The 72089-nt window shown below is 43.1% G+C and overlaps 3 protein-coding genes across 3 annotated transcripts; all 3 read left to right on the top strand.

Moving 5' to 3' along the window:
- Positions 1-27820: 27820 nt before the first annotated feature.
- Positions 27821-34000, top strand: LOC122903516 (spermatogenesis-associated protein 31D1-like). Its single transcript, XM_044244379.1, has 2 exons — positions 27821-27852; positions 31279-34000. The coding sequence occupies exons 1-2, from the start codon at positions 27821-27823 to the stop codon at positions 33998-34000; spliced, it is 2754 nt and encodes a 917-aa protein (XP_044100314.1).
- Positions 34001-46788: 12788 nt separating this feature from the next.
- On the top strand, positions 46789-50204 carry LOC122903433 (spermatogenesis-associated protein 31D1-like). Its single transcript, XM_044244322.1, has 2 exons — positions 46789-46877; positions 47483-50204. The coding sequence occupies exons 1-2, from the start codon at positions 46789-46791 to the stop codon at positions 50202-50204; spliced, it is 2811 nt and encodes a 936-aa protein (XP_044100257.1).
- A 12799-nt stretch (positions 50205-63003) lies between these two features.
- On the top strand, positions 63004-66419 carry LOC122903361 (spermatogenesis-associated protein 31D1-like). Its single transcript, XM_044244196.1, has 2 exons — positions 63004-63092; positions 63698-66419. Exons 1-2 carry the CDS (start codon positions 63004-63006, stop codon positions 66417-66419), a joined length of 2811 nt encoding a protein of 936 aa, XP_044100131.1.
- Positions 66420-72089: the final 5670 nt, after the last annotated feature.

Below are 72089 nucleotides of genomic sequence, written 5' to 3'. Positions count from 1 at the left end.
AGAGCATAAGCCTACTATTCCATGGAAAAGCTGCATATTGGACTATTTCCAACTATATATCTTTTTTTAAAGATTTTATTTATTTATTTGACACAGAGAGAGAGATCATAAGGAGGCAGAGCGGCAGGCAGAGAGAGGGGGGAAGCAGGCCCCATGCTGAGCAGAGAGCCCAATGTGGGGCTCGATCCCAGGACCCTGAGATCATGACCTGGGCCGAAGGCAGAGGCTTAATGCACTGAGCCACCCAGGCGCCCCTCCAACTATATATCTTAATATGGTGATAGAACAAAATGCAACACCAAGTGGAAAAATAGTTATTATTCCCAGTCCTATTGCCATTAAATCATTTAATTTTTCATTTACCAATTTTAAGTATGCATTGTTTATAAGGATAATGTATAGTGTTTAAGGAAGGGATGGAGTAACATAGGTAATACATGAATGTACTAATTTATTTATTTATTTTTTAAAAGATTTTATGTATTTATTTATTTATTTCACAGAGAGAGAGAGAGAGAGCACTAGCAGGGGAGTGGCAGGCAGAAGGAGAGGTAGAAACAGGATCCCCACTTTATAGAGAGCTAGACTTGGGACTCCATCCAAGAACCCCAAAATCATGACCTGATCTGAAGGCAGATGCTTAACCAAATGGGCTACCTGTGTACCCCATGTATGTACTAATTTAGACCAACTGACAAATGCACACAAGACACATAAAATTTAGAATATATCTCATTAAAATCAAGGTTTGTGTTCCTATGAAATCTTAAAAAGATTCTATTCTATATTATTCCTATAATATAGAATCCTATATTATTCTATATATAATAAAAATATATATTATATATAATATATTATTATAATAATATATTATATTATAATGTAAATTATATAATTATATAAATATAATTAATATAATACAATAATAAATAATAATATAATATAATCTATAATATAGAATTCTATATTCTATATTATACACTTATTTGTTATAAAGAAGTTCTTATATGGCATAAACATAAATAAGACATAGACAAAATTATTACATACATTATAACTCCAAAATTAACTTAAAATTATTTTATAATAAAATATTTTTAAAATGTCAAATAAATTTACCCTTGGGAAAAAATCCTCCCCATAAGAACATATTTTCTCATATATTACCCATAAATACAATAAAAAAGCTTTTATTTCAATGACAATGAATACACAATTTTGTCCTTAATGAGAAATATTTTACCAAGTTAAAGAAAACTATATTTTAGTAGCACATTTACAGGAAAATTTGAATGATAAGAAATAAAATGTTCCAATTTGAACAAAATGTCAATAATACTCCTCAACTTGATACAACACTAACAAAATCCCAATGAAACATTTTAATTTTTTTTTTTTTTAATTTGACAGAGAGAGATCACAAGTAGGCAGAGAGGCAGGCAGAGAGAGAGGAGGAAGCAGGACGAAACTATAGAAAAATCATCTAGAATGATCAGATTTGCTCTCATTCCTCAAGAACATGTCCAGAGCTGGCACCATTGCTCACTAGAGCTGTGAGGCAGAAAGGGATGTGACATCTTCCTCTCCCTGCCCCTGGCCCCCGCCACACACACAGGGAAACAAATGTCCCACCTCAGGCAGTGGAAGACTCCAAAGACAGATGATCAGACAGAATCAGAGGCCATGATAAAACAAATTTCAATACTAGGAAGACAGTCAAAATTGGTAGCAAAGTAAAAGGAAGAAAATTCAGGTCCCAAGTAACACGCCAGAAATCCCCAAATCTAGAAGCTGAGAGAAAACCTAAGTGGGAAATAGTACATTAAAAAGTATTTGAGGAAGCTAAAATGAACATGCTTCTTGTCATTTGGCTAACCAGGAGGCAGTAAGTAAGTGATCTGGCACAGATATTTAAGAATAAGCAGGGGAGAGGGGCGCCTGGGTGGCTCAGTGGGTTAGGCCGCTGCCTTCAGCTCAGGTCATGATCTCAGGGTCCTGGGATCCAGTCCCACATTGGGCTCTCTGCTCGGCAGGGAGCCTGCTTCTCTCTCTCTCTCTCTCTCTCTCTCTCTCTCTCTCTGCCAGCCTCTCTACCTACCTGTGATCTCTCTCTGTCAAATAAATAAATAAAATCTTTACAAAAAAAAAAAAAGAATAAGCAGGGGAGAAAGAGAAATTTGGGAGTGAGACAAAAGGGGTGACTATCTCTATCCCTTACTAAAACACATTAGCAAAGCCATATTAATCCAAGGATGAAAAAAGGGCAGGAAATGGACAGCATCTAGTGAGGATAAATACAGAACAAACAAAGCTCTTTTTGAAAGAACCAGTTAGCCATTTCCATCTGGCCTTCCAGCGTTAAATAAAATACATTTCAAAGAGCATAAAGAATTTACTATGTTTAAAAACAAACAAACAAATGAAAATGTACTAATTCAACACTTATTTGTAGAGTGCTTACCATGTAGCTGGTGTTATTGATGGTTCTGGGGTTACAACCACAAACAAAACTGATGAAAGTCCCTACCTTCATGGAACTTATAATGTGATGGCAGAGATGTGGGATAAACAAATAGACAAGTATAATCAAAGTTTTGTCCAGAGTGGCAAGGGTAAAGCAGCATGACAGACAGAGGGCACAGCAATTCCAAAGGCCCTGTGATGAGAGCATCCCTGGTGGGTTGGGGATAGAAAGGTCTTCAGGGTGGCTGGAGTGAATGAGTGAGGGGCAGGAGGGTAGGATATGAGATCACAGAAGTACATGGTATCAGGCCAGACTGAAGGACACTAGAGGCCACTATGAGTGAAACAGGAAGTCACTGAAGGGTTTTAAGTAGGAGAGTGAAATCATCCAACTTAAAAAAGATCCCTGTCTGCGGTAGTGAAAATTGACCATAAGGAAACAAGAGTAAATGCTATTTAGGGAAATCTAGGTGAGAGATGGTGGTGAAAAATGTTCAGATTATGAATGCATTTTAAAGGAATGTGAGGACAAACTCAATGAGGATTTTGAGGAAAGAAAGGAAATCCCAATATGTCTCTAAGTATTTGGCCAGAACAGCTGGAAAAATAGAGATGCCATTTATTGAGATGGGAAATCTGTGGGAGGACCATTTGGGGACATGATTAGCAGTTCAACTTTGGACATGTTAGTTTGAGATTCTGATGTGATATCCAAATGAAGATTTCAAGTGGGCCATCAGCTATAGTCTGAAATCTGGGAAAGAGGTCCAGGGTTGGAGAATATAGTATAGATATATTAATGTGTGTATATATTAGATATAATAGTACTGGAATTTTCAAAACCTAGCTAGTATTTGAAGTTGTGAGATGTGAGTAAATAAAGATGAGAAGAGAACTGAGGACTGAGCCTTGGGGCTTGAAGAAATGAGATAAAATCAACAAAGGAGACAGAAAGACACCAGTGAGGTGGGAAGAAAATCAGGAGAGTGTATTGTCTTTGAAGTCAAGAGGAGAAAAAAACTGTTTCAAGGGGAAGTGTGGATAGAGCTCAATGCTCTGGATGGTCAAAAGAGATTTTGACCATCCAGAGCATGGTCTGGATGGTCAAATAAGAACAGAGCACTGTCCATTGCATTTTTAATAAGGGTTTATTTATTTACTTTAGAGAGAGTAAGAGACTGTGCACACTCAAGCGCAAGGAGAAGTGGGGGTTGGAATGGGGAATCCCTAAGCCAACTCTTCGCTGAGCACAGAGCTCCCAGTGGGGCTCCAACCCACCACCCATGAGATCACAATCAGAGCCAAAACCAAGAGCCGGCACTTAGGCCGAGCCACCCAGGCATCCCTGCACTTCTCATTTTGAAGGTGGAAGATATGGTTACAGAGTTAAGGTCTGTTGTGGTGGAGTCACTGGAACAAAACCTGAATGGCGTAGGTTGAAGAGAGGATGAGTTAAGAGGAATCAAAGACAGTGAATACAAATAATCTTTTGGAGAGTATTGCCCTAAAGAGGAACAGAAAAGAAAAATGTCTGGGAAGAGACAGCAGACTGAGGAGAGGAATTTTGGTTTCTTTGGTTGTTTATTAAGAGGAGAAAAACTACTACAATACATTAGGTTTCCAGTGGGAATTACATAATAAAAAAAAAAAAAAAAACTGATGATGCAGGGCAAGGAAGAAAAATTACAGAAACAATGACCTTGAGCAGGTGAAAGTGCATTCTCTTTTTTTAAGATTTTATTTATTCATTTGAGAGAGAGAGAGAGAGAGAACACGAGCAGCAGGGAGAGACAGAGGATGAAGCAGGTTCCCCCTGAGCCAGGAGCCCAACATGGGGCTTGCTCCCAGGACCCAGAGATCATGACCTGAGCCAAAGTCAGCTGCTTAACCATCTGAGCCACCCAGGTGCCCTGTGAAAGTAGATTCTAATGTAAAAGCAGAGGTTGACTTTCATTAGGTGAGGGACAGATCATCAATAGTTACATGAAGGAACATGGACATGCACATGCGATCACAGATATAGGTAAAGTGGTTGATGTGGTCATCAGGTATGGTAACTAATATTTAATTAGTTGTTGTAATTTTCAATTATGTCTACCAACATTTCCTCCCAACCCTGTATTCACATGTACTTTCTCACATCAGGGGGTTGAATCTGTTTTCCATCTTTTTTTTTTCCTTAAGATTTTATTTATTTATTTGACAGATAGAGATCACAAGTAGGCAGAGAGGCAGGCAGAGAGAGAGAGAGAAAGAGGAGGAAGCAGGCTCCCTGCTGAGCAGAGAGCCTGATGTGGGGCTCGATCCCAGGACCCTGGGATCATGACCTGAGCCGAAGGCAGAGGCTTTAACCCAATGAGCCACCCAGGTGCCCCCGTTTTCCATCTTTTGAATCCACCAGGTCATATGCCTTGCTTTGACCAATAGAATCAGTTTGGGGTGATGTTTGGGATTTCCAAGCACAAGGCTTAAGAAATTTGGATATCCTACTTCCTCTTTCTTAGAGTGCAGCTGTCTTGCTCTATGGAAATCCAGGCTACTGAACTTAAGGGACTCATGCAGAGTTATGGAGGATGAGAGGCCATCTTGGAGATCTAGGCTAGCATGGCTCCTAGCTACATAACCTTAGCAGCTGCACATTGTGTATAAGAAGTTCCCAGTCACACCCTGACTAAATTCCTAGTTTGTCACACCATTAAGTTTGGGGAGCTTTATTAGACAGACATAATTCATTGAAATATTGGTGCAATTAATTTTTTTTTCACTTGAAAGTTGAGTTGGAGAAAGTTTTAGAAGTTTGAGGGGAGAAAAAAAGACATGAAAAAGTCAGAGAGTAGGAGATTTACAGAACAAATAGTACGATTGTTGGGAACATGAGGATGAATTTGTAGGGAAACCATCAGTGTGTCTGTCTCCAGTCACATTCAGCTACACTGGTGCAGGCTTGGACCTGGGTGGGGTGAGGGTTGGATTTCAGCAGATTGAGTTTGTGACAGGTAAGTATAGTGAAGGGAATGGAAGGATGTCGAAGGTAGACAAGAGATGTATTATAATGAATGGCCATGGGATTCTATCTTATAGGCAAATAAATCTTATATTTTCAACTCCTTCTCTGCTGGTTTAAAAGAAATGACATGCTTTGTCAATCCACATTGAACTCTACTGGGAAAGAAAGAATTTAGCTCCCCTCATAACCATCCTTACCTTTTTTTGTAAGAAAGTGAGGAAGTAAAAAGTAAAAGTAAAAAAGTAAAATTAAAGTAAAAGTAAAAAAAAGTAAAAAAAAAAAAAAGTAAAATAGTACCTGAGGAACACCTTGTGCAGTCATTTTTATGAGTTATTATGGATTATAAACTGTTAGAGTTTCTGTATGCCATTTTGAAAATCCTTAATAGAGCATAGCATAGTGCTTTGCAAAGTAATCTAGAAAAAAATTACTCCAGTAAATTAATAAGTGAATGTCTCTTTTAGTTGTTTTTTTAATTTTTTTAAATTTTTTATTTCTCTTTTAGTTCTATTCTGGTTTTAAAAATAATTATTTAGTGAAAAGGGCAGACTTTATTAAATGTGAACTAGTCTAGTTGTGTGGTCAGGCTAATCAGGACACTTGGTCAACAGTAAACACGGTATTGGTCTGTTGGCTGGGTGAATGAATGATCTTTCTGGTAAAACTCACATTCTCATGAAGTGAAGAAAAAGCAAACTCTGCTAAATTTTTTTTCCAACAGTTTTTCACATACATTAATAAAATTTCTAACATAAGAGGGTTTTTTTCTGAGAGAGATTAACAGTCTGACATTTCAACTTTTCTTCAAATCCTATCATCTTGATTTTCAAGAAAGTGAGTAATAACAGTTTCACTTTTAAATCTCCACTTCTTATATTTGTTGCAATATAATTGCACTGTATTCCTAAAAACATAGGTGCTTGGGTGAATCATTGACAACCTATGAGCTATCATAAATCCTACAACTTCTTTTCAAATGTTTCATGCTGTGAAGTAGTAAAGTTTGGCCTATTTTGAAGTGTTAAGACATGTTGCTTTAAAGGGAATTTTTTTTTTCCTGATGTGAATGGATACAGACTTGTCCATTTCGTTCCAGAAAATGAGTAAAAGTCTACTAATGTACCTCCACTTCGGGAAGATTCCAATTTCATGACCCAGCCAAGACTCAGCCAAGAGGGCAATTAAGATTCCAGAGGTAAGAAGTGTATAATCTGCCAAGGATAGACAACTGATGATACTGTGCTTCACCATCCATTAATGCTTTCTTTCTTCAGAGAATTGCCATTATCAAATTTTTCAGTTATTTTCCCAGAAAAGAGTATCGCTTACATAGAATACTGTGGTGAGGGGAGAGTTCATTGGACAGCTACTAACATATGAAATATGATTTAGTCCAACTGTTTCAAAACCTGGTCATAGGAATTACCACAGATGCTATTGTAGAATTAAGATCCCTGGCCTCCCCCCCACAAGGATTTTAATTCAGGTGGACTGGGAAGACACATATAACAAGCTCCTTGAATGATTCATCTCTAGCCAGTCTGGCACTGGTTTACTGACAGGTCTTTAAATGTCACTGATTTATTCAACTGAAATACATGGCAGGTGCTTGCTGGTGTGACTCTATAAAAGGTGACATGGCAATAAATATGGTCTTGTCTCTGCACGAAAGCAGACGCATTTAGGATTATTGCTGTCAAGTATAGAACAACTGACACTTTTAGTCCAGCATTCAACTTTGCAAATATGTGTGGCCACCCTTGGTTGTCAGTGTATTTCTGTTCATCTCCTTTGAGACGAACTTATCGATGATTCAAGAGAAATCAGCATCATACATAGCTCAGTGGCATTTCCTTTTTTGGTTGTCATTCTCTACAGGACATGTTGCTTCTTCAACACCCACCAAATCTATGATTCTGTATTAGAAAGCCACAGCCTCCAAGGAGTATAGTTGAATCTTAGAGTTGTAGGAAGAACACATGTATATGTTGATAGTCATATCCAATGTTATACTCAGATTTTTAATTGGGACCAAAGATTGTTTTTAGAATAAAATCTACAGAAAATAGAGCTTAACAAAACCTTGAATAGTGGGAATACACAGAAGATAATGAAGTCCTCTGGGAACTCCCCCTCTGGCATGATATGTCAAAATTGGCAGGGATTGCAAAAGCATTCTTGTCCTATGGGTATCAAGGGAAATGTGTTACAAAACATGGATCAACATGGCTTATGTATTCGTTGATCATTCTCTTAAACCTTAAGGCACCATGGGTTGTAGCATCTTTCAGCAGCCCTGTGACTCACTTCTTTCCTTCCCACCATCATTTTCCAGCTGCAGCAGCCCTTTGCCTCTTCCACTTCTTCTACCCAGGTCCTAATGATACTCTGCCTTGTCCACAGTCAGGACGATTAAAAGGAAGACACTGTTGCCCAAGAGGAGCTGTCGCTTGAGTCCTGTGTATTGACTTCCAGATTAATGAGGTAATTGTAAAGCTCTATTTCACCGTCTCAGAATAGTCCCTGATCGAGTGTTGAAGCCATTTACCCTGAAGCTTAACTCATAAATTTGTAGTGACAATGAAATAAAGATCCAGTGAATTATGTGCAGTATCAAACACCTATTACATTTGGCATTTGGAAAATGTTAAACCACTGTAAAATAGCTGAATGTCACTTGCCAAGCATTTCCATTGCCATGATTTTTTGCTAGAAAATTTCTCAAAGCCCATTAGGTAAATTTAATGTTAACGAGGAAACATGCATACACGCACGTATTTCATGTCTTTGAGATTCAATCACCAAAATTTCCCTCCCTTTCTTTGCCATTTTAGTAGCAAAGATAGAAGATTCTGATTTTAGGAGAGAAAAGCACATAGTTCATTTCCAGGTCTAAATCTTCTCTTTCATGAATTGGCAAATTCAAATTTATATTTTTTAATCATTGCAATATACTTCATTTTTTAACTGTATAATGGTTTTATCTGAGTATAGTTGACACCCAAGTTACATGAGTTTCACATGTACAAAATAGTAATTTGACTTCCCTGTACATTATGCTATGGTCAGACTTCTATTTTTCTAGCAGGAAAGTAAGATAGAGAAAGGTCACACAGCATATAAATAACACATCCAATGTTAGAAGCCAGACCCCATTTTATTCAGCAAATATAGTTAAGGTCTATTATGTGCCAGGCACAAAGGTCAATGGTACATACATTCTTCTCCAGTTGCTCATTATCTGCTTGAGACAGTTGAATGACTGACAAGGCCACTGCATAACACAAGTATACACATAGATCCCTAGAAGGTTGAGTAAAAGGGGCAGCTTAGAGATGATTTCCTGGAGGAGATGGCATCTAATGTGACCTCTAGGATGCGTATAGGAAAAGAGAAGTAGAAAGATATTTCCAGCATAAGGAGTATTTCCTCAGGCTCAGAGACAAGAAAGGGCAGACTGTTCAGGGAATTCTAGCTCTCTTCTCCCTGGAGCATGGGGGGTGGTGAGTAGCAGGAGTCATGGAGAGATAGACTGGGCTGGTGAGGGGTCTCGAAAGTTGCCAATTTTAGAAACTAGGAAATTATTGTGAAGGCCTTTGAGGAATCACTGGAAGTGTTTTGACAGAGGAATAAAGACATGTAATTTGCATTTTAGGAGCAATTTTCAGACTACAGTGTGAATATTGGATTGGAGAAAGGGAGAAAAAATGGGCAGGACAATACTTCCTCAATGACAATAAAAGGCTCTTTGTGAGAATTTTAAAAAGGCAACCCTTCCTGTTGGAACATTGTTATAACATTGAGAATTTATCAGAACAAGACTCTCTTTACTGCTGTTTGCCAGAAAATCATTGACCTAGATGTAGAAATCTACATGATACACTGTGACACCTTTGTGTAATACGTTGCCTGTTCAACTGGCCTGAACCACACATTGCTTCTAGGAACTCTAAACTGGAAGACTGACTTTGTACAACTCTTGAAAATGTACAAGCCACTTTCATAAACATTATTTATTTATTCTTCCTGATGAGCCTGTGAGGTAGTTACAAAAGGTACTATTTTTATCCTCATACGTAGATGGTGTGTTAAAAATTGGGTTAGGGGAAATTGGGGAGATTATTTCAATTTCCTTTTTCAAATCTTCACTAAGAGGGGAAAAACTCTACGAAGTAACATTCCCTTTTTACTGCTAAGTGTTAGCGCCTCTTTTTACTAACTATCTTTAAAAAGAAAGAATACAGAATAGTGGAGTTGAAATCCTCTGGTTGCTCAAAAAACAGACACAATTAAGACCATAAGATATAATTGCATGGGAGGGAAAATCTAGGTTAGGAAGGCATCACTGTATTTACTCATGTCTGGAAGTCTGAATATGTATAATACAGCATTTGCAAGCTGATTCTGAATGATGACCATACATGGTATGAAGAAATCCCTCAAAATTTCAAGCAGCCTTGTCATTGTTTACAGGTGAACATCATGTGAATGAATTCTAATAAACAATGCTTTTTTAAAACATAAAGGTAAAGATCCAGGCAACATAAGCATTGATTTTAGTGCATTTAGTGGTTTATATGTTCATCTCCTCCACTCAAATAAGAGATTCTCAAAACAAGAGCTATTTAATTTTTTAAAAAATATTTTTACCTAGAAATAAAAAGTAAACTTCAATTACTTTTCAATAAAGTAATCACTCAGCAACATTCTTGCTATCTCAAAAGAGAAAAAAAAGGCAGGTTTGTCATGGCCCGGATAGCAGACCACTGCTCTGCATTCTGGTAACTGAAGAACATACAGCTGTGAACTTTATACCATAATTTAAAACAGACTGCAAGATACTATAACTTTCCATAGATAGTCATTTAATTATTTCCAAGGAAATACCATTCTTCTTAGATTTCAAATGTTTCAAATTTTGTAATACACCATAGTTTTGCAATAAAATGTTTAGAGAAAAGTAATTTCAAAATTTTTTGCCGTCTGGAAAAAAAGAACAGGACATTTTTTAAAGAGCTGAGTTGTAATGGTTAGACTTCTTTTGATTACAAGTGCATGAAAATCCAAACCAAACTGGTTTTGTACCAAAATAGAATTTATTGCCTCACCTAACCCAAAAGTTCAAGAATAAATCTAGCTTTGGTCAGAATTTGACCAGACTCGGATGATATCATCAGGACATGGTTTTCTCTGTAACTCTTGGCTCTGCTTTCTACTTATTGTAGAAAATTATTGTTCAAATCACAGACAAGGTTGACTTCATGCTTCTAAGTTGGCTACCACAGCTCCAGTACTTCACACTTCCAGGTTCCCACCATGGAGGGAAGAGAGGCTGCTTCTCGAGCGCTGAACTGAAACACCTGGAGAGTGAAGTCTCAGTCTTGGCGACCACGGCTCACTGTGGCGAGACAGAGAAGGCACCCTCCCCTCCTCCTATGGTTCTGGTCTTAGATCAAATACACCAGTTTGGGAAGCTGGGGAGAGTTAGCGTCTCCTAATGCACAAGACCTAATAATGGCAGAGAGGTGCTTGCCTCAGAGCAAAATGGTGATATCATTATTGCTTTTGGTTTAATGCTCTCTGGGTAAGTTTTCAGCTACATGAAAGTAAGGACCTTACCAATTTTGCTCACTATTTTTTCCATTATTTATCATTTTATCATTTATTGAGAACCCGTACTATGTCCGATATAGCAGAAGCCAATAAGTTTTTACTAATGAGATGGAGATAATAACGATATGCTCTCTTTTCCACTAGGATGAATAAGCCAGAGTAAGAATTCTTTTAGTCTGTAGCATTTGCGTTCTGCCACCCAAATACTAATCAGACCTGGCCTTGTTTAGCTTCTGAGACGAGACAAGATCGGGCACATTCAGGGTGGTATGGCCATTGACCATAGCATTTTACATTCTTGATGACCTCTCCTTCTTAGGAGTCATCCTTCCTTGGTTTTGATGATTCTATCCCATCCAGTGTCTGCTCCAAAGAGTTACACTTCCCCCAGGATTCCCATTGGTAGTTCCCAGCCGTCCATTCCCATTGTCACTGTGATAGTCTTGATCTTTCTTATCTGTCACTTGTAAAAGTTATAGCCTCTAATTAGTTCTTCTACCTTTTCTCCCTCTCTTCTCTTCAACTACATTGCTTTCAGAATACTTTGCTTAAAAAGCAGTTTGAATATTGTCATTAACAGCACTCATCTCTTACCATCTCAAGTGAAGTTCAAACTCCTTAGTACTCAAGTGACATCCTTAACGTATTACTGTATTTCTTTTCCTTTCCCGTTTGTTCTCAAAAACACTCTCAATGCCCTGAGAGGTAGGATTATGTCTAATTTATTGTCTTCTTTTATTTGACTACTTCCCTTTCTAGAACCTATATTGATGGTTTTCTGCATAATATACCACCAATAACTAAAAGTTAATGAATAACAAAAGAAATATACCACATTGAGTGTAAAATGGTATTTCTGGAATTTCACCTTTTGGGGATAATAAAGAGCAAAGATATATCCAGTGAGTAGAAGGTTCCTTTTTCTACAGTTCATTGTAGCCGGTTCTGACATTCTACTTCTTAGTGGCTTTCAGAGACTTTTCCCTAAAATCAGATTTTAACGCATAATATTTGTACAAAGGGAAAAAGAAAGTATATCCATCTTGGTTTTGAAGATGCTTTTTCTCTCATTTATAGCATGATATCACACATGTAGCACAGACTGTGGTCTGATGTCTCTTAAAAAATCATTCCTGGGTAATTCACTAAAAAAGTAAGAACCCCATGTTTATGTAGCTACCTGTCAGGATATTTCTACTCACACATAAAAAAGCATGTTAATTCAATTGGCCATTTTCAGCGTTGTGCCCCAGGCTTGTGACTTCCCGTTAGTTTGAATGAATGGCACTTTGTTTTTCTTGAAACACAAAATAATTGAAAACAGGTTTCTGAGCATAGGTTAGCTCCATAATCAGCAGCCTGAGAAAGCAGAGCAGGGTTGCCCTCTGACTGGGACACCACCATTGACCCATCTGCCTCAGACTGAGGTCTAAGAGTCAAACTCCACTCTTTTTGGCAGCATAAAGTCAACTATGCATCATAGGGTCTCATCACACATTCCATTAATTCATCAAGGGAACACTAGATAGTGTTGACATTTATGATCCAACATAGATTTTACTACGGTACATCTGCCAGGTCTTTTAAAAAATAATTAACTGTTTCCTTTAATAAACATGTCTTCATGATGATGTTTTTATAATACTGACTAAAATAGGGATGTATGATTTATTTCTTAAAAGAACAAAACACATGAATTATGAATCAGAAACTGACTTGGTCAAGCAAGAAATTGAAATTCTCACACAGTGTTCAGTGGGTTTTTGCTGGAATGGAGCGGCCAGTGGCATTAAGTCCAGGCCATTGTCTAATGATGGCTTGGGTAAATATACATCCACAGTTGGAAGTACTGTGGCCTTCAATACAACCACATTAATAACAAGGGAAGCTTAAATAATAATGAACATTTCAGGGTGCCAGGGTGGCTCAGTGGGTTAAGCTTCTGCCTTCAGCTCAGGTCATGATTTCAGGGTCCTGGGATCCAGCACCGCATCAGGCTCTCTGCTCAGCAGGGAGCCTACTTCCCCTTCTTTTTCTGCCTGCCTCTCTGCCTACTTGTGATCTCTCTTCCTGTCAAATAAATAAATAAATAAAATTTAAAAATAATAATAATGAACATTTAATGTTTGTACTTTATATATTACTATCACTAGGAAATCAGAAAGCATCAGAGAATTGCTTCATCCCAATGGCTCAACCGAACGGTAACTTAACATAATTTTCCCCATTTCCTTACTTTAGGTGTGTCTGTGACCCATAGAATTTCCTTCACTCTAGTAGGGGTAGACAGGGTAGATGGTTAATATATGTTCTCTGGTTTTCAGGACCACCCATGTCAGCAATACAGAATCTAATGAAAAGCAGCACAATTCCTGCAAACTGTATGTGTTGTGTTGTAGAATTTTGAATTCTACAAGTATATTATGACTTAGCTCTACTCCTATACCTTTGAGCAGCTAGATTTTTTTTCTGTCCCTTGTTTTTTACATAACATGTACCCAAAGTGTCTGTTTGTAACATCTAATTCAATCCCCCACCCCAATCCTAAAGGTCTGAGTTACTAAGTCCAATGTACAATGAACTAATATTTTGTATATAAACATTGTTCTTCATTTACACAGGGTTTTCATTGGTCAGTGACTATTCAGGACTTCTAAATACATCATCATATTCCTCTTGAACTACTAGAATTTCCACTTGCGGAAAATTGGACATATGCATGACACATATTTAAATACAACTTTCACAGTGATGTGAAGAAAAATAATTGAAAATAAAGTTGTATTCATTGGTAGTTTGTTTCTTTGGTTGTGAAGCATGTTATTCTAAATAAAAGTGTCCAAAAATATGAAGGAATAAGATCACTGATGCCAACTATTACAGGATATATAAATACTTGAGTAAATCCTTATGAGAGGGAAAAACGCTTTCAAATTCTCAACTTTTCAGAACAGAAAGAGTGTTGATTCTGGCGTTGACTATAAACCACCTACGTATCATTTTTCATGAGCTACCAAGAGATGAAGCCAAAGGGCAAAAATGTGCACTGAAATTCCCTGCTGAGAAGATGGAAAAAAAAGAGAGAGAGAGAGAGAAGAAACCCCCAAATAATGGAAATATTGTCTGCATATTTAATAATTCCTGACTATGCCAACCGAGAAGTGAGAATTATAAATACTCAGTCATATTCACGTCTTATATTTCATTTATTGTTGATTTTGAAAAACATGAGGCAGCCTGGCCTACATTTTACCCATGTGATTGACAGTGTGGATTTGTCCAAGTTCAGCTCCAGGGAAATGAAATTTTTTTGTCTTGTTTTTGTTTTTGTTTTAATCTGCAGACTTTATTCCCCTGAACCATATCACTAGACAGAAAAGGAAAAAGGTTAATGCCAAATCTCACTGTTTCTGCTCTTGACTATATATCTCTATCCAAGGCCACGTTCTAACCAGAACACGATGTTATTACTCTGTTAGCACAAATGACAAAGTCAGTTCTTTTAAATAAAACAAGAGGAAGACTACTTGATATTTTTATCTTAATATGTATTTGATTGACTCCTGTGAACTGCCTACCTGTTTCTAAGAAATATTTATCTCCTTCTTTTTAGAACACTTTCAAAGAACCTCAGTCTAGCCAAATCGTTGGGTAGAATTTCTCCAGTTGTTGTGTGTAGTTTATAGAGACCACTGTTGCAAGGATTTCTCGTCAACCTCCAGGGACTGTTTGATCTCTTAGGTGCCCCAGTGCGAAAAAACTTGTTAAATCCATCATATGTGGTTATTAGTTATTCAGTAACTGTACTTATGCAGTTATTGAAAAGTGTGTTTAAAAATAATTTTAATATTATGAAATAATGCTTTCTGTAAGAAATGATGCTTTTCTCCAAAAAAAAGCAAAATACATTATTTTAAATGTAGTAGGAACTTAATTACGCATACAATACATGAAAAATGAAGACAAGAAAGAAACATTTCAAAGTAGGAATATTGGTTGCAATGGATGTGGTTCTATGACAATTTCTTTTATCTTTTATACCCACACATCCTCAAGCCTTCTCCTCTTCCTCTGTTACTATTTTGGGTCCACTGTCTAATGAGGCATCCCAAAGTATGCCCAGACCTCCTCTCTTCCTCAGTAGTGTCAGATCTAATCACTGTATTCCAGGATCCCTTTCAAAGTATTTCTTCTAGCTTGTTCTTTTCCTCTCCATCCTTGCTATCACTGTCCTAAATCAGATTTTATCCACCTCTTGTCTGGGCTATGCAACAGCTTCCCACCTTGTCTCCCTACCTCTAGGCTTGCCGCCTTGGAGCCTCTCTCTACAATATAGTTTAAGAAATCTAGTTCAGGTGGAGATATCACTACTGTAATTCTTCTCCTGATATCTCTAGAATCCAGTTTCTTAGTGAGGCAGAGAATAATCCTTCTGTGGCCGGGACCTAACCTCACTCTTCAGCCTCATCTTTCTCTCCCCATATTTTGCCATATACTATAGAATGTATACATTTTATGTACTTTCATACTTCACAGGTTTTATCAAGCTATTATTCCCTGAATAAAGTTTATTCTTACTGGAACTTAGCTTTTCCTTCCTCGAGCATTTTTATCTGAACAAAGTTAAATAAATATCTCTCCCATAAAACCCGTCCTTCTCAGTTGGTTTGTACTATATAATATTGAATTGATTTACTTGGAAACTTGTTTCCTTCACTAGATTATAAGCCTTTGGAAACAGAGATTGTGAGTAACTCATAATTCATAAGCACACTGGTGCTTACCATGGGTCTGAAATAGAGCAGGTGCTCAATGAACGTCTGAGGTATCAACTTACAGTCACCTGAAATTAATTGTAGATTTACTATGTTGCTCTACAACAATAACACTCAAGCATATTAAGAAAAGTCAAACAGATGTTGAATACTGCAATTGGGCAGTGCTTTCACTTATTTGGTACAATTACTATTATCTCAAGAAATCAGTTAACCTTTTGATGTTTCTGCCTCTTATTCTATAATAGAGAACTCATATCTGGAAGTTCCTCAGAGATGTGAGGGCCAAAGGAGACATCTTCTTTAAAGCTGCATCATAAAAACATAGGCAACAACAATGTTTCACAAATTAGGTGGGCACAAGGTCAAACACTGTCTCAGTTCTACGTAGGTTTTGTGGCTTGGAAACTTCTTTTAGAGGCGTCATATTTTTCCTAACACTTACCTAAAAGGACATACCTAAGGTTTGGAAATCAGTAGGGAACATCCATTCCTGAGGACTTTCCAGTACTTTGTGGTTCTGGTCAAGATGTCAAAAGCACTGTGCCGTGTATCCTCTTGGTCTGATCCCAGGCTTCACAAAAGAAGATCCCTGAGATCCAGGTTCAGATACTGATTAACCACAGGCTTTGGGGGAAGCACATTAAATGCTTGGGTTTCAATTTCCATCTCTGTGACGTGTCAACATCAATCTGCTCCATGGAGAAGAGGTTATGTGTCCCACATAGCAAGGCCAGACTGTTGCTTTCACTACACATTTTAGTCTCAGAAACGACCTGGCAGAAGCACAGAGCAAAAAAAGCTCTGCCTTTTAGCATGGATTATCAGTTCTTTAAGATACTTGTCTGAAATTAGACCTATCATGTCAGTTTTTTCAGGAATGAGTCATATTTGTGGCAGGGCTTCTGTTTCAGTTTTGCCGGACTCTGCTAAATGTCTATGCTCCAAAAGCTATCAAGACCTGTAACCTTCTTTCATCTTTCCTAGAAGAATTTTCCAGCTTATTTTTTTCTTTTCCTCATAAGCCAGATATTAGATGTCTGTTGCTCGCACATATTATTTAAATAAATACACAAATTGCATTCAGTATTAACAATTGGAAAAGTGTCTTTGAAAAGTAGTGAAAGCATTTGGATAGTCCTCAAAGAATTAGGCTAAATATAATAATTTTTTCTTGGCCCCGAACTGTATTACTTCACAATCAAACATTATTTGTGAGAAATAAGAAGTGAATACAAATGTTCTAAATGCATTTAACTTGCTGCAATATTATCTAGGATTAAGAGAATCAAATGAAATTTTCATTACATTTTAAAATAAGCATTTTAATGGCATGTGAGGTGATGATATAAGATAAATATTACCATGATTATCTGTGTGAGGGAAATATTACAAGAACAATAGTAGATTGTTCTAATCAGTCATGCTTATTTTATGGAGATAAATACGAAAAATAAAGAAATTTATTCTAAATCATATAATCCACTCCCATGGATCAGTTATGACTGTTATATCTTGGGCACTTTCATTACATTATAACTAGATAACTAAATAAGTGCTTATTAGAGCGAACTCTACTGGTCAGACTTTGTCATGTGGAGAATATACCACCTCTTCAGAAATTCCCGATTACAGAAATTTTTAGACGTTTTAGAAGAGAATGATTATTAAAGAAAGCAGGTAGCCAAATGTATTTAAAATAATGTAACATAAACCCAGATGACTTCTGAAAATTAACAAGCCAAATGTCTTATTAAACTATACTATGGAGTCAGCCTATTCAAAAGAGTGGCATGGAAAACCTACTTAGAAGGATGCAGGTTTTTTCCTTAAAATTGAAACACCCTAAGTGCAGATGCATAGATAGTACCATACTAGGAGGCTCAAAGAACTCAGGTCAAATTACAGGGGTGGTGGGTATCTGGCTTGCTACAGGGGTCAATCATCTCTCTTCCCTATTTAGAAAGATGAGTTAGGGAGTTTTTGTAAGATGAGGTTGTCATGTAGTTGTTGGAGGAGAAATTCAGAACTAGAAGGATAGATAAGAGGCTGGCATATATCATAGTCTGCCTTATACACTGACTAGATAGGTGAGAAAAATCAGAAAAGACATAACATGGCCCCTTTGATCAGGGGTCAGCAACCTTCCCTGTATAGGGCCAGACAGAGAATATTTTTGGTGCTGTGAGTCATCACAGTTTCCCTTGTAACTACTCAACTCTGCCACATAGCAAGAAAGCAGACATAGACAATATGTAAATGAATAAACATGACTTTATTCTAATATAACTTCATTTATGGACACTGAAATTTTACCTTTATATCACTTTCTTGTGTCATGAAATATTCTTCTTTTGACTTGTCTTTGACTACTTAAAATTGTAAAACCATTCTTAGTCTGTGGACCACGCAAAAACATAGAGAGGAGAAGGGAGTTTGGGGAAATTGGAAGGGAAGGTGAACCATGAGAGACTATGGACTCTGAAAAACAATCTGAGGGTTTTGAAGGGGTGGGGGGGGGTGGGAGGTTGGGGGAACCAGGTGGTGGGTATTAGAGAGGGCACGGATTGCATGGAGCACTGGGTGTGGTGCAAAAATAATGAATACTGTTATGCTGAAAATAAATAAAAAATAATTTTAAAAAATCTTAAAAAAAAAAAAAAAGCAGGCAGCAGGACAGTTTGGGCCTATAGGCCGTGGTTGCCAACCATGGTTGCATTAGATGAATCGATGGTTTCTTGTCTGGATGGAAAAAGAAGGCTTTGAACAGACATGGCCTGGGGAGCACCCACATGGCACCTCTCAGTGCCTGTGGCAGACACCACCTGGGCAGATCACAACCAGTTCTGTTTGGACCAGGACTCAGGGACACTGTGGGTACTGCGTAGTGGCAAGCAGTGAAGACACAACTATTCTAAAATCTGAAGACTGGTTTGTTGTGTAGGTCTTCATAGTCAATGCCTCTCTTTCCCCAAAGCCTGGAAACTCAGGAAGCCCAGGGCTCTGTCAATCACATTCACTGCTCTCTGCCAACGCTTAGCTCTGCTGGGCACATAGTAACTATCCTTACATATTAGATGAACTTAACTGAACAGGGATTTCAAAGGGACCAATGGAGGGCCCAATATTCCAAATGCATCAATTCAGCTGCTGTATGATAATGATTCTGATGTGGAAAGAAAAAACAAAATAAGAGCTATGGCAGACACGGCTGCTTATTTACTTAACTAGCTAAAAACACATAACAGCTCTGAGTGACTTTGACAGCTCACTAAGAGGTCAAAAGTACAGGCAGTACTCTACTCAAAAGTAGAGGCAGGTCTCTGTCTTTTTAACAGGACTTCATAAAGTTGCTGCGAATATATAAACTTCCCTATAAACTTTAGCCGATACATAAAGAACACCACCAGAATGAGGCCTAATGAAATGTGTCTGCTTCAGCTTGAGTACAGAAGCTCGGCTCGTTCTCTGCCACTGAATCAAATTAGGAGCAGATGGTAATTGGGACCAGATGAAATTTCAAAGGGAAGAGATGCAGGACATTCCAAAGTGCACACTAAACTCTTTTCCACAAAAACTAATGTCAATAATAAAGACATCGTATTCACCAAACTTACACACTGAATTACCTCAAAAGTGAAGCAATTCATTTTTACAGATTGACATCATTACATGTTTGGGGAAAAATTAATAATAATCATAAGACATGCAACTTATGAACAAGAGGTGAGTTCTAGACTGTGTACCAGCATACAGATGTTTGGGGGCTTACCATGGAACTCCATGGAATGCTTTTTTGGTGGGGGCGGGGGGCCATGACGGCACACATTCCCACACTTAAAATAGGGCTCTAGAGGAAAGGCAACTCCACCTCAGACTGGGACTCAAAATGGGGTGAGTGTGCTAGAGAACACCTGAAGTAGTCTTCTGGACAGTCTCAGGACTGCTCAGTGCTAAAACAAAAAAACAGATGTCCATGACCTCTCTCGCTACCACACTTGTAGCTTCTGGTCCAGGTTATCATTGACCCTACACTATCTGAAAGTTGGGGTCACAGAAAGAATGCAGACTTGACGCTGTGGAGGCCCTGAGGGGGACGATAGGTAGAAAGGAGACCCGGGCAGGAACCCTGAAGAGGTGAGGAGGGGGAACAGGAGACTCGGAGAGACCAGCCAGTAACCCAGCCTGACAGGTCCTACATCATCTCATTTTAGAGTCCATTATAGCAAACCCAGGGCACTTCGTGCCACCATGTAGAGCTTATTACCAGAAATAATTCTGCAATCAGAAATATTATAGTCTGGCATTCTATCCCTTACCTTCATGCCCCTGTCGTTCCAGCTTATATGTCCCTGTGAATTTTTCTACTCCACATCATCCACTTTCCACTTCTTGCCTCTCCAGCAAGGCCTTCTTCTTCCTTTCCTCACTCTCCAAGGTAGAACTGATGGCTTGCTGGGTAACAACATGTAAAAAGCACCAGTGCAGCATAGGAAATAGAGTCCATGGCACTGGAACAGCGTTATCTCGTGACATGGGGCAGCTGCAGTTGTGGTGAGCACAGCACAGCATAGAATGCTACACCTGACACTAATGTGATCTTGCATCAGCCCCTCTTCAATTCAAAAAACAAAACAAAACAGTCTCCAGTACAGGTGGACGACCCCATCTAATCCCCTTCAGTCCTTCCTGTCTGGCAAAATCTTATCTCTCTGCCTCTTTTAGAAATGCCTTTCTGTGTGTAAAAGATTATTGTTGCATTAAATCTCCCATGTCAAAACTGAGTCTACTCACACCTGAGTCTACTGATGCCACATGAAATTCAGCCCCAGCACTACCTGGAAATCATTCATTCACTCCACAAATACTTACCCAACACTTATTAGCTTGAACAAAATAAATGGAGTTAGGTCACTATTTCCTTAGTACATTCTCTCCTCACTGTACTCAGATCTAATTTATCTTATATTAAATGTTATACAGTGTACTCAGATCTAATTTATCTTATATTAAATGTTATTTGACAGAGAGCAGGAGCACAATCAGAGGGAGTGGCAGAGGGAGAGGGAGAAGCAGGCTTCCTGCCAAGCAGGGAGCAGGACTCAATCCCAGGACACCAGGGTCATCACCTGAACTGAAGACAGATTCTTAACTGACTGAGACACCCAGGTGGCCCTCAGATCTATTTCAGGTTTCCTTTACTTCCCTCAAACTTAGGCCATCGTTGCTTGCTTAGCAGATGTGCTGGACCACAGCTCACGGAGGAGCAAGAATGCAGTGATCGAGCCTCTCACAAAACAAAACAAAAAAACACAAATCCTGCCCCCAAAATCTCCCCACTGTTATTTTTAGTCTCCCTTCCTGTTATAGGGAAAGAGGTTTCCTTCCCAATCTCAAAGGAAGTATACTTTCTGAAATGTCTTTATTGAGAGAGAGTTAACTTCAAGTCTTGATGGACTGATCCACCCTTGCCAGGTCTCCTTCTGACCCCTCCTCCCTGCCCTTATGAGCCAACTAACCTCTTTTTTTTTTTTAATGGATTGACTACATCTTATTTTCTTTTTAATGGTTTTTACAGAAACATGTCCAAGAGCACATATAACAATATAACTTCCCACATATCCGCCACCCAACTTGCCCAATTATCATTGGGCGGTTGTGATACGCTGGGATTAAAGGGCAAAAGCCCCTTTAACACATCTTGCCATCCATCTCTGAGACATATGCTCTGTGTCCACGTCAAAGCTCTCACATTTCTTTGATATTTATCACCTGTGCTGCACACTTATTCACAACAGGTGTATGCAGCATTGGTGTCAAAAAGGCACTGGGCTTTAGAGGCTGTTGGCCATCAGTTCAGCTCTGCCTAATAGTCTGCCCTGAGGAGTCATTTTAGTGAATTCCTCCACCCCACACAAGAAGCCATTTTACAGAGCAAATTCAGGGCAGAGTTTCACTGTCCCTGAATCACTCAGTAACTGTAATATGATGCAAAAAGAATAGAAGAACACCATATATGTTGTCAAAGACTTGACATTGTGTGTTTTGAAATACTTAGAAAAAAAAATGTCCTCTTTTCAATTAAACTACTGTGTTTCACCTATAATGGAGTAGATCAAACACTCCCCTCTTTCCCTAAATGCCATCAAAAGTAAAAGATTAGATGAAAACTGCTCAATATCATTAACCATCGGGAAAATGCAAATCAAAATCAATATTGACCCAAACTTCACACCTACAATGATGGCTAAAATCAAAAGGAATACAAATGTTGGTGGGAATGTGGAGAAATTAGAACCCCCATGCACTGTTGGTGGGAATGAAAAATGGCACAGCTAATTTGGAAACAGTGTGGCACTTGATCGAAAAGTTAAACATAGAGTTAACATATGACACAGCAGTTCCACTTCTAGGTATATACTCCCCAGAAATGAAAACATAGGTCTACACGAAATCTTGTAAACAAATACAAATGTTTATAGCTATCTTATTTATAAGGTCAAAGGACGGAAACAATTCAAACATCCATCAACTGAGAAATGGGTAAATTAAATATAACATATTCCTATGATATAGTATTTTGTGGAATAAAAAACACCAACCCATGCCACAACAGGGATGAACCTTGAAAACATGTTAAATGAAAGGAGCCAGTCACTAACGGCCACATAGGACTCCAGTCACATGAAGTGTGAATGGTGAATAGTGAAATCTACAAAACAGAAAACAGATTCATCTTAGAGCTCGAGGGAGGAGAGTGAGGAGAATGAGAGCAAAAGTTTGCCGATTTGTTTTTCTTAAGTCATGACAACGTTTTAGAATTGACTGTGGTGATGCCTCTATTGAAAATCAAGGAATTACACACATTAAATGAGCAGATTGTATGGTATGTGACCTGTTTTTCAATAAAGCTGTTAAAACAAGTAAACCGTTTAAAAACAAGTGCTTAAGGATGACAAGAAGGGGAGTATAAAGAACAAAAGATGTCAACACATTATTGGAAGACGGAAATCTGACTAGGAGGAATGGAAACTGACTAGTAGAGCAAAGAAAGGCCCAGCAAGTCAATGACACGGCAAAACCCAGGAGAAGAGCAACCTGGTGGCACCAGAGAAAAATGAAATCATGGGTTCTGTGTTAAAAACATCTAGAATTTTTGTTCTTTGTTGTTTGCTTTATATTGCATATAATTTATATATATATATATATATTTTTTTTTAATGGGGAACTCTTTGCCAGTTTTGTAAAACCTTGTTGAAATGTTAGCATGTTTCCAGTGTCCAAAGAGGATCCCAGGTTTCCTGCCTAGGACAGAACCTGAGACAGCTGTTTTAAAGTTGGCATTGCACACATCTGGGGTCGGAGTATGGTGGAGGCACTAGCTTCTGGAATCAAAGTCAGATATATCAAAGGTTGGGTTAAATTCATTTTTTTCTTTCTAATTTAATTTTATTTTTTGTATGTTCTGAAATTCATTGTTTATGCACCACACCCAGTGCTCCATGCAATGCGATCCCTCCATAATTCCCACCACCAGGCTCACCCAACTTCACACCCCCTCCAAAACCCTCTGTTTCTCAGAGTCCACAGTCTCCCATGGTTCGTCTCCACCTCTGATTCCCCCCAACTCCCTTCTCCTCTCCATCTCCCAATGTCCACTATGTTATTCCTTATACTCCACAAGTAAGTGAAACCATGTGATAACTGACTCTGGAGATTATGCTGAGTGAAATAAGTCAAGCAGAGAGAGTCAGTTATCATTTACTATTACTTTTTTTTTAAAGATTTTATTTATGTATTTGACAGGCAGAGATTACAAGTAGGCTGAGAGGCAGGCAGAGAGAGAGGAGGTAGCAGGCTCCCCACTCAGATATCACCTTACACCAGTTAGAATGGCCAAAATTAACAAAACAGGAAACAACATGTGTTGGAGAGGATGTGGAGAAAGGGGAACCCTCTTCCACTCTTGGTGGGAATGCAAGTTGGTGCAGCCTCTTTGGAGAACAGTGTGGAGATTCCTCAAGAAATTAAAAATAGACTTCCCTATGACCCTGCAATTGCACTCCTGGGTATTTACCCCCAAGATACAGATGTCGTGAAAAGAAAAGCCATCTGTACCCCAATGTTTATAGCAGCAATGGCCATGGTCGCCAAACTATGGAAAGAACCAAGATGCCCTTCAATGGACGAATGGACAAGGAAGATGTGGTCCATATACACTATGGAGTATTATGCCTCCATCAGAAAGGATGAGGGGGTTGGGAGAAGGGGGGTGGGGTTATGGACATTGGGGAGGGTAGGTGCTTTGGTGAGTGCTGTGAAGAGTGTAAACCTGGCGATTCACAGACCTGTACCCCTGCGGATAAAAATATATGTTTATAAAAAATTAAAAAAAAAAAAGGATGAATACCCAACTTTCATAGTAACATGGACGGGACTCAAAGAGATTATCTGAGTGAAATAAGTCAAGCAGAGAGAGTCAATTATCATATGGTTTCACTTATCTGTGGAGCATAACAAATAGCATGGAGGACAAGGTGAGATGGAGAGGAGAAGGGAGTTGAGGGAAATTGGAAGGGGAGGTGAACCATGAGAGACTATGGACTCTGAAAAACAATCTGAGGTGTTTGAAGTGGCGGGGGGGTGGGAGATTGGGGTACCAGGTGGTGGGTATTATAGAGGGCACGGATTGCATGGAGCACTGAGTGTGGTGAATAAATAATGAATACTGTTTTTCTGAAAATAAATTAATTAATTTTAAAAAAAAAGAAATAGTAAATGACGGGGCGCCTGGGGGCTCAGTGGGTTAAAGCCTCTGCCTTCGGTTCAGGGTTAAATTCATTTTTAAAATGTATTTGAAAATAAAGTTGTGGAAAAGTTGCATTGATGGTAAAGCCATAGATGGTAAAGCCATATACCCTTTATCCAGATGTACCGGTTATGATTTTGACCTGTTTAAAATCTCTCTCGCCTTTCCTCCTTCCCCTTGTTTCTATATAGGAAGACATATATATGCCTATGAAAACTATGCATACATTTTTGAATATTTGAGAATATATTTAATGCATTGTGCACTTTCTCCATGAATATTTCATTGTGTATTTCTTAAGAAAAAGAATAATCTCTAACACCACAGTTATCTCCTTCGGTAACTGGACATAAAATTTTTCACTAATCTCCCACTCACATTCCATTTTGATCAATTTATTAAGTAATGTCCTGTGTGTGTGTGTGTGTGTGTGTGTGTAAATCTATTTACAGGATTGAGTCTAGGATGACATACTACATCCAGTTGCTGTGTATCTTTAGTTTCCTTTAATCTGGATCAATTTCTCAGCCTCTTTTAGAACAAGGCCAGGTTTGAAAAATAAATTCGTTGTGCCATATTTATAATTCCTTCTCACCTGGAAATTTTTGGGGTGGAACTTACCTTGCTCAGACTTTAAAGGATGTTTTTATAGTTGTGAGTCCTAGGGGCATTAGGGACAGTTAATACCACACTTTCTATTTAAAAACAATTCCAGAAACTCAAAGATATGTGGAGGCATTTTTCTTAACAGACATACAAACATCACGCTCTCAAGGGAGGGTATGTGAAATGGGGCGATCTCAAAGTGTACCTTCCTTTGGTAGAGACAGTGGTGAAGCTGTGGATGAAGGATAAAGGAGGGAAAAAGGAACTGTCATTACAGGCAAACCCTCTTCAAATGGCAGGGAAAGGATTGGGTGACTAGGGCCAAGAAAAACTCGTCAACAAGGGAATGTGGGCAAGTCAAGTAAGGAAATGATACAAGGCTTAATTTCAACAGTTTATAATCTACATAATGAAGCTGTAAGAGTGTCAACTATTAAAAGACTAGGTATCATGGGAAGAAGAAATAAATATAACCCTCAAAAATGACATTATTGTTTAAAATTGGTAGAGATGACAATAAGGTATTTTGGTGAAAAGGTAGAAGGCATGTGGGAAAAACACTTTTCTTGGAAGAAATAAACATAGGTGTCATTCAAAAAAACAAAAAAACGTGCCAGCATTGTATAGACAAAGTGGATAAACTCAGCCACGCGGCCGCTTTAATTTTAGGACTAAGATGGCTTTTTAGAATATCTCTTATTATTTAAAATAGAGGTGTTGAGAACCTTGGGGATTTTATCATCAGTGCTCTACGGGTTACAGATGAGTGACCAAGAGAAGTCACTTAACCTCTCCAGCTTCAGTTTTGTTCTTTCATAATAGAGACCCAGTAATATCTGAGCTGCTTACATCATAATAGAGACCCAGTAATACCTGATTGTGAGGTGCCTCCCAGTAAATTTCTTGAAAAAGTAGCAAATCATTAACACTTGCTGTTAATGTAGGAGGAGAAGTGCTGGGAAGCTCCCCTACTGAACTTCAGTAGAGGTTATTTTTGGTGAAATTATAGATATACCTTTCAGGTCTTGTTTCCTTACGTTTTGAAAGCACCTCTACTGGGTTCTGAGAACAGTTCTAACTCAAGGCACATAAATGTACATAAGGATACCTGACCCACATATGCCCTTTTAAAAGAGAAAAGCCGTTCTTCGACTATCTTCTCAAAGAGTCAATAATTTCTATCAGATAATCACAGAGATTAGACACGCAGAGTGGCCTTTCTAAGGAGCGTGGTGTGTGTGAGCATTTGTGACCCATCGTACCTGCCACTGTGTTCCTCTGTTCCAGAGATTACCTGCCAACTCACAAATGTGGCAGGATACCTGTCCTGTGTCCTGTGTAACCCTCACCCTGCTGTTCCCTAGAACAGCACCATGAGCTCCTTAAGGACAGAGACCAGGACTTAACAGGTGTTTGTGTCTCTTGGCTTCCAAAAGTAACTATTTATTAAATGAAAATGTGGCTGAGAATGCATGTCCGGGTGAGGAAGAAGCGATGCCTCGTGGCAGGTCTGATCTTCCAGGCAGGTGACCTGTTCGTGCAGAACTGAATGGAGACTCTGCTGGGCCAGGGGGAAGGCTGTCCTACCCTTTCACAGACGACCAAGTTGATCCTGCTAGGCCAGGGGTGTCAAAGAAAGGGCATCCCAGTTTAAGAAAGACATGAGAAGTTAGGACGCAGTTCAGAGGAGAGCTGTCCTGAAGATAGAAGAGTTTAGAAAAGATGGAGGAAGTGTGGAGGGAAATACCAGGATTATTTAAACCTGACAAAAAGGAACCTGGAAAAACTCTCACAGGGAGTTGATTTTCAAACATATATGTGGGGATGATAATAGAGGGTGGAGCATCTCAACCACTTTTCCCTGAAAGGCAATCCTAGGAAAGGATATGATGGCCCACAAGGGCAATCAGGTAAGGCTCTTGCAGACTACATTCTGCAGGAAGGCTGAGACCCTCCTGGGTCCCACCCTGCCACCAGAGGAGGGGATCAATGGCTTACGTAGCAGCCTGTCACCTCTCCTGGCCTTTGGGGAGTTTAGGAAATGTATGTATGTGCTCCTCCCCCAAATTCATATGTTGAAACCCTAACCGCATTTTTTTTTTTTAACAATTCCCAAGTTTTAATAGAAACAGGCTGTGCCCCCCCCGCCCAAGGAAAGGCTCATGGTCAGCTGGTGCACGGTGTCCAGGCCCAGGCTTCACGGCCCGCCGCGGCTCCGTGCGGCTGGGCACAGGCTTCGGTTGAGGCAGGCGTGTCAACGCGGGCGGACGGGCAGACACGTCTGCTGGCCAAATCCCACCAACAGTCCGTTGATCTCACTCCAAAGCTCCCGGGGCAGCCAGGCCTCCAGAACCCCACAGGTCTTCTCCAGGGACTTGGTCGCTGTCTTGGTCCACCCGAGTCTGTGGCGATTCTGTGCACATGCGTGTCCACCGCGATGCCAGACACGGCGTCCCAGGCCACCGCTGTGGCCAAGTGCGCCATTTTGGGCCCAACGCCCGGCAGTGCCTCCAGCTCTGCCACTGAACATGGGATGTCCCTGCCATAATGCTGCTGCAAGATGGCACTGGTCTTGGGAGGTGATTAGGTCATGAGGGTGGGGCCCTCATGAATGAGTTTAGTATCCTTAGAAAAGAGACCCCAGAAACCTCTCACCCACATTTTCTGCCACATCAGGTTGCAGGGAGAAGATGCACCTGCCTGTGAACCAGGAGGAAGGTCTCAAGGTACACGGAATCTGCTATGCCTTGATCTTGGAAGTCCCATCCTCCAGAACTATGAAAAGAATATGCGTGTCATTTAAGCCACCCCATCTATGGCATTTGTTGTAGGACTGCAACTCACTGAGAAGGGATTTGTACACCTATGAGGGTATTGAGGTACAGAACACAGTAATTTAGGTTGAGTAAGTACAACTGGGGTCAACATTTTATGAAAGGATGAAATAAAAGGAGAAAACACTTTATGCTTCAATATGAAGTATACTGGATTGTTTTGTCTAAGGGTATATGTGTGTGTGTGTGTGTGTGTGCGTGTGTGTTAGCTAGTCCCCAAAAACGTTATGCAGGTTAACTTCACTAACGTTAGGAATACAAGTGCTACAGGGATACCTCCAAGACCATTTGAAGCTTTAATTCCTTACATTTGTTTTCTACTGATTTTAGTTTGAGGATTATTGAATATCACATTATTGATTTTAATTGAGTCAGCCTCTCTGACTGAAGATACTAAAGGCTGAATAAAACAAAAACTGAAATGTGCCATGCAACATCTAAAAAACTAAGTGTGAAAGAATTTTACGGTCTCTATCTCGGTTCATACAAGGCAAACATTTTCTTTTAAAGGTTTTATTTGACAGAAAGCACACAAGCAGAGAAGCTGCAGGCAGAATGAGTGGGGGAAGCAGGCTCCCCGTGGAGCAAGGAGCCAGATGTGGACCTTGATCCCGGCACCCTGAGATCCTGTCCTGAGCTGAGGGCAGTTACTTAACTGACTGAGCCATCCAGGTGTCCCAGGCAAACACATTGCATATGAAAGATGTATCTGAGGACCTGTGGATCATGAGTATAAATATCAGGGGACAAGTAAAAATTCCAGGTAGCCTTGCAGACATTCAAGGCATGGAACTAGTAAGACCCAAGTCAAGGTCTCAAACACTAAAGGGGGACCCAAGTAATATATGCATAATACATGGAACATACAGAAAGTTTCATAAATTTTATAAGCGATATAAAGGAGTAGGAAAATGGGATGGCAAACTTGAAGGACCTAGGAGGGGTGGAGAGGTCTTCTGAGCTAGTGAGTGGGGCAGGGGCTGGGGACACACCTTGTTCAATTGTCACCTACCCCACCCTCAGAAACTCTTTGTGACCCTGCTCTGTGATGTAAGCCTGGGGAGGATATATATTCAGCGTGCGCACAGTATAAGCTGTCTTGTGATTCAGACAATGGAGTTCAAACACTGGAGTGTTCTCCCATTTCTGAATAGCGATACTAAACCATGTCTGAGCTTAGGCTCAACATGCTTGTGGACTGATCCCAACATCACCGTTCTGTGTGGGCTGGGATTGCTCCTTCTGTTCCTGTGCTACCTGGTGGGGATTCCATTACCAACTCAGAAAACGAAAACCACCCAAAAGGTAAGAAATGCTTGCGGGGGGGTGGGGGGCCTCAACATAGATTATTACGATTTCCATTTCTAATCCCAATTTATCTGTTTTTTAAGATTTTGTTTAAGAGAAAGCAAGTGAGCAGAGGTTGGGGGGGGGGCACGGGGAGAGCTAAGCAGGGAATGCAATGTGGGGCTAGATTCCAAGACCCTGGAATCCTGCCCTAGCCCAAATCAGACACTTGAGCCACTGAGCTATCCAGAAGCGCCCAATCCCAAATTTTAAAACGAGTTTGGTAGAGTCAGAGAAACAATTAAAACGGGGCGTTCTAAGAAAACAGACATTCATTCTTCTAGGAAAAGAGGCCTGGCAGGGGAAGGGTTAAGGAAGGACTAATGTTTCTACTGGAAACTCACAATCTCCTGGGTTTGGTGGCAGGTTTTGGGTAAAATCCCAAACACAGGGTATCTATAGTCATAGATTGGGTTACTTTGAGAGTATGGAGTCTGTGTAAAAGAACAAAGCTTCCCAGCATTTGATCATGAGGCCCTTCCCCAAGTCAAGCATCACTTGATCAAGCCTTCCTTCATGCTGGGCTGAGGAGGAGAATATTGCTGAGCTTCTGAGAAGAGAGTGGGGTCTGAGCTATGACCCAGGATACAGGGTCCCGCCTAAGGGAGCGCAGACGTGACTGACTGTGTCCTCATTGAGCAAAGGACTTCTGACTGAGAATGCCAAGTGTGGGCCTCCCAGACAAAGTCCTCAGACTTGTTCAAAATAGCAAATATTGAAAATATTTTACTACCTTAAAAACTGAAAAAAGCAAGGAACACAATGTTCTGTTAATTAAAGTCACAGTCTCCTTGGATAAAGAATGTCTCCAGTTCAGTGAGGAGAGTAAGACATGGATTCCAGGCTCTCTCTCTTTTTATTTTTGTTCTAGCGTCAGGGCAGAGCCAAGAGGAGAAGGAAAGGTGGGACTCTGGAAGGTGAGTTCTGCCTATTCCACCTGAGCTCTCCAAGACTGATCCTTGCTGTCCTCTCCATGAGGGCCCCGTCCATGATCTCTGAGGATGTGAGCCTCTAGGTACATTCCCTCTCAGAAAACAGAGGCCTCAGAGGAGAGGTTCATGGAAATACACCCAGAATGCAAAACCCTTCTCAGATTCCCTGCTCTGACCACTACTGAGCATGAGGCAGTGATGGATCTAGACAATGAGTGCTGCCCAATAGGTGGCCGTGTGAGGTGTCAAGAGTCAGAACTTCTGTCTCCTGACTTTGTGAAAGCTCTGTGACATCACAGATACTCCCGAGTCTTCCTCAGGTAACCACAGACCCCTCTGCTTAAGAGAGGTGGTCTGATCATCATATGGGATAATTTACATGAAAATAGTTTATACGTGAAGCAAGATTACTAACCAGCTTCACATCATTGGCCATTTGCCCTTGCCTATGGATTATCAGGGCCTTCAGAGTCCCAAGACCCCAAGTCCGTCCCATAGGAAGACTCTTGTAGTATTGCCTATGTTATACTTTCACTACATAACCCATTCTCCTGGTTTCCCAGGTGACAGATGGCACCAAAGAGAACTGGAAGACACCCGGAAGCTGATCTCTGTTTTAAGAAGGTGACCAGTCTCTCCCCTTCTATCCTGATGCCTCTTAGAGCACATGTTATGCAATTGCAGAATTCACTGCAATCTGTCATAGCCATGGGAGGGGGTTGCCATAGGAACAGAGAGTGGGGTGAAGGCTACTGGGTACTCTGGGAAGTCATAATGGTGGGGCACTGTGAAGGGACAGCAGGCTTCAGGTGGCCCCTCCCTCATCAGGCCTGCATGTCTTCCTCCCCTGGTTCTGGTCCAGGCTGCATCTTTGTACCTCTGTCTCCTGCAGACCCCTCGGCCGGCATCATGATACCATCCAATTTCGTCAACTATTATGTCCAGACCCCTCTTGTGAGGTGTGTAATAGTGCAACTGCTGAGATCAGTCAGCTGGTGTTCCTGCAGGCCCAGGAAGATGCGACTCCCTTGGCTTCCCCAGCTCCTGTGACTACTTCATCGTTCACTCGCTCCCCTGACTTCTCAGCAGTCCCTCCAGGAGACCTAATATCAGCTCCTCTTCCTAAGCCTTCCCCACCACCTGCTTCCAACTTCTCACCTAACCCAGTGATCCCTGTGGCAGACTTTTTTGCACCCTCACCACCCGGTGATCCTTTGCTGCCAAAGTCTTTACCTCCCTTGGATTCCAAATCCCCAAGGGACCATTTCCCACCCCAGCCCCTTGCCTTTCCTCCTGTCCAACCACATCACGCCCATACAGTGGGCCGTAGTGTCCAGACAGAGACAGTGTCTCTAAGTACCACCTTCTCTCTGGACCCTACCCTTTCCCAAGGTGTCAGCCCCTTACCGGAGTTGTCTCAGAGGGTGAATCCCACTGAGACCTTTGCTCGTCATCCTGCACCACCAACCCGGTCTGCTTCACCACCGCCAGACTGCAATTTAACTGTGCCTCAATCTAAATGGAGTTCCATCTCAAGGAAGCCTGTTCCACAGAGCTCACCCCCAGATAGCTCTGGTGGGTTGTCGCCTTATTTCCCAACAATCCTAGGCATTGACCCCTCCAGCTTGTCAATTTTAGACCTCCCTTGGTGGCAAACTCATGCCAAAGGCTTCTTCCCTTCAACCCTGGCTCCACGTGATTTCCATCAAGAAGTCCTGGCCCTCCATTCTTCAGAGGCTTCTTCCAGGGGAGACCCTGCAGCCAACCTTGTAGAGCCTGGTAAGCTCTCACTTCTCAGCCCTGATGCCCTGGCACTTCTAGAGAAACAAAGGCAAAAGAGGAGTGACTTCCTCCTGTGGAAGGAATCAGAGGGATCTTTTGCAAAACAAACAATTGTTGATACCCATGATTTGGCATCCTCCCTCCCTTTCTGGAGCACCAAAAACCAATCAAAGGAGCTGGGTATACATCAGCAGCGCCCATACCCTACAACCTTGGAGGAGGGCCATTTACAGCAAACCCCCATCCAGCTCTTCTGGGGTCTCCAAACTCCACCTAGCGAGTCCCTCTTCCCGGCTGCTGATGCCTCAGATCACATCTCAAATGCCTCCCCTGAGCAGGAATCCCCAGTAGTTGCCCACCCACTTCCTCCATCCTTGCCTGAGAACCCGCCTCAACTCCTGCCTCAAACCCCGCCCTTACCTACCCCTCCTGTCCAGCCCCAGGCCCACCTTCAATCCCCAATCCCAATCCTGCCATCTGGTCCTCTACCCGACATCAAGATCTGTGGAGTGTGTTTTCACAGACCTCGGAACGAACCGGAGAATCTCACTCCAAAAGAAAGGCAACATCTGGAATGGAACGTGTTGCAGAAGGTACAGAAACGTGTGTGGGGTTTACCCACTCTAGTCCAAAGATCCCAGGAGGACTATTGCCCTTCAGCTCCTAACCCTTCTCTCAGCCACAAGGCCACCAAGGCCCAAGTGGTAATCTCTATCCCCCCTGGACAGTTTCCTCTGAATGAAGAGCTTCGGAGAAAACTAGAGAATCACCTTCGAAAGAGGCTCATCCAACACCGGTGGGGAATTCCCCGCAGGATTTATGAGTCTCTTGCGCTGATGAGCCGTCCCAGTACACTGTCACAGCTACCTGAGTCGCAGCGCTTTCGTGGACGCTCATGGATCCCTAAGAGTCCGAGCAAATTGAATGACACTGAAAGCATCAGTGACGAGGACTCAGAAATGCTTCAGCGAGAGGACGGTGAACTGGACAAGGACAATGACAAACTGAAGAAGGGTCAGGAACACAGCCCAGAGAATGGCCCAAAAGATGATCTGCTGAGTGACCTTGAGAGCACTTCAGATAACGATATGGAGCATGATTCTGAGAGACAACTTGGGAGTCCATCAGAGAACAGCTCGACTGTGTCTGTGGAGACTGCAGGTCAGACACAACTGGAAAATGTCCTGAAAAGACATTTGCACAAAAAATCTGAGGAAATCAGTGAGGGTCATCTACCCGGGACTGTGCATCATTCATGGCATACAATAAAGCAGACATCACTTCCTTCTGAGAAATCCCAGACTGAACTAACACAAAGACGCTTGCCACCATCAGACCTTGAGGTTTACTCCCTGAATACCTGCCAGGAGCTTCCCTTTGTGGAACCAAATGTACAGCAGATGCTTGAATCCCATATTAAAAGGTTTCGTTGGAGGATGCTATGGGGCCTTCCCTCCAGGGTCCTTGAATCCATAGAGATCTTTAAATCAAGAACGGCCACATCTCCCTGTAGCCCTGCCTGCTCAACCAAACTGATTCCTGCAGCAAATTCTAAACCTGGGGGCGTCAGCCCCCTTAGAGGAAGCTTGAAATCTCTCCATGCAGACAAAGCAAGAACGGCAAATTCAGCCTCTCTTCTGGATCATCCTCGCCCTGCCCCCTCAACTGTGGGCAAGGAAGAGCAGAGAATTCCGAGGCAATCATCCTCCAATACCCACCATCTGCTTGTAGAGGATCTTCCAAAAATTAAGCATGACAGACAGACTCTTAAACCTGTCAAACATGTCACCATAGCCAACAGATGGCCCCCAAAGCCACCGGCAAGGCAATGAGCCGAAGGATAGGAATGCAAATTCCAACAGTAGCAGAGGAGGGCAACAAGGCATAAAGATGAAGAGTCCTGAACGATATTCAGGACCAAGGTATTTCATACACTTCAATCACAACCTAGCATCTTGACAACCAACAAGCCAGTTAGCTCCCAAATTATAAAGGGGAATGAGCATCAAGTCAAAACCACCATCCCACCAAGCATACCGGTTCCGCAAGATCCTAAATCATTGAATCTCAAAGAACCACTCTTACATGAGTTAAAGCTAATGGTGGAGGACAGGGAGCATAGCCAGGCCCCTGCCCAATACACTAGCCTGCCCCCTGCCTCAGATCATTTGGCTTATAAGGCCTCACTGACTCATGCCCCGAGTAGATCCCCCACGGACACGTGAGGTACCCAGGTGCTGGGCATCCCTCCAGAGCACACAGGAATTCCTATGGAACAACAGCAGGATCCCTGGGTCCCCAAGCATGTCATTAGGAAGTGCCAGAATAAGAATCCCCCACTTGCCGCAGAGAGCATGAGGCCTCCGTGTTCCAAGGCCCAAGAGCGTGGTGGTGGGGATGCAGGACTGGGAACATCCCAACAGAGAACAGACAGGTTCCCTACTAAAGATGCGGCACTGAAGAAGAGGTTTCCTACTCAGGAGTCGGTACTGAAGGTAAAGCTGGGAAGCCAGCCTTCCCAGATCCTATCACAGTAGGGTCATCTGCCTTCTGAAAGCCTTTCACAGAAGGGTCAGCCTCCTTCTGAAAGCATTTTCAGTTAAAAATATATATATGTATCTAGATATATTTTGCAATGGCTTACTCTCCTGGGGTAAAATGCAAAAGGCAGGAAAACTTCCAGGAGAAGCCCAGTCCCCTATCATCTGTGGAAAGCAGAGGCCTACTTAATGGTAGAGCTGCCTTTACCGGGATGCCCAAGGCTCAGAAAATCATGACAGCTGTTGGGAAGTTCCAAGAGGAGAGAATGGGGCATCTGGCATGCAATAGGCAGCACCTGCCCTCAGCAGCCCATTCCCTCCCAACCAAGTTTGGGAAAACCCAGAAGAAAGCACATGTGCAGGCCCTGACACAGCCTGTCCCAGGGCATCCTTTCAACTACAAGGTTCCCACTGTAAGGAGACAAATACCAGGTCCTGCCAGCAAGAAGCTGTCTCTGCTGGCCAAGGACTTCCTGGAAGCAACAGACAGCTCAGAAACAAGGACAGACAGCCCCAGAAAGTTGTGGCATTTAAGGACCAGATACCACATCAGAAGTATCCCCTCTTCCATGCCCCTCAGAATGCCTGCGCCTCACCCAAAGGCCACCTGCGGGCATCAGGCTGCCCAGTGACCTCCGGCCACTCTCACAACTCCTGAAGGCACTGTGTGCAGAGATGTGTGTCTACTAGTTAGACGTAAAACTTCCCCAGAATTTCCGATGAGAGGGTTTGAGGGGCATTTCTTACCCCCAAATAACCGCTTGTGAGGAATAAATATTTCCCTAATAAAGTGATGTCTGTTCTGTGTACTGTCTTGGGAGCAGGGGTTTTGGGTAAATCAGTTCAGCTGTCACTGCTTGCTTCCTTCGGCTTCTAAAAGGTGACCAATCTCAGGACCTCTTGGAAAACATGTAACATGTGCCCCCAAAAGCCCATTCCATTTCTGATGAAGTTTGAGGAGATGGGTGCTCTCTCCTGTCCCATGGCTTAGCCTTACTGAAAATGTATAGTAGCTCACACCTCTCTCCTCATTGAATGTTTTACACACTTTACAGCACGTCTTCTCTCTCTGAAGAGGATCAAAGACTGGTATAGTTTTCAGAAAATGAATAAGCCACTGTTTCTTCACTGTTATTGTGTTACAGTAGCTTAATCATTATTTAGAAGTCAGTGATCAGAGGACCCCTCAGGTGGATGAACTGTGAATGGGAGTGTTTTTCGGGGGTGGGGTTGGTTTGTGTTGATCTTGGTCTGGTTGGTGTAGCGTCAAAGAATACCCTAGGTGATGCTGAAGAATCCATCCTGTGAGTCACATTACTTGACATTGAGGGTTCCACCCGAAGTGCTTCCCTCCCTGGGTGTTTCATCAGGCTGCTGGACTGAATTGATGTTTTTTTTTGCAGAATAGTATCATTTAACTGTTAGTTGTAAAAATTTTGAGAAAGCAGCTACCACCTTCCAGGGTAAGACACCTTTGAAGAAATGAAAATGTGAAAGAGGGACCTTGCTGGTAGAATAAAATTTTATGCCTAATCACCCCTTCTCAGGACCCTGTCCCACCCCAGGCTCTAACATCTATGCGGACAGACCAGCCAGTAACCCAGCCTGCCGGGTCCTACATCATCTCATTTTAGAGTCCATTATGGCCCATCCGGTGCACTTTGTGCCACCCTGTAGAGCTTATTACCAGGAGTGCTTCTGCAATCAGAAATACTATAGCCTGACGTTCTGTCCTTTTGCCTCATGCCCCTGTCGTTCCAGCTTATATGTCCCTGTGAATTTTTCTACTCTACATCATCCACTTTCCACTTCTTGCCTCTCCAGCAAGGCCTTCTTCTTCCTTTCCTCACTCTCCAAGGTAGAACTGGTGGCTAGTTGGGTAACCAACATGTAAAAAGCACCAGTGCTGCATAGGAAATAGAGTCCATGGCACTGGAACAGCATTATCTCTTGACATGGGGCAGCTGCAGTTGTGGTGAGCACAGCACAGCATAGAATGCTACACCTGACACTAATGTGATCTTGCATCAGCCCCTCTTCAATTCAAAAAAACAAAACAAAACAGGCTCCAGTACAGATGGACGACCCCATCTAATCCCCTTCAGTCCTTCCTGTCTGGCAAAATCTTGTGTCTCTGTCTCTTTTAGATATGCCTTTCTGTATGTAAAAGATTATTGTTGCATTAAATCTCCCATGTCAAAACTCAGTCCACTCACACCTGAGTCTACTGATGCCACATGAAATTCAGCCCCAGCACTACCTGGAAATCATTCATTCACTCCACAAATACTTATCCAACACTTACGAGCTTGAACAAAATAAATGGAGTTAGTACATTCTCTCCTCAGTGTACTCAGATCTAATTTATCTTATATTAAATGTTATTTGACAGAGAGCAGGAGCACAATCAGAGGGAGTGGCAGAGGGAGAGGGAGAAGCAGGCTTCCTGCCAAGCAGGGAGCAGGACTCAATCCCAGGACACCAGGGTCATCACCTGAACTGAAGACAGATTCTTAACTGACTGAGACACCCAGGTGGCCCTCAGATCTATTTCAGGTTTCCTTTACTTCCCTCAAACTTAGGCCATCGTTGCTTGCTTAGCAGATGTGCTGGACCACAGCTCACGGAGGAGCAAGAATGCAGTGATCGAGCCTCTCACAAAACAAAACAAAACAAAACAAACACAAATCCTGCCCAAAAAATTTCCCATTGTTATTTTTCCTCTTCCTTCCTGTTATAGGGAAAGAGGTTTCCTTCCCAATCTCAAAGGAAGTATACTTTCTGAAATGTCTTTATTGAGAGAGAGTTAACTTCTACTCTTGATGGACTGATCCACCCTTGCCAGGTCTCCTTCTGAACCCTTATGAGGCACCCAACCTCTTTTTTTTTTTTTAGGGTTTAACTATATATATAAATATTTTTTTAAATGGTATTTACTACAGAAACATGGCCAAGAGTACATATAACAATATAACTTCCCACATATCTGCCACCCAACTTGCACGATTATCATTGGGCGAGTGTGATACGCTGGGATTAAAGTGCAAAAACCCCTTTAACACATCTTGCCATCCATCTCTGAGACATATGCTCTGTGTCCACGTCAAAGCTCTCACATTTCTTTGATATTTATCACCTGTGCTGCACACTTACTCACAACAGGGGTATGCAGCATTGGTGTCGAAAAGGCACTGGTCTTTAGAGATTTTGGCCATCAGTTCAGCTCTGCCTTATAGTCTGCCCTGAGGAGCCATTTGAATGAATTCCTCCACCCCACACAAGAAACCATCTTATGGAGCAAATTCAGGGCAGAATTTCACTGTCCCTGAATCACTCATTAACTGTAATATGATGCTAAAAGGATAGAAGAACACCATATATGTTGTTAAAGACTTGATATTGTGTGTTTTGAAATACTTAGAAGTAAAATATGTCCTCTTTTCAATTAAACTACTGTGTTTCACCTATAATGGAGTAGATCAAACACTCCCCTCTTTCCCTAAATGCCATCAAAAGTAAAAGATTAGATGAAAACTGCTCAATATCATTAACCATCGGGAAAATGCAAATCAAAATCAATATTGACCCAAACTTCACACCTACAATGATGGCTAAAATCAAAAGGAATACAAATGTTGGTGGGAATGTGGAGAAATTAGAACCCCCATGCACTGTTGGTGGGAATGAAAAATGGCACAGCTAATTTGGAAACAGTGTGGCACTTGATCGAAAAGTTAAACATAGAGTTAACATATGACACAGCAGTTCCACTTCTAGGTATATACTCCCCAGAAATGAAAACATAGGTCTACACGAAATCTTGTAAACAAATACAAATGTTTATAGCTATCTTATTTATAAGGTCAAAGGACGGAAACAATTCAAACATCCATCAACTGAGAAATGGGTAAATTAAATATAACATATTCCTATGATATAGTATTTTGTGGAATAAAAAACACCAACCCATGCCACAACAGGGATGAACCTTGAAAACATGTTAAATGAAAGGAGCCAGTCACTAACGGCCACATAGGACTCCAGTCACATGAAGTGTGAATGGTGAATAGTGAAATCTACAAAACAGAAAACAGATTCATCTTAGAGCTCGAGGGAGGAGAATGAGGAGAATGAGAGCAAAAGTTTGCCGATTTGTTTTTCTTAAGTCATGACAACGTTTTAGAATTGACTGTGGTGATGCCTCTATTGAAAATCAAGGAATTACACACATTAAATGAGCAGATTGTATGGTATGTGACCTGTTTTTCAATAAAGCTGTTAAAACAAGTAAACCGTTTAAAAACAAGTGCTTAAGGATGACAAGAAGGGGAGTATAAAGAACAAAAGCTGTCAACACATTATTGGAAGATGGAAATCTGACTAGGAGGAATGGAAACTGACTAGTAGAGCAAAGAAAGGCCCAGCAAGTCAATGACACGGCAAAACCCAGGAGAAGAGCAACCTGGTGGCACCAGAGAAAAATGAAATCATGGGTTCTGTGTTAAAAACATCTAGAATTTTTGTTCTTTGTTGTTTGCTTTATATTGCATATAATTTATATATATATATATATTTTTTTTTTTAATGGGGAACTCTTTGCCAGTTTTGTAAAACCTTGTTGAAATGTTAGCATGTTTCCAGTGTCCAAAGAGGATCCCAGGTTTCCTGCCTAGGACAGAACCTGAGACAGCTGTTTTAAAGTTGGCATTGCACACATCTGGGGTCGGAGTATGGTGGAGGCACTAGCTTCTGGAATCAAAGTCAGATATATCAAAGGTTGGGTTAAATTCATTTTTTTCTTTCTAATTTAATTTTATTTTTTGTATGTTCTGAAATTCATTGTTTATGCACCACACCCAGTGCTCCATGCAATGCGATCCCTCCATAATTCCCACCACCAGGCTCACCCAACTTCACACCCCCTCCAAAACCCTCTGTTTCTCAGAGTCCACAGTCTCCCATGGTTCGTCTCCACCTCTGATTCCCCCCAACTCCCTTCTCCTCTCCATCTCCCAATGTCCACTATGTTATTCCTTATACTCCACAAGTAAGTGAAACCATGTGATAACTGACTCTGGAGATTATGCTGAGTGAAATAAGTCAAGCAGAGAGAGTCAGTTATCATTTACTATTACTTTTTTTTTAAAGATTTTATTTATGTATTTGACAGGCAGAGATTACAAGTAGGCTGAGAGGCAGGCAGAGAGAGAGGAGGTAGCAGGCTCCCCACTCAGATATCACCTTACACCAGTTAGAATGGCCAAAATTAACAAAACAGGAAACAACATGTGTTGGAGAGGATGTGGAGAAAGGGGAACCCTCTTCCACTCTTGGTGGGAATGCAAGTTGGTGCAGCCTCTTTGGAGAACAGTGTGGAGATTCCTCAAGAAATTAAAAATAGACTTCCCTATGACCCTGCAATTGCACTCCTGGGTATTTACCCCCAAGATACAGATGTCGTGAAAAGAAAAGCCATCTGTACCCCAATGTTTATAGCAGCAATGGCCATGGTCGCCAAACTATGGAAAGAACCAAGATGCCCTTCAATGGACGAATGGACAAGGAAGATGTGGTCCATATACACTATGGAGTATTATGCCTCCATCAGAAAGGATGAGGGGGTTGGGAGAAGGGGGGGTGGGGTTATGGACATTGGGGAGGGTAGGTGCTTTGGTGAGTGCTGTGAAGAGTGTAAACCTGGCGATTCACAGACCTGTACCCCTGCGGATAAAAATATATGTTTATAAAAAATTAAAAAAAAAAAAAGGATGAATACCCAACTTTCATAGTAACATGGACGGGACTCAAAGAGATTATCTGAGTGAAATAAGTCAAGCAGAGAGAGTCAATTATCATATGGTTTCACTTATCTGTGGAGCATAACAAATAGCATGGAGGACAAGGTGAGATGGAGAGGAGAAGGGAGTTGAGGGAAATTGGAAGGGGAGGTGAACCATGAGAGACTATGGACTCTGAAAAACAATCTGAGGTGTTTGAAGTGGCGGGGGGGATGGGAGAATGGGGTACCAGGTGGTGGGTATTATAGAGGGCACGGATTGCATGGAGCACTGAGTGTGGTGAATAAATAATGAATACTGTTTTTCTGAAAATAAATTAATTAATTTTAAAAAAAAGAAATAGTAAATGACGGGGCGCCTGGGGGCTCAGTGGGTTAAAGCCTCTGCCTTCGGTTCAGGGTTAAATTCATTTTTAAAATGTATTTGAAAATAAAGTTGTGGAAAAGTTGCATTGATGGTAAAGCCATAGATGGTAAAGCCATATACCCTTTATCCAGATGTACCGGTTATGATTTTGACCTGTTTAAAATCTCTCTCGCCTTTCCTCCTTCCCCTTGTTTCTATATAGGAAGACATATATATGCCTATGAAAACTATGCATACATTTTTGAATATTTGAGAATATATTTAATGCATTGTGCACTTTCTCCATGAATATTTCATTGTGTATTTCTTAAGAAAAAGAATAATCTCTAACACCACAGTTATCTCCTTCGGTAACTGGACATAAAATTTTTCACTAATCTCCCACTCACATTCCATTTTGATCAATTTATTAAGTAATGTCCTGTGTGTGTGTGTGTGTGTGTGTGTGTGTAAATCTATTTACAGGATTGAGTCTAGGATGACATACTACATCCAGTTGCTGTGTATCTTTAGTTTCCTTTAATCTGGATCAATTTCTCAGCCTCTTTTAGAACAAGGCCAGGTTTGAAAAATAAATTCGTTGTGCCATATTTATAATTCCTTCTCACCTGGAAATTTTTGGGGTGGAACTTACCTTGCTCAGACTTTAAAGGATGTTTTTATAGTTGTGAGTCCTAGGGGCATTAGGGACAGTTAATACCACACTTTCTATTTAAAAACAATTCCAGAAACTCAAAGATATGTGGAGGCATTTTTCTTAACAGACATACAAACATCACGCTCTCAAGGGAGGGTATGTGAAATGGGGCGATCTCAAAGTGTACCTTCCTTTGGTAGAGACAGTGGTGAAGCTGTGGATGAAGGATAAAGGAGGGAAAAAGGAACTGTCATTACAGGCAAACCCTCTTCAAATGGCAGGGAAAGGATTGGGTGACTAGGGCCAAGAAAAACTCGTCAACAAGGGAATGTGGGCAAGTCAAGTAAGGAAATGATACAGGGCTTAATTTCAACAGTTTATAATCTACATAATGAAGCTGTAAGAGTGTCAACTATTAAAAGACTAGGTATCATGGGAAGAAGAAATAATATAACCCTCAAAAATGACATTATCGTTTAAAATTGGTAGAGATGACAATAAGGTCATTGGTGAAAAGGTAGAAGGCATGTGGGAAAAACACTTTTCTTGGAAGAAATAAACATAGGTGTCATTCAAAAAAACAAAAAAACGTGCCAGCATTGTATAGACAAAGAGGATAAACTCAGCCACGCGGCCGCTTTAATTTTAGGACTAAGATGGCTTTTTAGAATATCTCTTATTATTTAAAATAGAGGTGTTGAGAACCTTGGGGATTTTATCATCAGTGCTCTACGGGTTACAGATGAGTGACCAAGAGAAGTCACTTAACCTCTCCAGCTTCAGTTTTGTTCTTTCATAATAGAGACCCAGTAATATCTGAGCTGCTTACATCATAATAGAGACCCAGTAATACCTGATTGTGAGGTGCCTCCCAGTAAATTTCTTGAAAAAGTAGCAAATCATTAACACTTGCTGTTAATGTAGGAGGAGAAGTGCTGGGAAGCTCCCCTACTGAACTTCAGTAGAGGTTATTTTTGGTGAAATTATAGATATACCTTTCAGGTCTTGTTTCCTTAAGTTTTGAAAGCACCTCTACTGGGTTCTGAGAACAGTTCTAACTCAAGGCACATAAATGTACATAAGGATACCTGACCCACATATGCCCTTTTAAAAGAGAAAAGCCGTTCTTCGACTATCTTCTCAAAGAGTCAATAATATCTATCAGATAATCACAGAGATTAGACACGCAGAGTGGCCTTTCTAAGGAGCGTGGTGTGTGTGAGCATTTGTGACCCATCGTACCTGCCACTGTGTTCCTCTGTTCCAGAGATTACCTGCCAACTCACAAATGTGGCAGGATACCTGTCCTGTGTCCTGTGTAACCCTCACCCTGCTGTTCCCTAGAACAGCACCATGAGCTCCTTAAGGACAGAGACCAGGACTTAACAGGTGTTTGTGTCTCTTGGCTTCCAAAAGTAACTATTTATTAAATGAAAATGTGGCTGAGAATGCATGTCCGGGTGAGGAAGAAGCGATGCCTCGTGGCAGGTCTGATCTTCCAGGCAGGTGACCTGTTCGTGCAGAACTGAATGGAGACTCTGCTGGGCCAGGGGGAAGGCTGTCCTACCCTTTCACAGACGACCAAGTTAATCCTGCTAGGCCAGGGGTGTCAAAGAAAGGGCATCCCAGTTTAAGAAAGACATGAGAAGTTAGGACGCAGTTCAGAGGAGAGCTGTCCTGAAGATAGAAGAGTTTAGAAAAGATGGAGCAAGTGTGGAGGGAAATACCAGGATTATTTAAACCTGACAAAAAGGAACCTGGAAAAACTCTCACAGGGAGTTGATTTTCAAACATATATGTGGGGATGATAATAGAGGGTGGAGCATCTCAACCACTTTTCCCTGAAAGGCAATCCTAGGAAAGGATATGATGGCCCACAAGGGCAATCAGGTAAGGCTCTTGCAGACTACATTCTGCAGGAAGGCTGAGACCCTCCTGGGTCCCACCCTGCCACCAGAGGAGGGGATCAATGGCTTACGTAGCAGTCTGTCACCTCTCCTGGCCTTTGGGGAGTTTAGGAAATGTATGTATGTGCTCCTCCCCCAAATTCATATGTTGAAACCCTAACCGCATTTTTTTTTTTTAACAATTCCCAAGTTTTATTAGAAACAGGCTGTGCCCCCCCCCCCCAAGGAAAGGCTCATGGTCAGCTGGTGCACGGTGTCCAGGCCCAGGCTTCACGGCCCGCCGCGGCTCCGTGCGGCTGGGCACAGGCTTCGGTTGAGGCAGGCATGTCAACGCGGGCGGACGGGCAGACACCTCTGCTGGCCAAATCCCACCAACAGTCCGTTGATCTCACTCCAAAGCTCCCGGGGCAGCCAGGCCTCCAGAACCCCACGGGTCTTCTCCAGGGACTTGGTCGCTGTCTTGGTCCACCCGAGTCTGTGGCGATTCTGTGCACATGCGTGTCCACCGCGATGCCAGACACGGCGTCCCAGGCCACCGCTGTGGCCAAGTGCGCCATTTTGGGCCCAACGCCCGGCAGTGCCTCCAGCTCTGCCACTGAACATGGGATGTCCCTGCCATAACGCTGCTGCAAGATGGCACTGGTCTTGGGAGGTGATTAGGTCATGAGGGTGGGGCCCTCATGAATGAGTTTAGTATCCTTAGAAAAGAGACCCCAGAAACCTCTCACCCACATTTTCTGCCACATCAGGTTGCAGGGAGAAGATGCACCTGCCTGTGAACCAGGAGGAAGGTCTCAAGGTACACGGAATCTGCTATGCCTTGATCTTGGAAGTCCCATCCTCCAGAACTATGAAAAGAATATGCGTGTCATTTAAGCCACCCCATCTATGGCATTTGTTGTAGGACTGCAACTCACTAAGAAGGGATTTGTACACCTATGAGGGTATTGAGGTACAGAACACAGTAATTTAGGTTGAGTAAGTACAACTGGGGTCAACATTTTATGAAAGGATGAAATAAAAGGAGAAAACACTTCATGCTTCAATATGAAGTATACTGGATTGTTTTGTCTAAGGGTGTATGTGTGTGTGTGTGTGTGTGCGTGTGTGTTAGCTAGTCCCCAAAAACGTTATGCAGGTTAACTTCACTAACGTTAGGAATACAAGTGCTACAGGGATACCTCCAAGACCATTTGAAGCTTTAATTCCTTACATTTGTTTTCTACTGATTTTAGTTTGAGGATTATTGAATATCACATTATTGATTTTAATTGAGTCAGCCTCTCTGACTGAAGATACTAAAGGCTGAATAAAACAAAAACTGAAATGTGCCATGCAACATCTAAAAAACTAAGTGTGAAAGAATTTTACGGTCTCTATCTCGGTTCATACAAGGCAAACATTTTCTTTTAAAGGTTTTATTTGACAGAAAGCACACAAGCAGAGAAGCTGCAGGCAGAATGAGTGGGGGAAGCAGGCTCCCCGTGGAGCAAGGAGCCAGATGTGGACCTTGATCCCGGCACCCTGAGATCCTGTCCTGAGCTGAGGGCAGTTACTTAACTGACTGAGCCATCCAGGTGTCCCAGGCAAACACATTGCATATGAAAGATGTATCTGAGGACCTGTGGATCCTGAGTATAAATATCAGGGGACAAGTAAAAATTCCAGGTAGCCTTGCAGACATTCAAGGCATGGAACTAGTAAGACCCAAGTCAAGGTCTCAAACACTAAAGGGGGACCCAAGTAATATATGCATAATACATGGAACATACAGAAAGTTTCATAAATTTTATAAGCGATATAAAGGAGTAGGAAAATGGGATGGCAAACTTGAAGGACCTAGGAGGGGTGGAGAGGTCTTCTGAGCTAGTGAGTGGGGCAGGGGCTGGGGACACACCTTGTTCAATTGTCACCTACCCCACCCTCAGAAACTCTTTGTGACCCTGCTCTGTGATGTAAGCCTGGGGAGGATATATATTCAGCGTGCGCACAGTATAAGCTGTCTTGTGATTCAGACAATGGAGTCCAAACACTGGAGTGTTCTCCCATTTCTGAATAGCGATACTAAACCATGTCTGAGCTTAGGCTCAACATGCTTGTGGACTGATCCCAACATCACCGTTCTGTGTGGGCTGGGATTGCTCCTTCTGTTCCTGTGCTACCTGGTGGGGATTCCATTACCAACTCAGAAAACGAAAACCACCCAAAAGGTAAGAAATGCTTGCGGGGGGGGTGGGGGGCCTCAACGTAGATTATTACGATTTCCATTTCTAATCCCAATTTATCTGTGTTTTAAGATTTTGTTTAAGAGAAAGCAAGTGAGCAGAGGTGGGGGGGGCACGGGGAGAGCTAAGCAGGGAATGCAATGTGGGGCTAGATTCCAATACCCTGGAATCCTGCCCTAGCCCAAATCAGACACTTAAGCCACTGAGCTATCCAGAAGCGCCCAATCCCAAATTTTAAAACGAGTTTGGTAGAGTCAGAGAAACAATTAAAACAGGGCGTTTTAAGAAAACAGACATTCATTCTTCTAGGAAAAGAGGCCTGGCAGGGGAAGGGTTAAGGAAGGACTAATGTTTCTACTGGAAACTCACAATCTCCTGGGTTTGGTGGCAGGTTTTGGGTAAACACGGGGTATCTATAGTCATAGATTGGGTTACTTTGAGAGTATGGAGTCTGTGTAAAAGAACAAAGCTTCCCAGCATTTGATCATGAGGCCCTTCCCCAAGTCAAGCATCACTTGATCAAGCCTTCCTTCATGCTGGGCTGAGGAGGAGAATATTGCTGAGCTTCTGAGAAGAGAGTGGGGTCTGAGCTATGACCCAGGATACAGGGTCCCGCCTAAGGGAGCGCAGACGTAACTGACTGTGTCCTCATTGAGCAAAGGACTTCTGACTGAGAATGCCAAGTGTGGGCCTCCCAGACAAAGTCCTCAGACTTGTTCAAAATAGCAAATATTGAAAATATTTTACTACCTTAAAAACTGAAAAAAGCAAGGAACACAATGTTCTGTTAATTAAAGTCACAGTCTCCTTGGATAAAGAATGTCTCCAGTTCAGTGAGGAGAGTAAGACATGGATTCCAGGCTCTCTCTCTTTTTATTTTTGTTCTAGCGTCAGGGCAGAGCCAAGAGGAGAAGGAAAGGTGGGACTCTGGAAGGTGAGTTCTGCCTATTCCACCTGAGCTCTCCAAGACTGATCCTTGCTGTCCTCTCCATGAGGGCCCCGTCCATGATCTCTGAGGATGTGAGCCTCTAGGTACATTCCCTCTCAGAAAACAGAGGCCTCAGAGGAGAGGTTCATGGAAATACACCCAGAATGCAAAACCCTTCTCAGATTCCCTGCTCTGACCACTACTGAGCATGAGGCAGTGATGGATCTAGACAATGAGTGCTGCCCAATAGGTGGCCGTGTGAGGTGTCAAGAGTCAGAACTTCTGTCTCCTGACTTTGTGAAAGCTCTGTGACATCACAGATACTCCCGAGTCTTCCTCAGGTAACCACAGACCCCTCTGCTTAAGAGAGGTGGTCTGATCATCATATGGGATAATTTACATGAAAATAGTTTATACGTGAAGCAAGATTACTAACCAGCTTCACATCATTGGCCATTTGCCCTTGCCTATGGATTATCAGGGCCTTCAGAGTCCCAAGACCCCAAGTCCGTCCCATAGGAAGACTCTTGTAGTATTGCCTATGTTATACTTTCACTACATAACCCATTCTCCTGGTTTCCCAGGTGACAGATGGCACCAAAGAGAACTGGAAGACACCCGGAAGCTGATCTCTGTTTTAAGAAGGTGACCAGTCTCTCCCCTTCTATCCTGATGCCTCTTAGAGCACATGTTATGCAATTGCAGAATTCACTGCAATCTGTCATAGCCATGGGAGGGGGTTGCCATAGGAACAGAGAGTGGGGTGAAGGCTACTGGGTACTCTGGGAAGTCATAATGGTGGGGCACTGTGAAGGGACAGCAGGCTTCAGGTGGCCCCTCCCTCATCAGGCCTGCATGTCTTCCTCCCCTGGTTCTGGTCCAGGCTGCATCTTTGTACCTCTGTCTCCTGCAGACCCCTCGGCCGGCATCATGATACCATCCAATTTCGTCAACTATTATGTCCAGACCCCTCTTGTGAGGTGTGTAATAGTGCAACTGCTGAGATCAGTCAGCTGGTGTTCCTGCAGGCCCAGGAAGATGCGACTCCCTTGGCTTCCCCAGCTCCTGTGACTACTTCATCGTTCACTCGCTCCCCTGACTTCTCAGCAGTCCCTCCAGGAGACCTAATATCAGCTCCTCTTCCTAAGCCTTCCCCACCACCTGCTTCCAACTTCTCACCTAACCCAGTGATCCCTGTGGCAGACTTTTTTGCACCCTCACCACCCGGTGATCCTTTGCTGCCAAAGTCTTTACCTCCCTTGGATTCCAAATCCCCAAGGGACCATTTCCCACCCCAGCCCCTTGCCTTTCCTCCTGTCCAACCACATCACGCCCATACAGTGGGCCGTAGTGTCCAGACAGAGACAGTGTCTCTAAGTACCACCTTCTCTCTGGACCCTACCCTTTCCCAAGGTGTCAGCCCCTTACCGGAGTTGTCTCAGAGGGTGAATCCCACTGAGACCTTTGCTCGTCATCCTGCACCACCAACCCGGTCTGCTTCACCACCGCCAGACTGCAATTTAACTGTGCCTCAATCTAAATGGAGTTCCATCTCAAGGAAGCCTGTTCCACAGAGCTCACCCCCAGATAGCTCTGGTGGGTTGTCGCCTTATTTCCCAACAATCCTAGGCATTGACCCCTCCAGCTTGTCAATTTTAGACCTCCCTTGGTGGCAAACTCATGCCAAAGGCTTCTTCCCTTCAACCCTGGCTCCACGTGATTTCCATCAAGAAGTCCTGGCCCTCCATTCTTCAGAGGCTTCTTCCAGGGGAGACCCTGCAGCCAACCTTGTAGAGCCTGGTAAGCTCTCACTTCTCAGCCCTGATGCCCTGGCACTTCTAGAGAAACAAAGGCCAAAGAGGAGTGACTTCCTCCTGTGGAAGGAATCAGAGGGATCTTTTGCAAAACAAACAATTGTTGATACCCATGATTTGGCATCCTCCCTTCCTTTCTGGAGCACCAAAAACCAATCAAAGGAGCTGGGTATACATCAGCAGCGCCCATACCCTACAACCTTGGAGGAGGGCCATTTACAGCAAACCCCCATCCAGCTCTTCTGGGGTCTCCAAACTCCACCTAGCGAGTCCCTCTTCCCGGCTGCTGATGCCTCAGATCACATCTCAAATGCCTCCCCTGAGCAGGAATCCCCAGTAGTTGCCCACCCACTTCCTCCATCCTTGCCTGAGAACCCGCCTCAACTCCTGCCTCAAACCCCGCCCTTACCTACCCCTCCTGTCCAGCCCCAGGCCCACCTTCAATCCCCAATCCCAATCCTGCCATCTGGTCCTCTACCCGACATCAAGATCTGTGGAGTGTGTTTTCACAGACCTCGGAACGAACCGGAGAATCTCACTCCAAAAGAAAGGCAACATCTGGAATGGAACGTGTTGCAGAAGGTACAGAAACGTGTGTGGGGTTTACCCACTCTAGTCCAAAGATCCCAGGAGGACTATTGCCCTTCAGCTCCTAACCCTTCTCTCAGCCACAAGGCCACCAAGGCCCAAGTGGTAATCTCTATCCCCCCTGGACAGTTTCCTCTGAATGAAGAGCTTCGGAGAAAACTAGAGAATCACCTTCGAAAGAGGCTCATCCAACACCGGTGGGGAATTCCCCGCAGGATTTATGAGTCTCTTGCGCTGATGAGCCGTCCCAGTACACTGTCACAGCTACCTGAGTCGCAGCGCTTTCGTGGACGCTCATGGATCCCTAAGAGTCCGAGCAAATTGAATGACACTGAAAGCATCAGTGACGAGGACTCAGAAATGCTTCAGCGAGAGGACGGTGAACTGGACAAGGACAATGACAAACTGAAGAAGGGTCAGGAACACAGCCCAGAGAATGGCCCAAAAGATGATCTGCTGAGTGACCTTGAGAGCACTTCAGATAACGATATGGAGCATGATTCTGAGAGACAACTTGGGAGTCCATCAGAGAACAGCTCGACTGTGTCTGTGGAGACTGCAGGTCAGACACAACTGGAAAATGTCCTGAAAAGACATTTGCACAAAAAATCTGAGGAAATCAGTGAGGGTCATCTACCCGGGACTGTGCATCATTCATGGCATACAATAAAGCAGACATCACTTCCTTCTGAGAAATCCCAGACTCAACTAACACAAAGACGCTTGCCACCATCAGACCTTGAGGTTTACTCCCTGAATACCTGCCAGGAGCTTCCCTTTGTGGAACCAAATGTACAACAGATGCTTGAATCCCATATTAAAAGGTTTCGTTGGAGGATGCTATGGGGCCTTCCCTCCAGGGTCCTTGAATCCATAGAGATCTTTAAATCAAGAACGGCCACATCTCCCTGTAGCCCTGCCTGCTCAACCAAACTGATTCCTGCAGCAAATTCTAAACCTGGGGGCGTCAGCCCCCTTAGAGGAAGCTTGAAATCTCTCCATGCAGACAAAGCAAGAACGGCAAATTCAGCCTCTCTTCTGGATCATCCTCGCCCTGCCCCCTCAACTGTGGGCAAGGAAGAGCAGAGAATTCCGAGGCAACCATCCTCCAATACCCACCATCTGCTTGTAGAGGATCTTCCAAAAATTAAGCATGACAGACAGACTCTTAAACCTGTCAAACATGTCACCATAGCCAACAGATGGCCCCCAAAGCCACCGGCAAGGCAATGAGCCAAAGTATAAGGATGCGAACTCCCAACAGTAGCAGAGGAGGGCAACAAGGCATAAAGATGAAGAGACCAGAATGATATTCAGGACCAAGAAATTTCATACACATCAATCACAACCTAGCATCTTGACAACCAACAAGCCAGTTAGCTCCCAAATTATAAAGGGGAATGAGCATCAAGTCAAAACCACCATCCCACCAAGCATACCGGTTCCGCAAGATCCTAAATCATTGAATCTCAAAGAACCACTCTTACATGAGTTAAAGCTAATGGTGGAGGACAGGGAGCATAGCCAGGCCCCTGCCCAATACACTAGCCTGCCCCCTGCCTCAGATCATTTGGCTTATAAGGCCTCACTGACTCATGCCCCGAGTATATCCCCCACGGACACGTGAGGTACCCAGGTGCTGGGCATCCCTCCAGAGCACACAGGAATTCCTATGGAACAACAGCAGGATCCCTGGGTCCCCAAGCATGTCATTAGGAAGTGCCAGAATAAGAATCCCCCACTTGCCGCAGAGAGCATGAGGCCTCCGTGTTCCAAGGCCCAAGAGCGTGGTGGAGGGGATGCAGGACTGGGAACATCCCAACTGAGAACAGACAGGCTTCCTACTAAAGATGCGGCACTGAAGAAGAGGTTTCCTACTCAGGAGTCGGTACTGAAGGTAAAGCTGGGAAGCCAGCCTTCCCAGATCCTATCACAGTAGGGTCATCTGCCTTCTGAAAGCCTTTCACAGAAGGGTCAGCCTCCTTCTGAAAGCATTTTCAGTTAAAAATATATATATGTATCTAGATATATTTTGCAATGGCTTACTCTCCTGGGGTAAAATGCAAAAGGCAGGAAAACTTCCAGGAGAAGCCCAGTCCCCTATCATCTGTGGAAAGCAGAGGCCTACTTAATGGTAGAGCTGCCTTTACCGGGATGCCCAAGGCTCAGAAAATCATGACAGCTGTTGGGAAGTTCCAAGAGGAGAGAATGGGGCATCTGGCATGCAATAGGCAGCACCTGCCCTCAGCAGCCCATTCCCTCCCAACCAAGTTTGGGAAAACCCAGAAGAAAGCACATGTGCAGGCCCTGACACAGCCTTTCCCAGGGCATCCTTTCAACTACAGGGTTCCCACTGTAAGGAGACAAATACCAGGTCCTGCCAGCAAGAAGCTCTCTCTGCTGGCCAAGGACTTCCTGGAAGCAACAGACAGCTCAGAAACAAGGACAGACAGCCCCAGAAAGTTGTGGCATTTAAGGACCAGATACCGCATCAGAAGTATCCCCTCTTCCATGCCCCTCAGAATGCCTGCGCCTCACCCAAAGGCCACCTGCGGGCATCTGGCTGCCCAGGACCTCCGGCCACTCTCACAACTCCTGAAGGCACTGTGTGCAGAGATGTGTGTCTGCACATCTTCCCCAGAATTTCCGATGAGAGGGTTTGAGGGGCATTTCTTACCCCCAAATAACCACTTGTGAGGAATAAATATTTCCCTAATAAAGTGATGTCTGTTCTGTGTACTGTCTTGGGAGCAGGGGTTTTGGGTAAATCAGTTCAGCTGTCACTGCTAGCTTCCTTCGGCTTCTAAAAGGTGACCAATCTCAGGACCTCTTGGAAAACATGTAACATGTGCCCCCAAAAGCCCATTCCATTTCTGATGAAGTTTGAGGAGATGGGTGCTCTCTCCTGTCCCATGGCTTAGCCTTACTGAAAATGTATAGTAGCTCACACCTCTCTCCTCATTGAATGTTTTACACACTTTACAGCATGTTTTCTCTCTCTGAAGAGGTTCAAAGACTGGTATAGTTTTCAGAAAATGAATAAGCCACTGTTTCTTCACTGTTATTGTGTTACAGTAGCTTAATCATTATTTAGAAGTCAGTGATCAGAGGACCCCTCAGGTGGATGAACTGTGAATGGGAGTGTTTTTCGGGGGTGGGGTTGGTTTGTGTTGATCTTGGTCTGGTTGGTGTAGCGTCAAAGAATACCCTAGGTGATGCTGAAGAATCCATCCTGTGAGTCACATTACTTGACATTGAGGGTGCCACCCGAAGTGCTTCCCTCCCTGGGTGTTTCATCAGGCTGCTGGACTGAATTGATGTTTTTTTTTTGCAGAACAATAGTATCATTTAACTGTTAGTTGTAAAAATTTTGAGAAAGCAGCTACCACCTTCCAGGGTAAGACACCTTTGAAGAAATGAAAAGGTGAAAGAGGGACCTTGCTGGTAGAATAAAATTTTATGCCTAATCACCCCTTCTCAGGACCCTGTCCCACCCCAGGCTCTAACATCTATGCGGACAGACCAGCCAGTAACCCAGCCTGCCGGGTCCTACATCATCTCATTTTAGAGTCCATTATGGCCCATCCGGTGCACTTTGTGCCACCCTGTAGAGCTTATTACCAGGAGTGCTTCTGCAATCAGAAATACTATAGCCTGACGTTCTGTCCTTTTGCCTCATGCCCCTGTCGTTCCAGCTTATATGTCCCTGTGAATTTTTCTACTCCACATCATCCACTTTCCACTTCTTGCCTCTCCAGCAAGGCCTTCTTCTTCCTTTCCTCACTCTCCAAGGTAGAACTGGTGGCTAGTTGGGTAACCAACATGTAAAAAGCACCAGTGCTGCATAGGAAATAGAGTCCATGGCACTGGAACAGCATTATCTCGTGACATGGGGTAGCTGCAGTTGTGGTGAGCACAGCACAGCATAGAATGCTACACCTGACACTAATGTGATCTTGCATCAGCCCCTCTTCAATTCAAAAAACAAAACAAAACAGGCTCCAGTACAGATGGACGACCCCATCTAATCCCCTTCATTCCTTCCTGTCTGGCAAAATCTTGTGTCTCTGTCTCTTTTAGATATGCCTTTCTGTATGTAAAAGATTATAGTTGCATTAAATCTCCCATGTCAAAACTCAGTCCACTCACACCTGAGTCTACTGATGCCACATGAAATTCAGCCCCAGCACTACCTGGAAGTCATTCATTCACTCCACAAATACTTATCCAACACTTACGAGCTTGAACAAAATAAATGGAGTTAGTACATTCTCTCCTCAGTGTACTCAGATCTAATTTATCTTATATTAAATGTTATTTGACAGAGAGCAGGAGCACAATCAGAGGGAGTGGCAGAGGGAGAGGGAGAAGCAGGCTTCCTGCCAAGCAGGGAGCAGGACTCAATCCCAGGACACCAGGGTCATCACCTGAACTGAAGACAGATTCTTAACTGACTGAGACACCCAGGTGGCCCTCAGATCTATTTCAGATTTCCTTTACTTCCCTCAAACTTAGGCCATCTTTGCTTGCTCAGCAGATGTGCTGGACCACAGCTCACGGAGGAGCAAGAATGCAGTGATCGAGCCTCTCACAAAACAAAACAAAACAAAACAAACACAAACCCTGCCCAAAAAATTTCCCATTGTTATTTTTCCTCTTCCTTCCTGTTATAGGGAAAGAGGTTTCCTTCCCAATCTCAAAGGAAGTATACTTTCTGAAATGTCTTTATTGAGAGAGAGTTAACTTCTAGTCTTGATGGACTGATCCACCCTTGCCAGGTCTCCTTCTGAACACTTAAGAGGCATCCAACCTCTTTTTTTTTTGTTGTTGTTTTTTAGGGTTTTACTATCTATATATATATATATATTTTTTTAAATGGTATTTACTACAGAAACATGGCCAAGAGTACATATAACAATATAACTTCCCACATATCTGCCACCCAACTTGCACGATTATCATTGGGTGAGTGTGATACGCTGGGATTAAAGTGCAAAAACCCCTTTAACACATCTTGCCATCCATCTCTGAGACATATGCTCTGTGTCCACGTCAAAACTCTCACATTTCTTTGATATTTATCACCTGTGCTGCACACTTACTCACAACAGGGGTATGCAGCATTGGTGTCGAAAAGGCACTGGTCTTTAGAGATTTTGGCCATCAGTTCAGCTCTGCCTTATAGTCTGCCCTGAGGAGCCATTTGAATGAATTCCTCCACCCCACACAAGAAACCATCTTACGGAGCAAATTCAGGGCAGAATTTCACTGTCCCTGAATCACTCAGTAACTGTAATATGATGCAAAAAGGATAGAAGAACACCATATATGTTGTCAAAGACTTGACATTGTGTGTTTTGAAATACTTAGAAGAAAAATATGTCCTCTTTTCAATTAAACTACTGTGTTTCACCTATAATGGAGTAGATCAAACACTCCCCTCTTTCCCTAAATGCCATCAAAAGTAAAAGATTAGATGAAAACTGCTCAATATCATTAACCATCGGGAAAATGCAAATCAAAATCAATATTGACCCAAACTTCACACCTACAATGATGGCTAAAATCAAAAGGAATACAAATGTTGGTGGGAATGTGGAGAAATTAGAACCCCCATGCACTGTTGGTGGGAATGAAAAATGGCACAGCTAATTTGGAAACAGTGTGGCACTTGATCGAAAAGTTAACCATAGAGTTAACATATGACACAGCAGTTCCACTTCTAGGTATATACTCCCCAGAAATGAAAACATAGGTCTACACAAAATCTTGTAAACAAATACAAATGTTTATAGCTATCTTATTTATAAGGTCAAAGGACGGAAACAATTCAAACATCCATCAACTGAGAAATGGGTAAATTAAATATAACATATTCCTATGATATAGTATTTTGTGGAGTAAAAAACACCAGCCCATGCCACAACAGGGATGAACCTTGAAAACATGTTAAATGAAAGGAGCCAGTCACTAACGGCCACATAGGACTCCAGTCACATGAAGTGTGAATGGTGAATAGTGAAATCTACAAAACAGAAAACAGATTCATCTTAGAGCTCGAGGGAGGAGAATGAGGAGAATGAGAGCAAAAGTATGCAGATTTGTTTTTCTTAAGTCATGACAACGTTTTAAAATTGACTGTGGTGATGCCTCTATTGAAAATCAAGGAATTACACACATTAAATGGGCAGATTGTATGGTATGTGACCTGTTTTTCAATAAAGCTGTTAAAACAAGTAAACCGTTTAAAAACAAGTGCTTAAGGATGACAAGAAGGGGAGTATAAAGAACAAAAGCTGTCAACACATTATTGGAAGATGGAAATCTGACTAGGAGGAATGGAAACTGACTAGTAGAGCAAAGAAAGGCCCAGCAAGTCAATGACACGGCAAAACCCAGGAGAAGAGCAACCTGGTGGCACCAGAGAAAAATGAAATTATGGGTTCTGTGTTAATAAACATCTAGTATTTTTGTTCTTTGTTGTTTGCTTTATATTGCATATAATTTATATATATATATATTTTTAATGGGGCACTCTTTGCCAGTTTTGTAAAACCTTGTTGAAATGTTAGCATGTTTCCAGTGTCCAAAGAGGATCCCAGGTTTCCTGCCTAGGACAGAACCTGAGACAGCTGTTTTAAAGTTGGCATTGCACACATCTGGGGTCGGAGTATGGTGGAGGCACTAGCTTCTGGAATCAAAGTCAGATATATCAAAGGTTGGGTTAAATTCATTTTTTTCTTTCTAATTTAATTTTATTTTTTGTATGTTCTGAAATTCATTGTTTATGCACCACACCCAGTGCTCCATGCAATGCGATCCCTCCATAATTCCCACCACCAGGCTCACCCAACTTCACACCCCCTCCAAAACCCTCTGTTTCTCAGAGTCCACAGTCTCCCATGGTTCGTCTCCACCTCTGATTCCCCCCAACTCCCTTCTCCTCTCCATCTCCCAATGTCCACTATGTTATTCCTTATACTCCACAAGTAAGTGAAACCATGTGATAACTGACTCTGGAGATTATGCTGAGTGAAATAAGTCAAGCAGAGAGAGTCAGTTATCATTTACTATTACTTTTTTTTTAAAGATTTTATTTATGTATTTGACAGGCAGAGATTACAAGTAGGCTGAGAGGCAGGCAGAGAGAGAGGAGGTAGCAGGCTCCCCACTCAGATATCACCTTACACCAGTTAGAATGGCCAAAATTAACAAAACAGGAAACAACATGTGTTGGAGAGGATGTGGAGAAAGGGGAACCCTCTTCCACTCTTGGTGGGAATGCAAGTTGGTGCAGCCTCTTTGGAGAACAGTGTGGAGATTCCTCAAGAAATTAAAAATAGACTTCCCTATGACCCTGCAATTGCACTCCTGGGTATTTACCCCCAAGATACAGATGTCGTGAAAAGAAAAGCCATCTGTACCCCAATGTTTATAGCAGCAATGGCCATGGTCGCCAAACTATGGAAAGAACCAAGATGCCCTTCAATGGACGAATGGACAAGGAAGATGTGGTCCATATACACTATGGAGTATTATGCCTCCATCAGAAAGGATGAGGAGGTTGGGAGAAGGGGGGTGGGGTTATGGACATTGGGGAGGGTAGGTGCTTTGGTGAGTGCTGTGAAGAGTGTAAACTTGGCGATTCACAGACCTGTACCCCTGCGGATAAAAATATATGTTTATAAAAAATTAAAAAAAAAAAGGATGAATACCCAACTTTCATAGTAACATGGACGGGACTCAAAGAGATTATCTGAGTGAAATAAGTCAAGCAGAGAGAGTCAATTATCATATGGTTTCACTTATCTGTGGAGCATAACAAATAGCATGGAGGACAAGGTGAGATGGAGAGGAGAAGGGAGTTGAGGGAAATTGGAAGGGGAGGTGAACCATGAGAGACTATGGACTCTGAAAAACAATCTGAGGTGTTTGAAGTGGCGGGGGGGTGGGAGACTGGGGTACCAGGTGGTGGGTATTATAGAGGGCACGGATTGCATGGAGCACTGAGTGTGGTGAATAAATAATGAATACTGTTTTTCTGAAAATAAATTAATTAATTTTAAAAAAAAGAAATAGTAAATGACGGGGCGCCTGGGGGCTCAGTGGGTTAAAGCCTCTGCCTTCGGTTCAGGGTTAAATTCATTTTTAAAATGTATTTGAAAATAAAGTTGTGGAAAAGTTGCATTGATGGTAAAGCCATAGATGGTAAAGCCATATACCCTTTATCCAGATGTACCGGTTATGATTTTGACCTGTTTAAAATCTCTCTCGCCTTTCCTCCTTCCCCTTGTTTCTATATAGGAAGACATATATATGCCTATGAAAACTATGCATACATTTTTGAATATTTGAGAATATATTTAATGCATTGTGCACTTTCTCCATGAATATTTCATTGTGTATTTCTTAAGAAAAAGAATAATCTCTAACACCACAGTTATCTCCTTCGGTAACTGGACATAAAATTTTTCACTAATCTCCCACTCACATTCCATTTTGATCAATTTATTAAGTAATGTCCTGTGTGTGTGTGTGTGTGTGTGTGTGTAAATCTATTTACAGGATTGAGTCTAGGATGACATACTACATCCAGTTGCTGTGTATCTTTAGTTTCCTTTAATCTGGATCAATTTCTCAGCCTCTTTTAGAACAAGGCCAGGTTTGAAAAATAAATTCGTTGTGCCATATTTATAATTCCTTCTCACCTGGAAATTTTTGGGGTGGAACTTACCTTGCTCAGACTTTAAAGGATGTTTTTATAGTTGTGAGTCCTAGGGGCATTAGGGACAGTTAATACCACACTTTCTATTTAAAAACAATTCCAGAAACTCAAAGATATGTGGAGGCATTTTTCTTAACAGACATACAAACATCACGCTCTCAAGGGAGGGTATGTGAAATGGGGCGATCTCAAAGTGTACCTTCCTTTGGTAGAGACAGTGGTGAAGCTGTGGATGAAGGATAAAGGAGGGAAAAAGGAACTGTCATTACAGGCAAACCCTCTTCAAATGGCAGGGAAAGGATTGGGTGACTAGGGCCAAGAAAAACTCGTCAACAAGGGAATGTGGGCAAGTCAAGTAAGGAAATGATACAGGGCTTAATTTCAACAGTTTATAATCTACATAATGAAGCTGTAAGAGTGTCAACTATTAAAAGACTAGGTATCATGGGAAGAAGAAATAATATAACCCTCAAAAATGACATTATCGTTTAAAATTGGTAGAGATGACAATAAGGTCATTGGTGAAAAGGTAGAAGGCATGTGGGAAAAACACTTTTCTTGGAAGAAATAAACATAGGTGTCATTCAAAAAAACAAAAAAACGTGCCAGCATTGTATAGACAAAGAGGATAAACTCAGCCACGCGGCCGCTTTAATTTTAGGACTAAGATGGCTTTTTAGAATATCTCTTATTATTTAAAATAGAGGTGTTGAGAACCTTGGGGATTTTATCATCAGTGCTCTACGGGTTACAGATGAGTGACCAAGAGAAGTCACTTAACCTCTCCAGCTTCAGTTTTGTTCTTTCATAATAGAGACCCAGTAATATCTGAGCTGCTTACATCATAATAGAGACCCAGTAATACCTGATTGTGAGGTGCCTCCCAGTAAATTTCTTGAAAAAGTAGCAAATCATTAACACTTGCTGTTAATGTAGGAGGAGAAGTGCTGGGAAGCTCCCCTACTGAACTTCAGTAGAGGTTATTTTTGGTGAAATTATAGATATACCTTTCAGGTCTTGTTTCCTTAAGTTTTGAAAGCACCTCTACTGGGTTCTGAGAACAGTTCTAACTCAAGGCACATAAATGTACATAAGGATACCTGACCCACATATGCCCTTTTAAAAGAGAAAAGCCGTTCTTCGACTATCTTCTCAAAGAGTCAATAATATCTATCAGATAATCACAGAGATTAGACACGCAGAGTGGCCTTTCTAAGGAGCGTGGTGTGTGTGAGCATTTGTGACCCATCGTACCTGCCACTGTGTTCCTCTGTTCCAGAGATTACCTGCCAACTCACAAATGTGGCAGGATACCTGTCCTGTGTCCTGTGTAACCCTCACCCTGCTGTTCCCTAGAACAGCACCATGAGCTCCTTAAGGACAGAGACCAGGACTTAACAGGTGTTTGTGTCTCTTGGCTTCCAAAAGTAACTATTTATTAAATGAAAATGTGGCTGAGAATGCATGTCCGGGTGAGGAAGAAGCGATGCCTCGTGGCAGGTCTGATCTTCCAGGCAGGTGACCTGTTCGTGCAGAACTGAATGGAGACTCTGCTGGGCCAGGGGGAAGGCTGTCCTACCCTTTCACAGACGACCAAGTTAATCCTGCTAGGCCAGGGGTGTCAAAGAAAGGGCATCCCAGTTTAAGAAAGACATGAGAAGTTAGGACGCAGTTCAGAGGAGAGCTGTCCTGAAGATAGAAGAGTTTAGAAAAGATGGAGCAAGTGTGGAGGGAAATACCAGGATTATTTAAACCTGACAAAAAGGAACCTGGAAAAACTCTCACAGGGAGTTGATTTTCAAACATATATGTGGGGATGATAATAGAGGGTGGAGCATCTCAACCACTTTTCCCTGAAAGGCAATCCTAGGAAAGGATATGATGGCCCACAAGGGCAATCAGGTAAGGCTCTTGCAGACTACATTCTGCAGGAAGGCTGAGACCCTCCTGGGTCCCACCCTGCCACCAGAGGAGGGGATCAATGGCTTACGTAGCAGCCTGTCACCTCTCCTGGCCTTTGGGGAGTTTAGGAAATGTATGTACGTGCTCCTCCCCCAAATTCATATGTTGAAACCCTAACCGCATTTTTTTTTTTAACAATTCCCAAGTTTTATTAGAAACAGGCTGTGCCCCCCCCCCAAGGAAAGGCTCATGGTCAGCTGGTGCACGGTGTCCAGGCCCAGGCTTCACGGCCCGCCGCGGCTCCGTGCGGCTGGGCACAGGCTTCGGTTGAGGCAGGCATGTCAACGCGGGCGGACGGGCAGACACGTCTGCTGGCCAAATCCCACCAACAGTCCGTTGATCTCACTCCAAAGCTCCCGGGGCAGCCAGGCCTCCAGAACCCCACGGGTCTTCTCCAGGGACTTGGTCGCTGTCTTGGTCCACCCGAGTCTGTGGCGATTCTGTGCACATGCGTGTCCACCGCGATGCCAGACACGGCGTCCCAGGCCACCGCTGTGGCCAAGTGCGCCATTTTGGGCCCAACGCCCGGCAGTGCCTCCAGCTCTGCCACTGAACATGGGATGTCCCTGCCATAACGCTGCTGCAAGATGGCACTGGTCTTGGGAGGTGATTAGGTCATGAGGGTGGGGCCCTCATGAATGAGTTTAGTATCCTTAGAAAAGAGACCCCAGAAACCTCTCACCCACATTTTCTGCCACATCAGGTTGCAGGGAGAAGATGCACCTGCCTGTGAACCAGGAGGAAGGTCTCAAGGTACACGGAATCTGCTATGCCTTGATCTTGGAAGTCCCATCCTCCAGAACTATGAAAAGAATATGCGTGTCATTTAAGCCACCCCATCTATGGCATTTGTTGTAGGACTGCAACTCACTGAGAAGGGATTTGTACACCTATGAGGGTATTGAGGTACAGAACACAGTAATTTAGGTTGAGTAAGTACAACTGGGGTCAACATTTTATGAAAGGATGAAATAAAAGGAGAAAACACTTTATGCTTCAATATGAAGTATACTGGATTGTTTTGTCTAAGGGTGTATGTGTGTGTGTGTGTGTGTGTGTGTGTGTGCGTGTGTGTTAGCTAGTCCCCAAAAACGTTATGCAGGTTAACTTCACTAACGTTAGGAATACAAGTGCTACAGGGATACCTCCAAGACCATTTGAAGCTTTAATTCCTTACATTTGTTTTCTACTGATTTTAGTTTGAGGATTATTGAATATCACATTATTGATTTTAATTGAGTCAGCCTCTCTGACTGAAGATACTAAAGGCTGAATAAAACAAAAACTGAAATGTGCCATGCAACATCTAAAAAACTAAGTGTGAAAGAATTTTACGGTCTCTATCTCGGTTCATACAAGGCAAACATTTTCTTTTAAAGGTTTTATTTGACAGAAAGCACACAAGCAGAGAAGCTGCAGGCAGAATGAGTGGGGGAAGCAGGCTCCCCGTGGAGCAAGGAGCCAGATGTGGACCTTGATCCCGGCACCCTGAGATCCTGTCCTGAGCTGAGGGCAGTTACTTAACTGACTGAGCCATCCAGGTGTCCCAGGCAAACACATTGCATATGAAAGATGTATCTGAGGACCTGTGGATCATGAGTATAAATATCAGGGGACAAGTAAAAATTCCAGGTAGCCTTGCAGACATTCAAGGCATGGAACTAGTAAGACCCAAGTCAAGGTCTCAAACACTAAAGGGGGACCCAAGTAATATATGCATAATACATGGAACATACAGAAAGTTTCATAAATTTTATAAGCGATATAAAGGAGTAGGAAAATGGGATGGCAAACTTGAAGGACCTAGGAGGGGTGGAGAGGTCTTCTGAGCTAGTGAGTGGGGCAGGGGCTGGGGACACACCTTGTTCAATTGTCACCTACCCCACCCTCAGAAACTCTTTGTGACCCTGCTCTGTGATGTAAGCCTGGGGAGGATATATATTCAGCGTGCGCACAGTATAAGCTGTCTTGTGATTCAGACAATGGAGTTCAAACACTGGAGTGTTCTCCCATTTCTGAATAGCGATACTAAACCATGTCTGAGCTTAGGCTCAACATGCTTGTGGACTGATCCCAACATCACCGTTCTGTGTGGGCTGGGATTGCTCCTTCTGTTCCTGTGCTACCTGGTGGGGATTCCATTACCAACTCAGAAAACGAAAACCACCCAAAAGGTAAGAAATGCTTGCGGGGGGGTGGGGGGCCTCAACATAGATTATTACGATTTCCATTTCTAATCCCAATTTATCTGTTTTTTAAGATTTTGTTTAAGAGAAAGCAAGTGAGCAGAGGTTGGGGGGGGGCACGGGGAGAGCTAAGCAGGGAATGCAATGTGGGGCTAGATTCCAAGACCCTGGAATCCTGCCCTAGCCCAAATCAGACACTTGAGCCACTGAGCTATCCAGAAGCGCCCAATCCCAAATTTTAAAACGAGTTTGGTAGAGTCAGAGAAACAATTAAAACGGGGCGTTCTAAGAAAACAGACATTCATTCTTCTAGGAAAAGAGGCCTGGCAGGGGAAGGGTTAAGGAAGGACTAATGTTTCTACTGGAAACTCACAATCTCCTGGGTTTGGTGGCAGGTTTTGGGTAAAATCCCAAACACAGGGTATCTATAGTCATAGATTGGATTACTTTGAGAGTATGGAGTCTGTGTAAAAGAACAAAGCTTCCCAGCATTTGATCATGAGGCCCTTCCCCAAGTCAAGCATCACTTGATCAAGCCTTCCTTCATGCTGGGCTGAGGAGGAGAATATTGCTGAGCTTCTGAGAAGAGAGTGGGGTCTGAGCTATGACCCAGGATACAGGGTCCCGCCTAAGGGAGCGCAGACGTGACTGTCTGTGTCCTCATTGAGCAAAGGACTTGTGACTGAGAATGCCAAGTGTGGGCCTCCCAGACAAAGTCCTCAGACTTGTTCAAAATAGCAAATATTGAAAATATTTTACTACCTTAAAAACTGAAAAAAGCAAGGAACACAATGTTCTGTTAATTAAAGTCACAGTCTCCTTGGATAAAGAATGTCTCCAGTTCAGTGAGGAGAGTAAGACATGGATTCCAGGCTCTCTCTCTTTTTATTTTTGTTCTAGCGTCAGGGCAGAGCCAAGAGGAGAAGGAAAGGTGGGACTCTGGAAGGTGAGTTCTGCCTATTCCACCTGAGCTCTCCAAGACTGATCCTTGCTGTCCTCTCCATGAGGGCCCCGTCCATGATCTCTGAGGATGTGAGCCTCTAGGTACATTCCCTCTCAGAAAACAGAGGCCTCAGAGGAGAGGTTCATGGAAATACACCCAGAGTGCAAAACCCTTCTCAGATTCCCTGCTCTGACCACTACTGAGCATGAGGCAGTGATGGATCTGGACAATGAGTGCTGCCCAATAGGTGGTCGTGTGAGGTGTCAAGAGTCAGAACTTCTGTCTCCTGACTTTGTGAAAGCTCTGTGACATCACAGATACTCCCGAGTCTTCCTCAGGTAACCACAGACCCCTCTGCTTAAGAGAGGTGGTCTGATCATCATATGGGATAATTTACATGAAAATAGTTTATACGTGAAGCAAGATTACTAACCAGCTTCACATCATTGGCCATTTGCCCTTGCCTATGGATTATCAGGGCCTTCAGAGTCCCAAGACCCCAAGTCCGTCCCATAGGAAGACTCTTGTAGTATTGCCTATGTTATACTTTCACTACATAACCCATTCTCCTGGTTTCCCAGGTGACAGATGGCACCAAAGAGAACTGGAAGACACCCGGAAGCTGATCTCTGTTTTAAGAAGGTGACCAGTCTCTCCCCTTCTATCCTGATGCCTCTTAGAGCACATGTTATGCAATTGCAGAATTCACTGCAATCTGTCATAGCCATGGGAGGGGGTTGCCATAGGAACAGAGAGTGGGGTGAAGGCTACTGGGTACTCTGGGAAGTCATAATGGTGGGGCACTGTGAAGGGACAGCAGGCTTCAGGTGGCCCCTCCCTCATCAGGCCTGCATGTCTTCCTCCCCTGGTTCTGGTCCAGGCTGCATCTTTGTACCTCTGTCTCCTGCAGACCCCTCGGCCGGCATCATGATACCATCCAATTTCGTCAACTATTATGTCCAGACCCCTCTTGTGAGGTGTGTAATAGTGCAACTGCTGAGATCAGTCAGCTGGTGTTCCTGCAGGCCCAGGAAGATGCGACTCCCTTGGCTTCCCCAGCTCCTGTGACTACTTCATCGTTCACTCGCTCCCCTGACTTCTCAGCAGTCCCTCCAGGAGACCTAATATCAGCTCCTCTTCCTAAGCCTTCCCCACCACCTGCTTCCAACTTCTCACCTAACCCAGTGATCCCTGTGGCAGACTTTTTTGCACCCTCACCACCCGGTGATCCTTTGCTGCCAAAGTCTTTACCTCCCTTGGATTCCAAATCCCCAAGGGACCATTTCCCACCCCAGCCCCTTGCCTTTCCTCCTGTCCAACCACATCACGCCCATACAGTGGGCCGTAGTGTCCAGACAGAGACAGTGTCTCTAAGTACCACCTTCTCTCTGGACCCTACCCTTTCCCAAGGTGTCAGCCCCTTACCGGAGTTGTCTCAGAGGGTGAATCCCACTGAGACCTTTGCTCGTCATCCTGCACCACCAACCCGGTCTGCTTCACCACCGCCAGACTGCAATTTAACTGTGCCTCAATCTAAATGGAGTTCCATCTCAAGGAAGCCTGTTCCACAGAGCTCACCCCCAGATAGCTCTGGTGGGTTGTCGCCTTATTTCCCAACAATCCTAGGCATTGACCCCTCCAGCTTGTCAATTTTAGACCTCCCTTGGTGGCAAACTCATGCCAAAGGCTTCTTCCCTTCAACCCTGGCTCCACGTGATTTCCATCAAGAAGTCCTGGCCCTCCATTCTTCAGAGGCTTCTTCCAGGGGAGACCCTGCAGCCAACCTTGTAGAGCCTGGTAAGCTCTCACTTCTCAGCCCTGATGCCCTGGCACTTCTAGAGAAACAAAGGCCAAAGAGGAGTGACTTCCTCCTGTGGAAGGAATCAGAGGGATCTTTTGCAAAACAAACAATTGTTGATACCCATGATTTGGCATCCTCCCTCCCTTTCTGGAGCACCAAAAACCAATCAAAGGAGCTGGGTATACATCAGCAGCGCCCATACCCTACAACCTTGGAGGAGGGCCATTTACAGCAAACCCCCATCCAGCTCTTCTGGGGTCTCCAAACTCCACCTAGCGAGTCCCTCTTCCCGGCTGCTGATGCCTCAGATCACATCTCAAATGCCTCCCCTGAGCAGGAATCCCCAGTAGTTGCCCACCCACTTCCTCCATCCTTGCCTGAGAACCCGCCTCAACTCCTGCCTCAAACCCCGCCCTTACCTACCCCTCCTGTCCAGCCCCAGGCCCACCTTCAATCCCCAATCCCAATCCTGCCATCTGGTCCTCTACCCGACATCAAGATCTGTGGAGTGTGTTTTCACAGACCTCGGAACGAACCGGAGAATCTCACTCCAAAAGAAAGGCAACATCTGGAATGGAACGTGTTGCAGAAGGTACAGAAACGTGTGTGGGGTTTACCCACTCTAGTCCAAAGATCCCAGGAGGACTATTGCCCTTCAGCTCCTAACCCTTCTCTCAGCCACAAGGCCACCAAGGCCCAAGTGGTAATCTCTATCCCCCCTGGACAGTTTCCTCTGAATGAAGAGCTTCGGAGAAAACTAGAGAATCACCTTCGAAAGAGGCTCATCCAACACCGGTGGGGAATTCCCCGCAGGATTTATGAGTCTCTTGCGCTGATGAGCCGTCCCAGTACACTGTCACAGCTACCTGAGTCGCAGCGCTTTCGTGGACGCTCATGGATCCCTAAGAGTCCGAGCAAATTGAATGACACTGAAAGCATCAGTGACGAGGACTCAGAAATGCTTCAGCGAGAGGACGGTGAACTGGACAAGGACAATGACAAACTGAAGAAGGGTCAGGAACACAGCCCAGAGAATGGCCCAAAAGATGATCTGCTGAGTGACCTTGAGAGCACTTCAGATAACGATATGGAGCATGATTCTGAGAGACAACTTGGGAGTCCATCAGAGAACAGCTCGACTGTGTCTGTGGAGACTGCAGGTCAGACACAACTGGAAAATGTCCTGAAAAGACATTTGCACAAAAAATCTGAGGAAATCAGTGAGGGTCATCTACCCGGGACTGTGCATCATTCATGGCATACAATAAAGCAGACATCACTTCCTTCTGAGAAATCCCAGACTCAACTAACACAAAGACGCTTGCCACCATCAGACCTTGAGGTTTACTCCCTGAATACCTGCCAGGAGCTTCCCTTTGTGGAACCAAATGTACAACAGATGCTTGAATCCCATATTAAAAGGTTTCGTTGGAGGATGCTATGGGGCCTTCCCTCCAGGGTCCTTGAATCCATAGAGATCTTTAAATCAAGAATGGCCACATCTCCCTGTAGCCCTGCCTGCTCAACCAAACTGATTCCTGCAGCAAATTCTAAACCTGGGGGCGTCAGCCCCCTTAGAGGAAGCTTGAAATCTCTCCATGCAGACAAAGCAAGAACGGCAAATTCAGCCTCTCTTCTGGATCATCCTCGCCCTGCCCCCTCAACTGTGGGCAAGGAAGAGCAGAGAATTCCGAGGCAATCATCCTCCAATACCCACCATCTGCTTGTAGAGGATCTTCCAAAAATTAAGCATGACAGACAGACTCTTAAACCTGTCAAACATGTCACCATAGCCAACAGATGGCCCCCAAAGCCACCGGCAAGGCAATGAGCCAAAGTATAAGGATGCGAACTCCCAACAGTAGCAGAGGAGGGCAACAAGGCATAAAGATGAAGAGACCAGAATGATATTCAGGACCAAGAAATTTCATACACATCAATCACAACCTAGCATCTTGACAACCAACAAGCCAGTTAGCTCCCAAATTATAAAGGGGAATGAGCATCAAGTCAAAACCACCATCCCACCAAGCATACCGGTTCCGCAAGATCCTAAATCATTGAATCTCAAAGAACCACTCTTACATGAGTTAAAGCTAATGGTGGAGGACAGGGAGCATAGCCAGGCCCCTGCCCAATACACTAGCCTGCCCCCTGCCTCAGATCATTTGGCTTATAAGGCCTCACTGACTCATGCCCCGAGTATATCCCCCACGGACACGTGAGGTACCCAGGTGCTGGGCATCCCTCCAGAGCACACAGGAATTCCTATGGAACAACAGCAGGATCCCTGGGTCCCCAAGCATGTCATTAGGAAGTGCCAGAATAAGAATCCCCCACTTGCCGCAGAGAGCATGAGGCCTCCGTGTTCCAAGGCCCAAGAGCGTGGTGGAGGGGATGCAGGACTGGGAACATCCCAACTGAGAACAGACAGGCTTCCTACTAAAGATGCGGCACTGAAGAAGAGGTTTCCTACTCAGGAGTCGGTACTGAAGGTAAAGCTGGGAAGCCAGCCTTCCCAGATCCTATCACAGTAGGGTCATCTGCCTTCTGAAAGCCTTTCACAGAAGGGTCAGCCTCCTTCTGAAAGCATTTTCAGTTAAAAATATATATATGTATCTAGATATATTTTGCAATGGCTTACTCTCCTGGGGTAAAATGCAAAAGGCAGGAAAACTTCCAGGAGAAGCCCAGTCCCCTATCATCTGTGGAAAGCAGAGGCCTACTTAATGGTAGAGCTGCCTTTACCGGGATGCCCAAGGCTCAGAAAATCATGACAGCTGTTGGGAAGTTCCAAGAGGAGAGAATGGGGCATCTGGCATGCAATAGGCAGCACCTGCCCTCAGCAGCCCATTCCCTCCCAACCAAGTTTGGGAAAACCCAGAAGAAAGCACATGTGCAGGCCCTGACACAGCCTTTCCCAGGGCATCCTTTCAACTACAGGGTTCCCACTGTAAGGAGACAAATACCAGGTCCTGCCAGCAAGAAGCTCTCTCTGCTGGCCAAGGACTTCCTGGAAGCAACAGACAGCTCAGAAACAAGGACAGACAGCCCCAGAAAGTTGTGGCATTTAAGGACCAGATACCGCATCAGAAGTATCCCCTCTTCCATGCCCCTCAGAATGCCTGCGCCTCACCCAAAGGCCACCTGCGGGCATCTGGCTGCCCAGGACCTCCGGCCACTCTCACAACTCCTGAAGGCACTGTGTGCAGAGATGTGTGTCTGCACATCTTCCCCAGAATTTCCGATGAGAGGGTTTGAGGGGCATTTCTTACCCCCAAATAACCACTTGTGAGGAATAAATATTTCCCTAATAAAGTGATGTCTGTTCTGTGTACTGTCTTGGGAGCAGGGGTTTTGGGTAAATCAGTTCAGCTGTCACTGCTTGCTTCCTTCGGCTTCTAAAAGGTGACCAATCTCAGGACCTCTTGGAAAACATGTAACATGTGCCCCCAAAAGCCCATTCCATTTCTGATGAAGTTTGAGGAGATGGGTGCTCTCTCCTGTCCCATGGCTTAGCCTTACTGAAAATGTATAGTAGCTCACACCTCTCTCCTCATTGAATGTTTTACACACTTTACAGCACGTTTTCTCTCTCTGAAGAGGTTCAAAGACTGGTATAGTTTTCAGAAAATGAATAAGCCACTGTTTCTTCACTGTTATTGTGTTACAGTAGCTTAATCATTATTTAGAAGTCAGTGATCAGAGGACCCCTCAGGTGGATGAACTGTGAATGGGAGTGTTTTTCGGGGGTGGGGTTGGTTTGTGTTGATCTTGGTCTGGTTGGTGTAGCGTCAAAGAATACCCTAGGTGATGCTGAAGAATCCATCCTGTGAGTCACATTACTTGACATTGAGGGTGCCACCCGAAGTGCTTCCCTCCCTGGGTGTTTCATCAGGCTGCTGGACTGAATTGATGTTTTTTTTTTGCAGAACAATAGTATCATTTAACTGTTAGTTGTAAAAATTTTGAGAAAGCAGCTACCACCTTCCAGGGTAAGACACCTTTGAAGAAATGAAAAGGTGAAAGAGGGACCTTGCTGGTAGAATAAAATTTTATGCCTAATCACCCCTTCTCAGGACCCTGTCCCACCCCAGGCTCTAACATCTATGCGGACAGACCAGCCAGTAACCCAGCCTGCCGGGTCCTACATCATCTCATTTTAGAGTCCATTATGGCCCATCCGGTGCACTTTGTGCCACCCTGTAGAGCTTATTACCAGGAGTGCTTCTGCAATCAGAAATACTATAGCCTGACGTTCTGTCCTTTTGCCTCATGCCCCTGTCGTTCCAGCTTATATGTCCCTGTGAATTTTTCTACTCCACATCATCCACTTTCCACTTCTTGCCTCTCCAGCAAGGCCTTCTTCTTCCTTTCCTCACTCTCCAAGGTAGAACTGGTGGCTAGTTGGGTAACCAACATGTAAAAAGCACCAGTGCTGCATAGGAAATAGAGTCCATGGCACTGGAACAGCATTATCTCTTGACATGGGGCAGCTGCAGTTGTGGTGAGCACAGCACAGCATAGAATGCTACACCTGACACTAATGTGATCTTGCATCAGCCCCTCTTCAATTCAAAAAACAAAACAAAACAGGCTCCAGTACAGATGGACGACCCCATCTAATCCCCTTCATTCCTTCCTGTCTGGCAAAATCTTGTGTCTCTGTCTCTTTTAGATATGCCTTTCTGTATGTAAAAGATTATAGTTGCATTAAATCTCCCATGTCAAAACTCAGTCCACTCACACCTGAGTCTACTGATGCCACATGAAATTCAGCCCCAGCACTACCTGGAAGTCATTCATTCACTCCACAAATACTTATCCAACACTTACGAGCTTGAACAAAATAAATGGAGTTAGTACATTCTCTCCTCAGTGTACTCAGATCTAATTTATCTTATATTAAATGTTATTTGACAGAGAGCAGGAGCACAATCAGAGGGAGTGGCAGAGGGAGAGGGAGAAGCAGGCTTCCTGCCAAGCAGGGAGCAGGACTCAATCCCAGGACACCAGGGTCATCACCTGAACTGAAGACAGATTCTTAACTGACTGAGACACCCAGGTGGCCCTCAGATCTATTTCAGATTTCCTTTACTTCCCTCAAACTTAGGCCATCTTTGCTTGCTCAGCAGATGTGCTGGACCACAGCTCACGGAGGAGCAAGAATGCAGTGATCGAGCCTCTCACAAAACAAAACAAACACAAATCCTGCCCAAAAAATTTCCCATTGTTATTTTTCCTCTTCCTTCCTGTTATAGGGAAAGAGGTTTCCTTCCCAATCTCAAAGGAAGTATACTTTCTGAAATGTCTTTATTGAGAGAGAGTTAACTTCTAGTCTTGATGGACTGATCCACCCTTGCCAGGTCTCCTTCTGAACACTTATGAGGCATCCAACCTCTTTTTTTTTTTTTTTTTTTTTTTAGGGTTTGACTATATATATATATATATTTTTTTAAATGGTATTTACTACAGAAACATGGCCAAGAGTACATATAACAATATAACTTCCCACATATCTGCCACCCAACTTGCACGATTATCATTGGGCGAGTGTGATACGCTGGGATTAAAGTGCAAAAACCCCTTTAACACATCTTGCCATCCATCTCTGAGACATATGCTCTGTGTCCACGTCAAAGCTCTCACATTTCTTTGATATTAATCACCTGTCCTGCACACTTATTCACAACAGGTGTACGCAGCATTGGTGTCGAAAAGGCACTGGTCTGTAGAGATTTTGGCCATCAGTTCAGCTCTGCCTTATAGTCTTCCCTGAGGAGCCATTTGATGAATTCCTCCACCCCACACAAGAAACCATCTTACGGAGCAAATTCAGGGCAGAATTTCACTGTCCCTGAATCACTCAGTAACTGTAATATGATGCAAAAAGGATAGAAGAACACCATATATGTTGTCAAAGACTTGACATTTTGTGTTTTGAAATACTTAGAAGAAAAATATGTCCTCTTACTTTTCAAATAAACTACTGTGTTTCACCTATAATGGAGTAGATCAAACACTCCCCTCTTTCCCAAAATGCCACCAAAAGTAAAAGATTAGATGAAAACTGCTCAATATCATTAACCATCAGGAAAATGCATATCAAAATCAATATTGACCCAAACTTCACACCTACAACGATGGCTAAAATCTAAAGGAATACAAATGTTGGTGGGAATGTAGAGAAATTAGAACCCCCATGCACTGTTGGTGGAAATGAAAAATGGCACAGCTAATTTGGAAACAGTGTGGCACTTGATCAAAAAGTTAACCATAGAGTTAACATATGACCCAGCAGTTCCAGTTCTTGGTATATACTCCCCAGAAATGAAAACATAGGTCAACACAAAATCTTGTAAACAAATGTTTATAGCTATCTTATTTATAAGGTCAAAGGACGGAAACAATTCAAATATCCATCAACTGAGGAATAGGTAAATTAAATATAACATATTCCTATGATATAGTATTTTGTGGAATAAAAAACACCAACCCTTGCCACAACAGGGAGAACCTTGAAAACATGTTAAATGAAAGGAGCCAGTCACTAACGGCCACATAGGACTCCAGTCACATGAAGTGTGAATGGTGAATAGTGAAATCTACAAAACAGAAAACAGATTCATCTTAGAGCTCGAGGGAGGAGAATGAGGAGAATGAGAGCAAAAGTTTGCAGATTTGTTTTTCTTAAGTCATGACAACATTTTAAAATTGACTGTGGTGATGCCTCTATTGAAAATCAAGGAATTATACACATTAAATGGGCAGATTGTATGGTATGTGACCTGTTTTTCAATAAAGCTGTTAAAACAAGTAAACCGTTTAAAAACAAGTGCTTAAGGATGACAAGAAGGGGAGTATAAAGAACAAAAGCTGTCAACAAATTTTTGGAAGATGGAAATCTGACTAGGAGGAATGGAAACTGACTAGCAGAGCAAAGAAAGTGCCGGCAAGTCAATGACACGGCAAAACCCAGGAGAAGAGCAACCTGGTGGCACCAGAGAAAAATGAAATTAGGGGTTCTGTGTTAGTAAACATTAGAATTTTTGTTCTTTGTTGTTTGCTTTCTATTGCATATAATTTCTAATTTTTTTTTTTAATGGGGGCACTCTTTGCCAGTTTTGTAAAACCTTGTTGAAATGTTAGCAGGTTTCCAGTGTGCAGAGAGGATCCCAGGTTTCCTGCATAGGACAGAACCTGAGACAGCTGTTTTAAAGTTGGCATTGCACACATCTGGGGTCGGAGTATGTTGGAGGCACTAGCTTCTGGAATCAAAGTCCAAAATATCAAAGGTTGGGTTGAATTCATTTTTAAAATGTATTTCAAAATAAAGTTGTGGAAAAGTTGCTTTGATGGTAAAGCCATAGATGGTAAAGCCATATACCCTTTATCCAGATGTACCTGTTATGATTTTGACCTGTTTAAAATCTCTCTCGCCTTTCCTCCTTCACCTTGTTTCTATATACGAAGACATATATATGCCTATGAAAACTATGCA

The sequence above is a fragment of the Neovison vison genome, chromosome 1 (assembly GCF_020171115.1).
Source record: "Neovison vison isolate M4711 chromosome 1, ASM_NN_V1, whole genome shotgun sequence".
Taxonomy (NCBI): Eukaryota; Metazoa; Chordata; class Mammalia; order Carnivora; family Mustelidae; genus Neogale; species Neogale vison.
This window is presented reverse-complemented; position numbering and strand designations above follow the sequence as displayed.

Coding starts and splice junctions, on each gene's coding strand:
- LOC122903433 (XM_044244322.1), top strand. CDS start 46,789: ATGGATCTAGACAATGAGTGCTGCCCAATAGGTGGCCGTGTGAGGTGT. Junction 46,878..47,482: donor CCTGACTTTGTGAAAGCTCT/GTGACATCACAG, acceptor TGTCTCCTGCAG/ACCCCTCGGCCGGCATCATG.
- LOC122903516 (XM_044244379.1), top strand. CDS start 27,821: ATGCTGCTGCAAGATGGCACTGGTCTTGGGAG. Junction 27,853..31,278: donor GATGGCACTGGTCTTGGGAG/GTGATTAGGTCA, acceptor TGTCTCCTGCAG/ACCCCTCGGCCGGCATCATG.
- LOC122903361 (XM_044244196.1), top strand. CDS start 63,004: ATGGATCTGGACAATGAGTGCTGCCCAATAGGTGGTCGTGTGAGGTGT. Junction 63,093..63,697: donor CCTGACTTTGTGAAAGCTCT/GTGACATCACAG, acceptor TGTCTCCTGCAG/ACCCCTCGGCCGGCATCATG.